Here is a 65,122-nt window from a genome sequence, read left to right on the forward strand (position 1 = left end):
CAGTTTAATTTTTTAGTTAAAGTCATCACATGTCGCAACACAGCGTGACATGTGGCGAAAAATGATAAAAAAATAAAAATTAATAAAAGTTATAGGAAAATTATAAAATACTTCTTTTGGTACGGTAATTTTTATATTTTCTTTTTACAAATTTTATAATTCTTTACATTTTTTATAATTTGCTTATGACTTTATAAAATTTTATATTTTTTTCTATATTTCTATATATTTTATAATTTTTTTACAATTTTATAAAAAAATTTAATTTTTAATAATTTTTAATAATTTTTATATTTTTTATTGATTATCATTTTTTTATCACATGTCACGTCGTGGTTGTGAAATGTGATGATTTTAACTGAAAAATTAAGTGCAATTAACTTTAGCGGTCAAATGACATTTTTTATGCATTTTGACAATTCAAGTACTCAATTAAGTACAAAAAAAGGGCTTAATTGCTTTTTTTGAAAAAGTTTGAGGGCTTTTTACACTTTTAAACTTTTTTTAAAGTTAAATCATGTATAAGTGTTTAGAAAGCCATGGAGTAATTGGATTTGCGTGTAATTGCTTTAATCTTCACCCCTAAGAATTGAAAAGTACAATTGAAGTACTTCATTTATACCCAAATTAGTGAGATCCACCAATTACAATGATTAACTAAACATGTCATCATTGCATAATCACAAACAATTACACACATTAAATTAGTTTCCCAACTTTAATTCATTTTACTTGGAATTTAGTTATCCATCATGTGCGAAAATCCCTATCTATGGTTGAATGGTTAAAGTGCCCAATTCATATTTGGCAAATTCATAAGTTCAATTCCTACTAGATGCAACGTAAGTAGAACCCTCCAATAAGTTTATTAGAATTGGCTCTATATCAATGGAAATTTATCATCTATACATAATAAATTAGTATGTATTCATATCATAACTTATGAACAATAAAAACTAACATTCTTATTAATAATTATAGATGGAGCTCTTTTTTGGCACCAAGATAATAGTTATAGATAGTGATCGACTCTCTTGAAACATTTTAGTTATATCTTTAAACTATTAAGGCTATATCAAATCTTTCTATTATTAAAATTGTTATTCTCACCATTAAGTGATACATTATTTCCTATATGACATAATTTAAAATTTAAAAATTTTAAAAAAAAGACTAAAACTAAAACCACAAAACTTTGCTGCATAAACTGAACTTAAGAAGGTAAAAATCAAAATCAAAACAAAATTATAAAATTATAAGAAGGTAAAATTTTAAAACTAAAAATTCAACAATATGAAAATCACAATTAGGTTTTGATATTGTTAAATCTTTAGCTTTAGGTTTGAGTTTTTTAATATTGTTGAAGCTTTTTGTGTTTTCCGAAAGTTTCACATTCTCTCTTTCTATATATAATTCTTTAGTTTTGATATTTTTTCTTTTTAAGTTTATTTTAGTTTATGTGGCAAAGTTTTGCCAACTTTTCAACTTTGAACCTTCTTTTAGTTTTAAGGTTTAATTTTTTCTTAATTTTAAATTATATCATATAGGATATGATGAGCCGTTTAACGGTTTTAGTAACGGAAAGACTTGATCGATATAATTTTAAAATTTTGGAGAAGTAATTAGCACGTTTAAAGTTTGGGGAGCTTAGAATGTGACTCATAATTTGGGGGCATTTTGTGCAATTTACTCGTAATACACACTAATTTTTTTTGTCAATACAAAACACACACTAATTCTTAATGTTGGAATAAAACAAATGTAAAACAAAATCGTTAGCAATAACTGAAAAATAAATCACACGTAAATAAAAAGAAAGAATCACTGTGCAATAGAAGAATCACTGTCTTAGAAGTAAATTCGCTCTGATAAGTGTGATCATGTAGTAGATGTTGTAGGTTAACACAAAACTTCAATATTCGTACACCCGAATAAGGAATGTGGAACACAATTGGTATTGCTCTTATCCGAGGAATCGAGAAATAAGATAAAATAAAGCTTTAAAACTAGTTGAAAAAACTTGGTCAGAAAATTTACACTAGGTTCAATTCTTAAGAAAAATATGTAATTTTAGTAAAATGTTAGAGTTTTAGAGAGAAAAAAAAGAGAGAGAAGCAAGAAGAATGATAGAAATGAAAAGAATAAGAGAATCTTAGGTTTGTTGCTTATGAAAAATGAGGAGAAATGACCTTCTATTTATAGGATTCTCAAATGAGTAAAATGGTTCAAAAAATTCAACAGTCATATTGCATCAGTCATTTTATAATGGTCAGATTCCAACGACCATGTTATAACAGTTAAATTTCAATAATCATATTATAACGGTCATATTCCAATGATGATATTATAATGGTTAAAACTTTGCATCATGAATACTTAAGTACTTTTAACTAGCACTATATTACGGTATATGTACGCCCAGGCTGCGAGGGGAAAAAGAAATTATGTGTTGTAATTTTGGATGAGAGTGTGGAGTCTCTTGACTCATCTTATTATGTTAAAGACGTTGTGGAAATTGTCTACTCCTATAGGGTTTTTCATCTCTAGACAAATTTACAATCCCTATTGAATTTAACTGTACACATTATACGTGTTTTGGATGGTGCAGTGGTAAACTGTAAGATATACATATTTTTACCCCATGCTTGACATATTTATGGATGATTTTTCCTTGGTTTTATTGAATTAGATACTCCTAATCCTTTAATTTCATGTTTTATACTCAGGAGAGCTTAAGATAGCAAAAGGAGCGAGAAACGGGCCAAAAACGGACAAATTGGGCTTAAATCAGTGTTTTACACGGCCTAGGCACTTCCACACGGGTTACCCACATGCCCGTGTGTCATGGCCGTGTCGACTAAGAACCAACTCAGTATTGCACACGGCCTAAGCACCTTCACATGGGCATGGCACAAGGTCGTGTCTCTGCCGAGCCCAAGCCTAGTTCTATTAAAAAAAGGGCACTTTTGAGGGTTTTGAAGCATTATAAAGCCTATGTAAACACCCTAGAAGAGGATTAGGGGGACACACAGAGTTGGAGGCAAAAAATACTCGTGAATAGCCATCAGAATCACCTTGGAGCCAGGATCTACATCAAGACTAAAGATTTCCATCCAATTTCCTAGAAGTTCTTGGGTTTCTTTATGTTTTGTTGTTTTCCAAACTTCGAGATGTTTTCCATTATTATTATGAACTAAACTCCCTAAATACCTAAGGGAGATGAATCCTATGACGAATCTTATTACTATTTGAATCATATGATAAAGACTTATTCTTATTCTTAATTGTGAGTTCTAAATTCTTGTTTTAATATTCCAGGGTATTAATTCAAGTTTTGATGTGCTTAATCGGTGGAGCAAAAGTCCCTATTTAAGAGTAGATCATTCATAATTAAACAGAGTTGAATGCAATCCTAGAGATAGGACGACATAAATCTGCCAGATTAGAGTCAAATCTAATAAGGGAATCCATAGATCGAGTTAATGCGACAATAGGGGTTTTAATTAGAAAAAGATTTCAATTAATCAACCTAAAGTCAGTTGTTCATAGTCTGGAGAGAGATATTAACATAAATTAGGAATTTCTACGAATTAAGTTAAGTGAATAAATTGTCCAATTCGGAAGTAATAAGTGAAGTCTAGGTGGATTCTTCCTTGGGTACTGTCTTCTCCATCGGTTTTCCCTAAAGTATTTTCCAAACTTCATCTTTGTCGTAATATTAGTTAATTAGATAAATAGTTTTAGTTTAAAAACACACTTTAATTTTTAGGCTAGATAATAAAAAGATAGTAATTTTTGGTACTTTTAGTCCTCGTGGATACGATATTTCCATTCTCACCATAACTATACTATTGTTCAATAGGTGCACTTGCCTTAAGTCGAATTTTTAGTTAGTTTCACAACCATCAAGCTTTTTGCGCTGTTGTCGGGGATTAAAATATTAGGAACGCTTAATTTTTATTACTTTGCCATTTATTTTATTGCAATTTAATTTTATTTTAATTTTGTTTATATCACTAAATTTTCTTTTATTTACTTCTAGCAGGTTTTTATAGTTTATGACTAGAAGAAACCCGTCAGGACCTCTACTTTTTGATAGTGAGATCGAAAGCACAGCTCGCAGAAACCGAAGAGAAGTAAGGCGAAGCCTACGATACATAGAGGAAGGACAAGAGGACGATATTCAAACCACAACCGAGGAGATGGATGATAATCAAAATAATCAGTTACCTCCCGTGGCTATTGTAGACCCAGTAAATCAGAATCCTGCTCCTCGTACTATGTATGATTATGCTAAACCTAGTTTAATAGGAGCTGAATCGAGTATAGCCATACCTGCTATTGCTACAAATAATTTTGAACTGAAACCTAACACGATTCAAATGATACAACTGTTTGTTCAGTTTGATGGTTTGCGAGATGAGGATCCAAACACTCATTTAGCAAACTTTCTGGAATTCTGCGACACCTTTAAGATCAATAGCGTTTTTTACGATGCCATTCGCCTTCGGTTATTTCCATTTTCATTGAGGAATAAGATTAAACAGTGGTTGAACTCATTACCACGAGGATCAATCACCACTTGGGAATAAATGACTGAAAAGTTTTTACTTAAATATTTTCCGCCGGCTAAAATAGCTAAACTAAGGAATGATATTTCTTCTTTTGTGCAAATAGATTTAGAAACACTTTATGATGCATGGGAGAGATACAAGGATCTATTGAGAAGGTTCTCTCACCATGGGTTACCACTTTGGCTACAGGTTCAAATTTTCACAACGGCCTGAATCCTTCGACTAGACAAATGATTGACACAGCTGCTGGTGGGACCATTAATAATAAGACACCTGAAGAGGCCTATGAATTTATAGAAGAGATGTCATTGAATAATTATCAGTGGCAAGTCATAAGGACAAAGCCAACGAAAGCGACCGGCGTGTTTAACGTCGATTCGGTTACTATGCTCTTTAATCAGGTAGAACTTTTGAATAGAAAAATTGATGGTCTACTTGGTTCTTCACAGGTTCATCCAATAATGCAGTGCGATGCAAGTGGAGGTGGAACAAGTAATTCAGAATACCCACCCTATGGACACAACATGGAGAACGAACAAATGAATTCTATGGTAATAATCCTCGACCTCAAAATAATCTTTATAGTAATACTTACAATGCAGGTTGGAGGAACCACCCAAATTTCTCATGGAAAGGCCAAGGGAATCAGAGACCACCACCCCCTCCAGGCTTCCAACAACAACCTTACCAGTAAGAGAAAAAGCTGAACCTTGAGGAGATGATGACAAAATTTATTTTAGTAGCGGAAACCCATTTTCAGAACACTAAAACTGCACTTAAAAATCAGCAAGCATAGATTCAAGGGCTCAAAAAATCAAGTTAGACAGTTAGCTAAGATGATTTCAGAGAGACCATCAGGAAGTCTATCTAGTAACACCGAACCCGATCCAAAAGAACATGTGAAAGCAGTTACACTAAGGAGTGAGAAAGTGTTAACTGAATCTGAAAAGAAGCCACCACAAGAAGCTGACAGAACCGAAGGAGAGGAAGGAAAACCTGAAAACAATGACAATCCAATGCCAAAGGAACACAAACCACCAATCCCATATCCAGCAAAGTTGAAGAAAGACCACATGGATGCATAATTTGGTAAATTTCTTGAACTTTTTAAACAACTACATATTAACTTACCTATTGTTGAAGCTATATAGCAGACACCTACATATGCAAAATTTTTAAAGGAGCTTCTAACAAATAAAAGGAAGTTTGAAGACTTATCTACTGTGGAACTTAACGAGGAGTGCTCAGCCGTACTCCAAAATAAACTGCCAACCAAACTGAAAGATTCGAGAAGTTTTACTAATCCCTACTTAATTGGTAGTTTGAATGTTGATAAGGCACTAGCTGATTTAGGCGCTAGCATTAATCTGATGCCGTATAAAATGTTTAAACAACTTGGTCTTGGGGAACCTAAACCCACTAGGATGAGTATTCAGCTAGCTGATAGATCTGTTAAATATCCTAGGGGTATTATAGAGGACGTACTTGTAAAAGTAGATAAATTTATATTCCCTGTTGATATCGTTGTGCTTGACATGGATGAAGATGTTGAAGTGCCTTTAATCTTAGGTCGTCCATTTTTAGCCACCGCTAGGGCTGTTATTGATGTAGGTGATGGTAAACCTGTGTTTAGAGTAGGTGACGAAGAGATTATTTTTAAAATTTATGATGCCATGAGATTTTCTAGGGAACATGATGACTCATGTTATTTTATTGACTCTATTGATCATACTACTCAAGATTATTTTCAGGAAATCGTACATAAGGACACGTTGGAACTGTGTCTTGCTCAAGAAGAGGAGGTAGATGATGATGATTTTGAGATAGATAAGATAAAAGCTGAACTAAATTCCAATAAACCCTTCCCCAGACAAGCGGAATATGAGGGTATTAAGGCAAACAATGAACTTAAGCAAACACCCTCTATTGAAGAACCTCCTAAATTGGAGGTTAAACAATTGCCAAATCACTTAGAACACACATTTCTTGGAAATAATTCTACATTACCAGTGATTATTTCTTCTAACTTGCAACCTAAGGAGAAAGAGAAATTACTCAAAGTATTAAGAGAGTATAAAAGAGCCATAGCTTGGAAAATTTCTGACATTAAAGGGATCATCCCTTCTTTTTGCACCCACAAAATTTTAATGGAAGATGAATATAAGCCATGTGTGTAAGCTCAAAGACGACTGAACCCCAACATGAAAGAAGTTGTTAAAGTTGAGGTAATTAAACTCCTAGATGCTGGAATTATTTATCCTATTTCTAACAGTTCTTGGGTAAGTCCAATGCAGGTTGTTCCTAAGAAAGGAGGCATGACTGTTGTAGCCAATGAGAAGAATGAATTAATCCTAACAAGGACAGCCACAGGCTGGAGAGTTTGCATTGACTATAGGAAGCTGAATGATGCCACAAGAAAAAATCACTTGGCCCTACCATTCATTGACCAAATGTTGGAAAGATTATCAGGGCACATGTACTACTGCTTTTTAGACGGACTCTCTGGTTATTTCAAATCCCAATAGCTCTTGAAGAATAAGAAAAGATGACATTTACATGTCCATACGGTACGTTTGCTTATCGTAGAATGCCTTTTGGATTATGCAATGCTCTTGCTACTTTTCAGCACTGCATGATGGCCATTTTTTACGAACTCGTAGAAGACATCATGGAGGTATTTATGGATAACTTCTCAGTATTCGGTAACTCTTTCCATCTTTGCCTTAAAAATTTAGAACGAGTTCTAATAAGATATGAGGAAACGAACTTTGTACTTAACTGGGAAAAATGTCACTTTATGGTTCAAGAATGTATTGTGTTAGAACATAAAATTTCTAGTAAAGGGATTGAGGTTGATAAATCTAAAATTGAAACCATTGAAAAACTACCTCCCCCTAGTTTGGTTAATGCTATTAAAAGCTTTTTAGGACATGCTAGGTTTTATAGAAGATTTATTAAAGACTTTTCTAAAATAGCTAAGCATTTGACTAAATTACTAGAAAAAAATGTGCCCTTTAATTTCGATCAAGAATGTTTAGAAGCGTTGAATACTTTAAAGGATAAATTGATTAATGCTCCAACTATAATCGCACTTGATTGGAATTTACCTTTCGAACTAATGTGCGATGTGAGTGATTTTGCAGTAGATACAGTTTTGGGATAGTGAAGAGACAAGCATTTTCAACCTATCTATTATGCTAGCAAAACTTTGACAGCCGCATAAGAAAACTACTCCACCATAGGGAAAGAGCTGCTAGCTGTAGTTTTTGCATTCGATAAATTTAGGGCATATCTAATATTGTCTAGAGTTGTCGTTTATACTGATCATTCTGCTCTTCGCTACCTTTTAATTAAAACTGATGCAAAACCTTGACTCATTCGATGGATTCTGTTATTACAGGAATTTGACTTGGAGATTCAGGATAAGAAAGAAGCTGAAAATCTCGCGGCTGATCATCTTTCCAAGCTTGAAAATTCAAGTACCAAAGAGCTAGATGAAGTTGAAATAAATGATTCATTCCCTGAAGAACAATTATTTGCTATATCTGATTTTGAAGTTCCTTGGTTTGCAGATATTCCGAATTTTTTAGCCACTAACATTATTCCAAAAGGGTTGACACATCAACAAAAGAAGCGATTCTTTACTGATGTGAAAAACTACTTTTGGGAAGACCATTTTCTTTTCCGTATTTGTGCAGATCAAGTCATTAGGAGATACGTTACAAGGTCAGAAGCATTTAAAATATTAGAATATTGCCATTCAAGACCGACTGGGGGACATTACAGTGGAAATAAGACCACACATAAAACACTCGAATCAAGTTTTTATTGGCCTACACTATTCAAAGACGCCAACAGGTATGTTGCTACTTGCGATAAATGCCAACGAACAGGTAATATCTCTAAACGTGACGAAATGCCCCAAATGTACATGCTTTCATGTGAAATATTTGACGTTTGGGGTATCAATTTTATGGGTCCATTCCCTAGTTCATTTAGGAATAAATACATCTTAGTAGCCGTAGATTATATGTCCAAATGGGTGGAAGCCCAAGCTTTACCTACTAATGGTGCTAGAATGGTAGTACGATTCCTTAAGAAACTCTTATCTCGATTTGGAACACCTAGAGCAATTATCAGTGATAGGGGTACTCATTTTTGTAACGCCCACTTTGATAAGACCCTTAAGAAATATGGAGTTCACCACAGAACAGCTACACCTTACCATCCTCAAACTAGTGGACAAGTCGAAGTAGCAAACCGAGAACTTAAACGTATCCTAGAAAAGACAGTAGAATCAAACAGGAAGGATTGGGTGATGAAAGTAGATGATGTTTTATGGGCTTATAGAACTGCTTTTAAAACCCCCATAGGAACATCCCCTTACGGACTTGTTTATGGAAAAAGTTGTCATCTACCGTTTGAGTTAGAACACAAGGCATTCTGGGCCATAAAGTTTCTAAACTTCAATCTCAAACTTGCAGGTGAAAAATAGGTTGATGTAGTTGAATGAGTTAGATGAGTGGCGAACTAATGTATATGAGAATTCATGCATATACAAGGAAGCCACGAAACGCCGCCATGATGCTCGTTTAAAGCAACACAAGCAATTTGAAGGTGGAGATCTTGTCTTGCTATACAACTCAAGGCTCAAATTGTTTTCTGGGAAGTTAAAATCACGATGGTCAGGTCCATTCATTATCCAAACTGTTTTTCCATATGGCACAGTAGAGGTAATCATCCAACTCATGGCACCTTCAAGGTAAATGGATATCGTCTTAAACTTTATAACGGTGAGGATTTTAAGGATAATAGAGAAGAGCTACGGCTCCACGAACCTGCCTAAATATGCCACAGGGTAAAGTCGAGCTTAGACTTTAAATAAGCACTTCTTGGGAGGCAACCCAAGCACTAACCTCACTAAATAGGGTTGACTTTTTCTTTAATTGTTCATAGTTCAACTGTAGGTAATTTTGACGTATGACAGGAGCGAACACGGCCTGGACCCACGGGCGTGTCCTAGGCCGTGTGACACCCACGGGATGGAGACACAGGCATGCTTAGAACCGTGTAAACCTTGAGCACTTTAATGAGATGATCGATAGTATTGAACACGGCCTGGACCCACAGGCATGGCCAAGGCCGTGCTGAAACAGGACTCACATTTTTCCTAAAACGGAGGCATACGGGCTGCAACAAAGGAGCCACAGCCATGCGATACGGTCGTGTGGCCTACGATTAAGGGACACGGGCGTGTCCCAGACCGTGGTAAAACTACACCTTAATTTTCACAAAAATTCAGCAGAGATACGGCCTACGATAAGACACCACGGTTGTGCGAGTCAGCCGTAGGAGCTACACGGCCTGAGACATGGGCGTGTGTGAGGCCGTGTGAAGACTTGCCCAAAAATGGAAACAATAAATGAAGTCAGGATAGAACACGGATGAAAGCCACGGTCGTGCTTAAGGGCCGTGCACAATCTTGACTAATGGACACGGGCGTGTTGGATGGGATACGGGCGTGGGAGAAACGAAGAGAGCACCACATGGCTATGCGATGTGGCTATGTGGGTCACACGGTCTAGAAACACCGGCGTGTCCGTCGGCCATGTGCGATACTAACTTAAACATCAACTCATAAGCATAAACCATGAACACGGGCAAGGAAAATCCAGCACAGGCGTTGGAGAAGCGAATGAACGTGCACACGGCCGTGCGATTCGGCCGTACGAACCACACCGCCTGGACACACAGACGTGTCGAAGAGCTCGTGTGTGAACCTGACCACGATTTCACGAAAAACACGGGCTGAGAGACTACTACGCGGGCGTAGGCCACGGCTGTGTGGCCTAAAACGGGGCTTACATGATCGTGGCCCCTTTTAAATTACCCCGACCCTAATTTTTTTCCCTATCCCATTTACTACTCATCCTCTTCTTCCTCCAGCCACCCTTTTTTCCTCATTTCTTTTTCTTCATCTTTCTTTCCATTTTCCCCTTTTTTTCACCATTTAAACCTTTTCCCTTCACCCACAAACCCCCTTCTCCTTCTCTTTCTTTCTTCTTTTTCCCCCTCGCCCCTATTGTCGCCCCAAACAAAACCACCCCCTAGCCCCATTCGAAACCTCACCAGCAGTTCCAACACTCATTTATCCCTTTCCACTCACGCCTACACCGACCGTCGACAGACCCGCACATTTCAACCACCACTCATCATCGGTTACCATTTTTCTCCATTTTTACTTATTTATTTCATTCTAATTAGTATTATTTCTTATTATTCTTATTTATTTATTTATTATTTTACTATTTCTGTAATATCCTGATTTTGGGCCTAGTCAGAATAGTGGTTTCGTGACCACAAAATCCAAGATAGAAATAATTATTTTATGATTATTTTGAGGTCTATGATATGATTGCATGATTGTATGAAAATTTCGTGAAGAAATTTTATGCATAAAGTGCTTAAATTGAAATTAGGGACTAAATCGAATAATTTACAAAACTTGCATTCTAGAAGTTTCTAGTATGAAATTGTTTTGAAATATTAATTAGGAGGTCTTAAATAGAAATTTTACCAATTTCTAAGTCTATGGGCAAAAATTGGACATGGATGGAATTTTTGGAAAGTTTAGTAGTAAGGGCATTTTGGTCATTTAGGGGTAAAATGAATTAAAATACAAAATTAAAAGCCAATTTTGCTCATCTTCAACCCCATGGCTGAATGTAGCAAGGAGAAACCATGGCTAGGGTTTTTCAAGCTTCCAAGCTCGATTGTAAGTCCATTCTAGCCTCGTTTTTAACGATTTTTACGTTTTTGGAGTCCCGGTAGCTCGATTAAGCTTATGCTAGCAATAATTCAACCTAGGGTTCATATTTGGAAAAATACCCATAGGTGAAATTTGTGTATTTTGGTGTTTTATGATAGAATATGAGCTTTTAAATTATGTTAGACAACTTGTACTACTCGGTTTTAAGCGAAAACGGGCAAAAGAGCTTAATCGGTAAAAATACCTAATAGTCATAAGTACATGTTAGAGTGAGAATTTGATGTTGCCATAGAAGGGAAAAATGATCAGCATGTCATAAAACATAAGAAAATAGGCTGAATTTTAATTTACGAGCTTTGGGGAAAAAGTGTAAATATGTGAAAGTTTAGGGGCAAAACTATAATTTTGCCAAAATATGAGTTTGGGTCAATTTGAATAATGTGAGTCCTAATTATACTATATTTTAAATGATAGAGCAAGGAAAACTAAAATTCAGGCTAAATGGGGAAAATACCAAGTTGTGAACGAAATGGTAAAAGTAGCCATTTTCGCGTACGAGATAAGTTCATGTGTAAATAATGTAGTATAATTGTTATTTTTAAGTTATTGATGTTAATTATATGATATGCTGATTTTTATCATGAAATATATGCTTTGTGGTTATTTTCGAATAAAATGCAAATTATGTGAATTATTTGTTAAATATAAAGTGCTACCGAGTATTGGTTTTGGTATTTTACGGAAGATGGCATGGAGATGTGTTCGAGGAAAAGCCCGTTTGAACCTTAGGAATAGATTAGGATACAAGTGACATGTCACTAGGATATTTGGGCATCCGAACTCGTTAAGTTGAGTCCGAGTTCACTTATGGATGCGAATGTCCGAACTCGTTGAGTTGAGTCCGAGTTCGAGAGATGTAACTAGGCATCCGACCTCGTTGAGTTGAGTCTGAGTTCACTTATGGATGTGAACGCCCGAGCTCGTTGAGTTGAGTCCGAGTTCACTTATGGGCGGGTTACATGGTAGCTTGGCTACATATGTGGCACTTATGTGCAAACTTTCCACGTATCCGAATTATATTCCGATGTGTTCAACGGGTAAAATTCTACTCAAATGAAGGAATACTCGAGATGAAAGGGACGTATTGGTAAGTGTTGTGAAATGAATACTTTGAACAGGTATGTACTTAACCCTCGGGTTGAAAACTCGATATAACAACAATATGGTAAGATGATAAATGAAAATGTGATATGAATGTCTCGGTGATGATTATGCAAATGATGTTTTATGTTTGCTTATATAGTTGTGTCATTTGCTATTTGCATGTGAGCTTACTAAGCATTTATGCTTACTTCCTCCTTTTCATTCCTTGTAGTGTTGACAAGCCAGCTCGGAAATCGGGAACGGTCGGAGGCATGCTCACACTATCCGTATACCATCTTGGCATAATGGCTTGCATATTTTGAGTATGGCATGTAAAGCATTATAATCATTTTGTATATATGGTCTTATGATATGGTTATTGAGTGGTATTGAAATGCTTGGTAATGATTAGCCATTGGAATGGCTAATCATGATCATATTTGGTGTTATGTATGCTAAATTGCTAGCTAATTCATGGAAACCATGAAATAGGTAAAATTTACCATAAAATAGATTCAGATAGCAGCAGTGATGTGAGTTTGAAAAATCATTAAAAATAGTAAAGATACAATTATATGATGAATAAAATATGGAATTTAAGAATTATGAGTCTATTTTCATATGGATGGAACAAAACAGGTATATGAGTTATATTTTATGAGATGTTTAAATTTTTGTGAAACAGGGCCAGAGCGATTTCTGGATCCCCTGTTTTGACTTTGGAAAGTCACCATAAATTTTTCAAAGATAATTAGAATTCATGATTTATATGTACAGATTCCTTATTGAGTCTAGTTTTATTAGAAACAAACGGAATAGTCATTGAAACTCTGTACAGGGAGATATCTGATTCGTAATACAGAGAGGTCAGAGCAGTTGAACCCTTAAATAGGGGAGACTTTAACTAATAAAATGTACTAATTTTCTTGACCAAAAATTCTAGAAAAAAATTTGTAAATATATATATGAGTCTAGTTTCAGGGAAAATTTACGGAATTGGTTTTCGAGTTTTGGAACTCGAGATATGAATTTTTAAGCGACTGTGACGCAGATTGCTAGCTTGACTGAAAATTTTAAAAATAAATTGTTTGAGCTGTTTAAGTAATGAATTAAGTCTGTTAACACCTCGTGTTCGACTCCGGCGATGGTCTCGGGTACGGGGTGTTACATTTGATGGTATCAGAGCAGGTTTAGTCGGTTCTCAGACTAACCTAGCATGTGTAAAAGTTTAGCTATACATGCCACTGATCTGTGATAGTGTGATGTCTTCTGACGCGTATGAGTACCGTCTTATTTAGACAGGGTACTCTCCAACCGAGCTGCGCCGACCATGTTCAATGTTATGTGAAGGTATTTGAGTAAAATTATGATTATGATAAGTCTCAGTTCAGAAAAGTATGAATAAAAGTTTATGATACATATGTGATAAATATTCATATTTGCTTAATGCTCATATGATGTAGTGTATGTGGCTTACTTGATAAGATGAACGGAATAAATAGAAAGTAGTAGAGGTATGAATAAAAGTCATAATATTATGATATGAATGAAAATGTCATTGTCTTGATTTGGACGTCTAATGTTGATGAATGCTAATGATATATAATTTTTATGAGATAAAGGATTATAATGAAATGAACTTATCTATGTTAAATTGTTGGACTGAATTATATGATTGTAATGATATGTACATGATGATGCACGAAATGAAAGTTGTGATTGTGATGCAAATATCTATATTTGTTTGGCCTTATATGATGTCATGAGCATGAATTAATTTAATTAAATGAATGGATAAGTAAAGCTATCTAGAAAACATAGAATGTATGCATAAGTATATTGTCTAAATGGGACAATAGGAAAATTTGTGTAAGCCAACATGAATGTTGTATTGCCTGAATGAATGACATGATTTTGATGATGTTGCTATGATGATAGAAGTTGTGTCATATGTGTATGTATAAGAAAGTCGAGTCAGAGGTCCTACAACCCCTCCCCCTTACCGAAATGGTACTTATAATGGAATTTCATGAGATTTGTATTGAATAAGTTTCCGGTTGAGAACCCAAAGAGTTCAGTGATAGAATAATTATAAGTATGATCAGAGATTGAAAATGAGCTGATAAGTAAAGTCAGAGTCAGTAAAGTATCTGATTGATATAAAGATTATTGGAATTATGCACTGTCCCAGTTAGAGAAGGAATTCTCTTTAGTAAATCGAATTACTCAGGTGCAAGGTCGAGAAAAGTGTAAATCGAAATTTATTCAGAACTGGCCTTCTTTAGTGAATGGTTTAATATGAAATTTGTGATGGCAGAACTAGTTGGGGAAATGATATTTGAAATGTGAACTATCTGAGTGTGACAGTTATGACTGGACAGATTTAGCAGTCTCTTTTGAGATGTTCTATGTGTTTACCCGTTCTCAGAAATATTTCTATGGCTATTGATCTTCTGAAGAAATTCTTGTTATATGGGAATGTCTTCTAATTCTGGTGTTGGACGAAAGCATTGGTAGTCTGACTGGTTTATAATTTATATTGCTCTATTTCATCGAGTATTCTATTTCATTTCATCTGATAAGAATTGATGAGAGAATACATATGATATTATGATTATGTTTCTTCTACTTGATGGTTCATCTGATATATATGTATGGGAAGATATATTGATCTTGTTATATTTGATTTCAGTGGGATTAAATGATGTTTTCTTTTGGACTTTCTTTCTTTGAAGAATTATCGGGGTATTCTGTATTTTCTCTATGAGTTTGGTTTTTTATTTTCCGGCATAATATCGTATCTTGGGTTTCTTTATCCTGGATCTCTTTATTCTGGATTTCTTTATTCTGGGTTTCTCTATCTTGGATTTCTTTATTCGGTTTTCTTATTATCTTTGTTCCATAATTTGTCAATTATGACTCATGTTCGAAGTACGTTCTTCAGCTCGTGATAATAATATCAAATATGACTGTACTTCTAATTTGATCTTGGTAATGTGGTGATTTTAGTATTGGGATTTTTTCTAATTTCTGTGTAAGGATTTGACATCAGTAAAGGCATAGGTGATAAAAGCGCGAGTTTCAGTCGGTATGGTGAATTATTTATTTGAAATATTTCATGTGACAATTATGTCAGGATTATTTTTCTCAAGTCTGATAATATAATTTCATTTTTGTACTGATAAAAGAGTAAATAGTCTGAACGAGAAGTGTATATTTATTAGAAAGAGTTGGATATTAGTTAAAGTCACTACGAATGGTAAGGTTTTAGTCTTGTGAAAGCTGAAAAGTTTATTACATGTTGACAAAGTTTGGATAGATGAGAATATTGGTAACCGAAGCGTCTGAACTAGACTAGTCTATATTGAGTAAAGACTTCCTGACTTTCAGTAATGTACTGTTGTATGAATTGTGATGTGTTTCAAGACAGTGGGGTAATGTGATAGTTTAGAGCATTCGATGTTACATAAAATCGGAGTTGTTAAAGGGGTTAAAGCCGAGCATTGGGATCTATCAAAATTATCCTTGTCAGTGTTGATATTGGGATGGAAATGAGAAGGATTATTCTTGAGGCCATATCAGAATTATTTCCATAGCGGAAAGAGGAAAATGTGATGTATCCTATTGTTAAATATTTGGCGAGATCTATAAGTCATATCTATATTGAATGAATTCCTACTTGTCAGATTCATGGAATTTCAGGTCTCTTTGATTGTTGGATTTCTTGGAATTTCGGTCTCCATTAATCAAGTTAAGATCCGGGTTTTATGTCATGATATCATGGGAAACTGAGAAGGGTTGAAAATTTAAGAACAGTTGAGAGTTGAGACTATAAGCTTTCAGATCATATGAGAAATTAAAGAGATGTATTGGAGGTACAACCTAAGTGAAAGTTCTTCGGCATCGAATATGAGATTAAAAGTGAAGACCACTTTTCTGGTAAGATTTTCGGGGACGAAAATCCCTAAAGGGGGGAGAGTTGTAATATCCTGATTTTGGGCCTAGTCGGAATAGTGGTTTTGTGACCACAAAATCCAAGATGGAAATAATTATTTTATGATTATTTTGAGGTCTATGATATGATTGCATGATTGTGTGAAAATTTCGTGAAGAAATTTTATGCATAAAGTTCTTAAATTGAAATTAGGGACTAAATCGAATAATTTGTAAAACTTGCATTCTAGAAGTTTCTAGTATGAAATTGTTTTGAAATACTAATTAGGAGGTCTTAAATAGAATTTTACCAATTTCTAAGTCTATGGGCAAAAATTGGACATGGATGGAATTTTTGGAAAGTTTAGTGGTAAGGGCATTTTGGTCATTTAGGGGTAAAATGAATTAAAATACAAAATTAAAAGCCAATTTTGCTCAGCTTCAACCCCATGGCCGAATGTAGCAAGGAGAAACCATGGCTAGGGTTTTTGAAGCTTCCAAGCTCGATTTTAAGTCCGTTCTAGCCTCGTTTTTAACGATTTTTACGTTTTTGGAGTCCCGGTAGCTCGATTAAGCTTATGCTAGCAATAATTCAACCTAGGATTCATATTTGGAAAAATACCCATAGGTTAAATTTGTGTATTTTGGTGTTTTATGATAGAATATGAGGTTTTAAATTATGTTAGACAACTTGTACTACTCGGTTTTAAGCGAAAACGGGCAAAAGGGCTTAATCGGTAAAAATACCTAATAGTCATAAGTACATGTTAGAGTGAGAATTTGATGTTGCCATAGAAGGGAAAAATGATCAGCATGTCATAAAACATAAGAAAATAGGCTGAAGTTTAATTTACGAGCTTTGGGGAAAAAGTGTAAATATGTGAAAGTTTAGGGGCAAAACTATAATTTTGCCAAAATATGAGTTTGGGTCAATTTGAATAATGTGAGTCCTAATTAGACTATATTTTAAATGATAGAGCAAGGAAAACTAAAATTCAGGCTAAATGGCGAAAATACCAAGTTGTGGACGAAATGGTAAAAGTAGCCATTTTCGCATACGAGGTAAGTTCATGTGTAAATAATGTAGTATAATTGTTATTTTTAAGTTATTGATGTTAATTATATGATATGCTGATTTTTATCATGAAATATATGCTTTGTGGTTATTTTCGAATAAAATGCAAATTATGTGAATTATTTGTTAAATATAAAGTGCTACCGAGTATTGGTTTCGGTATTTTACGGAAGATGGCATGGAGATGTGTTCGAGGAAAATCCCGTTTGAACCTTAGGAATAGATTAGGATACAAGTGACATGTCACTAGGATATTTGGGCATCCGAACTCGTAGAGTTGAGTCCGAGTTCACTTATGGATGCGAATGTCCGAACTCGTTGAGTTGAGTCTGAGTTCGAGAGATGTAACTAGGCATTCGAGCTCGTTGAGTTGAGTCCGAGTTCACTTATGGATGCGAATGCCCGAGCTCGTTGAGTTGAGTCCGAGTTCACTTATGGGCGGGTTACATGGTAGCTTGGCTACATATGTGGCACTTATGTGCAAACTTTCCATGTATCCGAATTATATTCCGATGTGTTCAACGGGTAAAATTCTACTCAAATAGAGGAATACTCGAGATGAAAGGGACGTATTGGTAAGTGTTGTGAAATGAATACTTTGAACAGGTATGTACTTAACCCTCGGGTTGAAAACTCGATATAACAACAATATGGTAAGATGATAAATGAAAATGTGATATGAATGTCTCGGTGATGATTATGCAAATGATGTTTTATGTTTGCTTATATAGTTGTGTTATTTGCTATTTGCATGTGAGCTTACTAAGCATTTATGCTTACTTCCTCCTTTTCATTCCTTGTAGTGTTGACAAGCCAGCTCAGAAATCAGGAACGGTCGGAGGCATGCTCACACTATCCGTATACCATCTTGGCATAATGGCTTGCATATTTTGAGTATGGCATGTATAGCATTATAATCATTTTGTATATATGATCTTATGATATGGTTATTGAGTGGTATTGAAATGCTTGGTAATGATTAGCCATTGGAATGGCTAATCATGATCATATTTGGTGTTATGTATGCTAAATTGCTAGCTAATTCATGGAAACCATGAAATAGGTAAAATTTACCATAAAATAGATCCAGACAGCAGCAGTGACGTGAGTTTGAAAAATCATTAAAAATATTATAGATACAATTATATGATGAATAAAATATGGAATTGAAGAATTATGAGTCTATTTTCATATGGATGGAACAAAACAGGTATATGAGTTATATTTTATGAGATGTTTAAATTTTTGTGAAACAGGGCCAGAGCGATTTCTGGATCCCCTATTCTGACTTTGTAAATTCACCATAAATTGTTCAAAGATAATTAGAATTCATGATTTATATGTACAGATTCCTTATTGAGTATAGTTTTATTAGAAACAAACGTCATAGTCATTGAAACTTTGTACAGGAAGATATCTGATTCGTAATACAGAGAGGTCAGAGCAGTTGAACCCTAAAATAGGGGAGACTTTAACTAATAAACTGTACTAATTTGCTCGACCAAAAATTATATAAAAAAATTAGTAAATATATATATGAGTCTAGTTTCAGGGAAAATTTACGGAATTGGATTTTGAGTTTTGGAACTCGAGATATGAATTTTTAAGCGACTGTGACGCAGATTGCTAGCTTGACTGAAAATTTTAAAAATAAATTGTTTGAGCTGTTTAAGTAATGAATTAAGTCTGTTAACACCTCGTGTTTGACTCCGGCTACAGTCTCGGGTACGGGGCGTTACAATTTCGTTCTTATTTTTATTCTGTTTTAGTGATTTATTGTTTATTATTACTTAGTTAATCCTTATTATGTTCAGTGTTGATAACTCCATGTCTATGCTCCATTTAGTCTTGGACATTAGCACTATTTTGCATTCATTTTTTAGGGTCATAATATTTTGATGTTATTCATATTTTACTTCCTCATTTATTTATATATCTAGTGATCATTTATTTAGTTTTCTACTAGGTATTCACATTCTTCTTATTTCGTTTGTTGATTGAGTTGAATTAGGATGTTTATTTCTTATTCGTTTGCCTATTGTGTTGATTCTTCCAACTGAATTCTATGATTGCTTTTGCAGGCACACTATGACAAATATAAAAGGCAAGAAAACTACGGTTTCTGCCTCGAGAAAACGAAAAGGAGCGACATCTTCCTCTGGCCCCACCGCTGAGATACGACACCCATTCCTCCAATTTCCACCGGGACCCTAGGAAGAACTATTCCAGATACTACGGGCCCGACCCTTAGGTGTGGGCCGTTGCATTGATTGGACCGCACTAGAGCAGGTCTATCTAGCTGATTCGATTCGAGCCCTTTTAGCCACTGCTCTATGGAACCTATTCTTTGACATCGTCGAGCCGACATACCAAGAGCTCACTTTGGAATTATGCTCAACATTTCACATGCAAACAGTTATGGCGGAGTATGACTACCCAAGAACAGTCCAATTCTGCCTTGGCGGTCTAGTACGGCAGCTGAGTGTCCTAGAATTTGGTGTCATCTTGGGACTATATACGAACGAGTTCATAGAGGCCGAAAACTTTTCTCACATCCACCGCCATTGTAACATCTCGATTTTGGGCTTAATCGGAACAGTGGTTTCGGGACCAAAAATTCGATGAGGAAAATTTCATTTTTATTATATTTTTATGGGCTACGATTTCATGAAATGATTTTTTGAAAATTTCGTTCGAAAATTTTGATGTTTGGGCACTCAATTTAGTAAAAAGGACTAAATTGTAAAGAATGCAAAAGTTGAGTTTTACATGTTAGAGGTGTCTAATTGTCATGAAATTTTAAATTGGAGGTCCTTAAATGATAATTAAGCCATTTTATAACTTTTTGGACAAAAATGGCATTGGTTGGGTAAATTTTGAAAGAATAGTAAAAAGGGCATTTTGGTCATTTAGGGGTAAAATCAATTAAAAGATAAATTTTAAACCCTAAATGTGTCCCTTTCTTCTTGCTACAGCAGAATGTACCAAGAGCAGCCATGTTTAGGGTTTGGCCAAGCTTCCAAGCTTAATAGTAAGTGATTCCGAGCTCTATTTTTAATGTTCTATGTATTTTTGAACTCCCGGCAACATGATTTGCTCATTTCTACGATTATTTTGAGCTAGGATTTATGTTTAAAAATTTACCCATGAATCATATGCATGTATTTTGATGTTTAATGGTATAATATGAAGCTTGAAATTGTGTTAAACAACTTTTGCTAAGCGATTTTACGTGAAAACGAGTAAAACGACATAATCAGTAAAAATACCTAATGTTCATAAGTACATGTTAGAGTGAGAATTTGATGTTGCTATAGAAGGGAAAAATGATCAGCATGTCATAAAACATAAGAAAATAGGAATAAGTTTAATTTTCGAACCTTGAGGCAAAAGTGCAAATATGAAAAAATTTAGGGGTCAAAACGCAAATTTTTAAAAATATGATTTTTAGACCCATATGAATAGTGTGACTAATTAGTAGGCTAAATGTGATATTATAGATCAAGGAAATCGAGATTTGGGCTTAAATCGAGAAAATACAATGTTATAGACTAGAATGGTAAATTGCCATCTCTGGATCCGAGGTAAGTTCGCGTGATTTAATAAGCCTATTATTCATGTTATTATTGGTATACATGAAATATAATATGTTATAATTGTATTGAATTTGATGTTAATATAAATTTGATGGAATATGATATTTAAAAGAAATGGGTGATTACCGAGAATATGAGATCTTGCATATGATTGTCCTGTTTGCATAAGTGGTCGTGCTAAGAGATAGCACAGGTACGTACTCGAAACTCATGAGTACATGTTTGACATGTAAAATGAAATGGACTTGTGAAGAGAGAGCAAATGAAATAAGTTTTAGTATTGTTCAATTAATGGACACAAACGGTGATTTGTGGTTGATGAATTGAGATTAAATGAGGAAATCTCGGTTGAACCTTCGGAATAAAAAACGTGGTGCTAAGTAGATATACCACGATTACACATATTGATACATGTAACGTGGTGCTAAGTGGATATGCCACGGTTACATATATTGATTCATTAACGTGGTGCTAAGTGAATATACCACGGTTAAACATGTAACGTGGTGCTAAGTGGATATGCCACGGTTACATATATTGATTCATTAACGTGGTGCTAAGTGGATATACCATGGTTAAACATGTAACGTGGTGCGACGTGGATATGTCACGGTTATACATGTTAATTTTAAAAGTGGCGCTAAGTGCGTATGCCACAATTATATGTTAGCCCAATAGTGTGGAGCTATGTGCTAAAACCACCAGATATTGTTACTTTCCGAAGTGTTCACCGAGAGAAACAAGTTTGCTAAATGAAATTTAACGTGTAAAAAAATGTGGGATAATACCGGAATATGAATATATAAGTTTTGAATTATGAGTTAGATATGTGATTGAATTTTTGATAAGATGAATATGGATAAGTATTATCTTGAAAGTTGATAACAAGAAATTTTAGTGAATGAATGAAATTTGGGATAAACAGTCTAAAATAGCAGCAGGGGAGTGACTTTGAAAAATCACCAAAAATAGTAGAAGTTGAAATAGAAGTGGAATAAGATATGGAATTAAAGCTTATTGAATCTATTTTTCATATAAAAGAAACAAAGCAAACAAAGGAATTCTGTATTTTGAGATATTCATATTTTTGTAAGACTGGTTCAGACTGATTTCATGATCCCCTATTTTGAATTGTAAAAATCATTAAAAATTGTAAAAAAATATTTAAGGAACATAATTTATATGTTTGGATTCTTTATTGAATTTATTTTCAGAATAAATAAACGAGAGCCTCATTTGAATTTGGTAGCAAAATATAATTAAATTTTAGTGAAGAGTGGTCGAAGCTATCAAACAGCAAAATAAGGGGGACTTTAAATAATAAACTATACTTATTTGCTGGACAAAAAATTTTGAAAATTTTATGATGGAAATATATATGAGTCTAGTTTTTTGAAAAATTCATGGATCTTAATTTGGAGTTCCGTAGCTCCAAATATAAATGATTTAGTGACTGTAACTCAAGAAAATAGCTTAACCAAAACATGTGTAAATGTACAATTGGGATAGTTTTACTATGGAAAGCATGTTAGTAAATTGCTTATTATTTTCATGCGAGTTTATAAGCGTAATGCTTACCCCCTCCTTTCCATTTCTTTTAGTGTTGTCAGGTTAACTCGAGGTTGGAGATCGTCGAAGGCAGCATCACACTATCAAGCCAACACCTTGACAGTATAAACACATATGCCAGAATTATCAAATGAGTGGCATGTATAGGGACATAGTTTTATAACGTGTGTTGTTATAATTTGGCCAAATATATTGGTCTTTAGTGAGTTGATGATTCTAACTTATAAATCTAGCTATTCATGTTATGTCTGATATTGGTGATGTGCATATGCTTGTTTGCCATGCATGATTGGTAATATGTTATGTGTTGTTGTAAAAATGCCATGCTTGTGTCTTGATTGTGAATATATAATTACTCAAATATGCCATGTCAATTGCTATGAAAATGTATAAGTGTATGTAGGTAATTAAGGGGAAAATAGCCTTGAAATTGACCACACGGCCCAATCCACACGGGCGTGTGACTCTCCGAAGCAAGAAAATTAGTTAAGTTGCCCAAAGATTTTTAAATTTCTTGGTTTAGTCTCGAACCACCCCAATGTATGTTATAGGTTTTGAAGACCTATATAAGGGACGATATGCATGTGTTCGAGATGTTTTAATTTTTGGTGAAATTTTGTGGCCCGATTTTGCATGTTGTGAATGTTTAAGTCCAGTAATGCATCGAATCCTGTCCCGACATTGGATACGAGTGAGGGGTGTTACAACCATATCCACTTTGCGCCTTCATCATGTTGGAATGCCATGATGCCTGCTACAGGCATCTATGACCCCAGCCATTCCAAGGTATCGGCGCTAGCTCCAGCTTTGCGATATCTCCACGCTTTTTTGGCACACACTTTAATAGGGAGACGAGAGAGCATTGGTGTAGTGAACACTCACGATGCATACTTCTTGTGGAGCATGAGGCTGAGGCACATTTTTGACCTCGTCTACTTCATTGCCCTTGCCTTTCGCCATCAAACCGAGTGACACCAGAAGGGAGTCATTAGCCTAGGCCCATATGTGACTCGTCTAGCGCACTACTTTGGACTCCTGAATACAGTGGCGCAGTCTTTATCGCTCACTCTCATTGGTCAGATGTCCCCGCAGGGCATCCAAAGTATGCTCCACATGCGAATGATTGAGTATCGTCGTGGGTTCGACCCTCCTCAGTACCGATGAGGATGACATCGAGGATATGATGATATCCCTGCATTTCAAGAGGACCCACCTTCACAGCCACTGCCGAGTCACCCACCAGTTCATGCGGTTGCTTCAATATCTGAAGTTTCTGACCACCTTCATCGCTTTGAGTAGTATTGCACTCAGCGATTGGACAGCATCGAGGCGACACTACAACAAATCTGCCAACATTTTTACATATCTCCTCCAGCACCACCAGCTCATGATCCAGCTGTGACGAGGACTATTAAGTCCATCTAATTTTTAAATTGCTTTTCTTTTTATTTTATTTTTATTTTGGCATTTCTTTTGCACTTTCATTATCCATTACTTACAAGACTATTATTAGTATAATTTGAATTTTACTTTATCTAGTTACTTCATTATTACTAATCCTAATAACCATATACATATAAGTCCCTTAAATATTATCAATGGCATCGCAGTTTCAAAAGGTTCAGTCGATGGGTCCTACTAAGGCATACACATACAATCATCCACGACTGCCATGTCCTGCTCGACCACGACCATAGCCACCACGACACCGACCACCACGATAACCTCTTCGCTGGGCACTGTGATTATGGAACCCAACCTCTACCACCACATTCACCTCTATCTACATGTCACATACACATCATTTTTAATGCTTCTAAACTTGTTTTCGCTTTTCCAAGGATTACATCCAAATTCAGGGTAGTTTCTGTTCTCTCCCTCTCTTTTAATCTTATGATTATATTGCTATTATCTATATCTGTACATTGAGGATAATGTACACCTTAAGTGTGGGGAGGATATTTATGTGATTATCAGAAAATCCCTGAATTTTTTCTTATCTTATCTTGTTCTTAAATAATTTTCTCATATCATTATTAGAGTAAATTTTGATTGATCTATGATTTTTATTGATATGTTTTGAATTAAACCATAGGTAATTGTGCATTAATAGTTTAAACTTTAAGAAATTAAGGAATCAAGCATGATGAGTTGGCTTTTGAAAAATAAAATTGCTAGGTTGTTTCCCTGAATTGAGGTATTATCTTGAAGTTTTGAATTTACAGGATTGACATCAAATACCCATAATTTTCGTGAGATTTTAAGCCTTTTAGAGCATATATCTTTCTTGCTCACTGATTTTATTGGTTATGAGTGTGTCAACATTGATTTGTTATTCTAGAACTTGCATTGATTATACATGTTGAGACCACACATTTGATTTGATATACGAAAATGATAAAGGCACCTAGGTTTTAACCCATCTACCCCATAAAAAGCCTACCCACATAATTGACCCCTAGTGAACCCCTTTGAGCCTTAACTATTATTTCTTGAATTCTTCCTTTAATATTAACCCATAACTTAACCCTTTTTGATTCATTAAGAATTTTTCCCTTTTTATTGACTTCTTTTTTATCGAGATTTAATTTGATTAGTTACACTTTTCTTTTTCGTTCATTCCAGTTGCTGAATTAATTCTTTTTATGTATGTTCCATTATTTATTCTTATTCTTAAAAAAAAGACGTATATTTATATTCATACAGTTACATATTGTTCTAAAGAGCTTGGATGAGTTAAAGTTGTTATGTTATGAAAAAGAAGCTCACATTTTTTGCTTCAGATAGTCCAAATTCTGGCACTCTCTTGTAATTCAGCACTTAGCCTCACTCTTCTAAATTCGGTAATTTAGTTAAATTAATCTCGATTCTAACCCTCTTTTTCAGCCTTTATCCACTCCTTTAACCCAAGCCCAATTACAACCCTATTAAAGACCTTTTGATTTGTGTATCATTTCATTATAGTGGTGGAGGTTTGTTTTCATGCAAGCCTATGGTAATAACTTTCCATGTTTGACTATTGGGTGCTTAATTATTAAACCCTAAACACTTTGAGTGATTTGAGTGAATCAATAGTGAGGATGTCAACCTTGTCGATTTGGAATTAAAGGTGATTACTTAGATAAAGGGGGATACATATAATTTTATGATTGAAATGCGCGATTCAGATTGTTTGAAACTTTCATGTTCTTATAGTTAAGCTCTTAACGTATAATTACTTCTGGATTATTTCAAACATTATTAGTAAGAATTATAAGTTAAGAAAAACTTATTTTAATTGTGAGTTAAGGATTTTTCTTGAGGACAAGCAAATGCTTAAGTGTGAGGATATTTGATAAACCGTAATATATACATATTTTTACCCCATGCTTGACATATTTATGGATGATTTTTCCTTGGTTTTATTGAATTCGATGCTCCTAACCCTTTAATTTAATGTTTTATACTCAGGAGAGCTTAGGATAGCAAAAGGAGAGAGAAACAGGCCAAAAACGGACAAATTAGGCTTAAATCAGTGTTTCACACTGCCTAGGTACTTCCACACGGGTTACCTACATGCCCGTGTATGACACACAGGTAGACCACACGCCCGTGTGTCATGGCCGTGTCAACTAAGAACCAACTCAGTATTGCATACGGCCTGAGCACCTTCACACCGGCATGGTACACAGCCGTGTCTTTACCGAGCCCAAGCCTAGTTCTATTCAGAAAAGGGCACTTTTGAGGGTTTTGAAGCATTCTAAAGCCTATATAAACACCCTAGAAGAGGATTAGGGGGACGCACAGAGTTGGAGGCGGAAAATACTCGCGAATAGCCATCGGAATCACCTCAGAGCCAGGATTTACATCAAGACTGAAGATTTCCATCCAATTTCCTAGAAGTTCTTGGGTTTCTTTATGTTTTGTTATTTTGCAAACTTCGAGATGTTTTCCATTATTATTATGAGCTAAACTCCCTAAATACCTAAGGGAGATGAACCCTATGACGAATCTTATTACTATTTGAATCATATGATAAAGACTTATTCTTATTCTTAATTGTGAGTTCTAAATTCTTGTTTTAATATTCCAGGGTATTAATTCAAGTTTTGATGTGCTTAATCAGTGGAGCAAAAGTCCCTATTTAAGAGTAGATCATTCATAATTAAACAGACTTGAATGCAATCCTAGAGATAGGATGACATAAATCTGCCAGATTAGAGTCAAATCTAATAAGGGAATCCATAGATCGAGTTAATGCGACAATAGGGGTTTTAATTAGAAAGAGATTTCAATTAATCAACCTAAAGTCAATTGTTCTTAGTCTCGAGAGAGATATTAACATAAATTAGGGATTTCTACGGATTATGTTAAGTGAATAAATTGTCTAATTCAGAAGTAATAAGTGAAGTCTAGGTGGATTCTTCCTTGGATATTGTCTTCTCCATCGGTTTTCCCTAAAGTATTTTCCAAACTTCATCTTTGTTATAATCTTAGTTAATTAGATAAATAGTTTTAGTTTAAAAACACACTTTAATTTTTAGGCTAGATAATAAAAAGATAGTAATTACTGGTACTTTTAGTCCTCATGGATACGATATTTCTAGTCTCACCATAACTATACTACTGTTCGATAGGTGCGCTTGCCTTAAGTCGAATTTTTAGTTAGTTTCACAACCATCATGCGGCATGAGCGTTTGATAAGCATATGTTGTTATTACGTGATTATGACGACAATCTTAGTCCATTCCATTATGTGGGTATCTTTTGTGTATTTGTCTTGGAGGTTTTTAACTAAATCTATGGTAATATAGGTTGAATTATCACCTTTGATGATAATTTATGTGAAGCTAGCTAGTTAGGGAAAGTTTTCAAAGATTTGAGTGGAAATTGATATTACTCAACCCCTTCTTAGGTTTGTTTCTTTTAAAGGCCAGATACGCTTCATGCATGCCTTCTACTATTTATATGGTTTGCTAGGTCATCTTAATGGAGATTATTTGAGAAAATTGCTAATATTGGATTTCCTTCTTGTGAGTCTTCTCTATGACATGTTTGTTGCAGAATGTATAAGCATTAACAAGTGTAAAAAGTAAAACATAACAAAGAGGAAAAAGGAGAAGAAAGTTAAAAGAAAGAATGAGTAGTGAAATCAAGAACCATAGTATGAAGGAGTAAATTGAGATAAGTAAATTGAGATGATCTTTTCGACATAACCATGAAAACTTACAACATTAAAAATTTATAGACATAAATCTATAACTTTATTTGATTATTAGTATAATAATATAAGGACAATTTTATTTAATATTTATGTTTTAGCACGAGGATAAATTAGTGTACTGATATGATGAATAAATAACCCATTGTTTGGTAGGTAGATTGTTGATAATGTAATAAACATATATTACTTTATTTGGTTAAAGTATTAAACAAGTAAAACATGAGTGTTTATGCTATGAAATATCAATTTTGCCTATAAACCCATCATCTATTTAAACAATTACGATGCAACAAATGTATTGGTACACCATAAATCTCAATCCAATAATTCAATTGCAAACATAAAAATGTTTGCTCCTAGGCATAAAAATGAATGGGTACACTGTAAATATGGTTCTTGTTTATCTATTTATTTTCAATTTAGTTATCAATTTATCTCTCGATTGTTCTAAAAATGTTTATATCAAATCTAACTTTCAAAGATCAAAATATGAGTCAAATAATATTTAAATTCAATATTTATTCTATTTCCAAGATAAATGCTCAATAATTTAAAGACTAAAATACGAGTCAACTAATATTTAAATTTAATAATAATTTATTAGAATAAATTGATAAATAACAAGAGGAAGAGAAGAAAAAGAAAGAACTCAAAATGAGAGATGAGAATATTTACCTTTTAAAATGTAAATTTTCAAGAAAGCAAGACGATTTTGTCAAAAAAAAAGAAAAAAATTTAAAGAAAATAAAAAAAAAGTAAGTTATGAATACAAATTTTCTTTTCTTTTCTGGATAGTGTATGGAATATAAATAAAAAAAGGGTTATATTATATTATTTTTTTATTTTAAGATAGAAATATTTTATATGATTTTCTCATCTCTATTCATTTTTTATGCAATTTATTTTGTAATATAAATATAATTATAATTTAAAAAATCTATAAAAATAGATAAATAATGATATTAAAAGAGGTTTGTTTTGTTTTATTTTAAAAATACATGTCTTTGACATTCAAGTATTGCACTGAATAATTTCTTTTTAAAAAAGAAAAAAATGGAAACCACGTATATGAATTCAAGAACTTAAATGGGAGTCGAAAACAAAAAATCTAAAAATATATAAACGATATTCCGCTAGAAAAATTGCGAGGGGAAAACACACGTGAAAAATACGTCATACTTCAAAGAGGTACTTGAGTTAATTATTTTAAAACTGTAATATTTCTACCAAAGGAGACATTAGCTAATAATGCATCTTTACAAAGAATTTTGGTCTGATAGGCTAGGTAAGCACATCAGCAATATGCTCTTCAAATGGTACAAAACTGACTTGCAATTGACCAACAACAACTCTTTCTCTGACAAATGGATGTTGATTTCAACATGTTTCTTTTTTGCTAATTGTGGCTGTAGTGTCACACCAAGCTGTAGGTTTAGCAATAGGCACTGCAAGTTCCTTTAGCTGTTGTTCAATCCAAATAAGTTCAGAAATAGAATACGAAATACTGCAATATTCTACTACATAGATCTTGGCATTAATGATATTTTTTCACACACCATACAACCAAATTCATGTCCATATATATATATAAACTCGACTTATATTTAATAATTAAAACTTAAAAAAAATTTAACAAAATTAGATCACTTTTAATTTAAGTTAACCTATCATGATAGTAAATAATAACATATAATTATCCTTTAATTTAAGTTAACCTATCATGATAGTAAATAATAACATGTAATTATCCTTATTATATATGTGATGTTTATATTTTCTAACAGATTATTCAACTTATAAACATGTCTATGACTTATTTAAATAGATTACTTAGAATTTTAACATCGAGTTCAGTAAGATAAATAGTTCAAGTAGCATACGGTTTACTATAAAATTATATGTATAGATTTAGAAAAAAAAGGTTTTATAATAAATTGTATTTCATTCACGTAATGGGACAAAATTACCTAGCATAAACCACTAAAAAACTAAAGTCCAATACAAGCAAATGAAAGCCCAAAATAAAAAACACTACCCAAGCAAACCTTAATAGCCCAAAGCCCAGCAAAGCAAAAAAATAAAAAAAAATAAAAGTAGAAAGCCCTAGTCCTAAGTGCTTCAGCCGCCGCAACCAAGTTAGCCTCCAGGCGCCGCACGTTGCGCACCACTCCTTCACGATGTGCGCCGCTCCACCACGCCACATCAGTGGCATGTTCGCTTATGTACCTGCAAATATGCAAAAATAATTTGTAAAGATCGACTATAAAAGCCGATATACGGATTTTGTAGGGGGACAAAAAAAATCAATACAAGAAGAGATTCAAACATATTTTACTCAAAAAAAAAAAAACAACAGCAATCACTTGAAGAATAGAAAACCAACAACCGAGCAAAGGTCTTTGAGTTTTTTTTCCCTTATCTTTTCTTTTTTCATTTTCAAAACTTCTTATTATTATTGTTTTTTATTTTATAAAATTATTTACATATATTACGTATTAAAAATACAAAAAAAAAGAGAAAGGGGAACACGGCAGCGCTGGCGACGGCGGTCGGCGGCGAACGACGGTGGTTAGCGCTGAAGCCTGGCCGAACTCCAGGCCTGATGAGAAAAGGGGAGAGGGGGTTTTTGTATTTTTGAAGGAGGAAAGAAAAATGAAATTTTCAAAAAAAAATTTGGTATTTATAGGCCCCCCAATACGGCGTCGTTTTGGGCAGAAGTGTAGGCGCAAAAACTACGCCGTTTTAGCCTAGCCCGTGTGCACGACCCAACCCGACCTGACTTAAGGATCTACGTGTTTTAGCCTACGCCGTTATTGTATTTGCATTATTATTATTCGCCAAGTATGACCATTTTTGCGTTTTAACTAATTTCCTATTTTAAATGTTATATTGATTTTATCTTCTTCTTTTTTTACCCAAGCTCATAAAAAAGTAATTTTCAGATAAAGGCAATATTTCGTGTTTGAAAATTCGAGAAATCGTGCCCTAACGTGCTGGGTTTCAGTTTTTCGTTTGACCAAATAACTAAATATCCTTTTAATTGCATGCTTTGAAAATCATGAGATGATCTCAGTTTTTGAGGGCTTAAAATGCCATATCCTAACGTATTGAATATAGTATTTTATCCCTTCGAGACGAGTGAGTCTTAAAGTCCAATTCGAGTTATTCAAACATTCTTTAAAAAGGATTGCGTTTTAAAACTTTTCAAATTTTCAATATTAGGACATTAGTTAATCAATTTGGTACCAATTTTGGACATGACGAGGGTGCTAATCTTTCCTCGTACGTAATCAACTCCCGAACCCGTTTTTAATATCGTGGGCCAAAATTAATATTTTAATAAAACAAAATGTTTTATAAGGTGATCCGATCACACTTAAACAAAAAGAATTGGTAGCGACTCAATTTCAGTTTTTTAAATTCGATCTCGTTTTTCAAGATAAAAAAATTTCGACAATTTATATTAAATGAAGAGAAAAAATTATGTCTATCAAATTATGTGCCAAACAAATAACAATTTATAGTTTCGTCTTCGTTCTTCATTCAACCTTACTGAACCAACGGCAAGTTAAAAAATGTATTTAAGAATTAAAAAGGAAAAGGAAAAATAAGTCATGGCACCTGTGGGGATTTTGAATGAGAAGGCTTACATAAAAAGTCAAAACCGGCCGAGCAACCGATTAATACTGCCGGCCCCACCATGTGGGACGGTGGTTGCTGATAGGCCCATTCTCAAAAAAAAATCCAGTTTACCCAAGCTCTGTACGGCCCACTGGATCCACCACCATCCCAATCAAAGCACAGTGCGCCGTCGTTTATAGGTCTCCCCTCATTTCACCCCACACGGCACGTGCGGCACGTGTCTTTAAATCTGTCTTCAAAAATTCAAAAATCAAATATTTTCTCTCTTCCTCTCACTGACACAGTCCTCTTCTTTTTCACTCTTCCCTTGAATCTTGTCTGAAACCAAAAGCTAAAGAAATTCAAATATAAAAGAGAGATTTTTTTTTCTTCTTTTGGGTAAAACCCTATTAAGATCCAATTAAGTGTAAATCGAGTGCATTTTATTTCTTTTTTAGTTTCATTTTAAGAAGGGACTGAACAAGGAAAGCTTTGGATCGAAGCATCCAAGCTTTTGTTTTTTGTTATATAAAAACATTATATTGCAAGTATAAATAATCGAGGAAGGGGAGAGAGAGTTGGGAGATGAACGGAATGGGGAGACAGGGGAAGAGATCTGGTGCGGCAGGGTTGCAGGTTCACCATCAGAGACAACACTCGGATAACTTCTTGGAAACGACATCCAATGGAAGGTGGCTTCAGTCTGCTGGTCTTCAGCATCTTCACTCTTCTAACAACTCCATTCCTCCTCTTCAGGTTCTCACACTTTTTTTTTCCCCTTTCACTTTTTAAATTTTGTTGCATTATATGGTTCCGGATAATGCGCAGATAACTCAAAATGAAATTATCTATCTAAGTGTATACACATATACTTCTTTTGGTAATAATAAATGGACAATGAGTGAAATTTTTTAGATCTAATTACATAATTTTTAGTCTTAATGATAAAGAAAATTGCCGGTTGCTTTAACTCAAAATTATTTTGGTATTTATATATTTTATAGTTTTTTAGATGCCATTTCATTGGAACATAAATGGGTTTTGCTCTTTACTATTATTTTTTGGGTAGATCTAAATTTTCTTTACCTTTAAAAATAAGAACTAAGAAGTAAAAGAGGGTATTCGTATAATCTGTTAAAATTTTGATGCTCTGTTGACGTTTTATTACTTGAAGAGTGAAAAAGTAAAGATGGAAAAAATCAGGAAGAGAATGTTTAAATTGAAGAAGTGCCTTCTGGATCTTTATTGATTGATGTTCAATAAAAGTTTGTTATTCTTTTGAATGCTTGATTGTGCTATTTTTCTGCTTGAATTGAGATCAGGATTATGCATTTTATGGCGGTGGAGATGGGGGAGGACAAGGGTCTAGAATGTATAGGAATATGCAGAGGGAATTCAATATGGGGAATGACTTTTTCACGGAGCCTACAACTCCTCCAGTTGGTTCTCGGCCGTCAAGCCAGAGGATGAATGGCGATCAGTCGCCCAATGAGTTCAGTCCAGGTCTATTAGATCTGCATTCTTTTGATACAGAGCTTCTGCCTGAGGTTGGTCACTCCCTTTTTTCTTTAAAAATAATTAGTGTGTGTTTTCTTTATCGGGGCTGCATACATTCGTTGAATCATTAGTTTGGAGTCTTTGAATAGTTTATTGGAAACTAAGATAATAGTTTCCAGTTTTAGAATTGTGAAACATTATTGTTCAACAAAAAAAACAAAGACAAGATAGTTTAGATTCTTGCAATTTTGATTATTACTAGTTAATGCTTACATTTAGAAAAAGAGGGAAGGAGCATGTATGAAAATTAGTATAAATTGATGTTTTGGTGATTGCTGTAAGTAAGCTATTTGAGTGAATTCAATTTCTTCTTATGGCAACTTAGGATTGAGTTCTCCATCACTTAATATAATTTTGGGTGGATTCCTTAGTTATGGTTAATAACTTATTTTGATTTGTGCCATATGCAATCCATGGCTTTTGTTAGTCTTCCTTTTTATTCAATGCATACTTCCGTTTGCCCATAAATACAAAGTAGCAATGAAATTGAAAGATATTTATACTTTAGCTTTCTCTAGAAGTATGCAAGTTAATATTTTGAGATTCAATTGTGAGTTTTTGAACCTATGGATTTGATGCCAAATGCGTCAAATGTGTTACATCTACTTTTTGAACACTTTTTTTGCTGTTGCCAACGCATTGGGGAAAAAAAATCAGGAGTAATTTCATTTTTCATGCTTATTTATTGTACTGTTTTTTTTTATTGGTGACAGATGCCTGTTCCCAACCTGTATAATGGTCCTTCTCTCTATAATCCAGTTCGAGGTAGAAGCTTTGATGACTCTGAGCCCTATATTTCAAACAAACAAACAGGAAGAGGTGGTGTTGTGCCAGAGAATGAGCTCCTGAAAAGCTTTGCTGTGGACAAAGAGAAGGTCAATTCAGTTGCAAAGATCAAAGTTGTGGTATGTCTTTGTTCTGCTGGTTTAACTTTGACTTCTTAATTTGCTCAGTTTGCAACCTAAACAAATTGCAACACCAGCAAGAGCAGCAGATGATGGTTAAGCTTGTGAATTCATGCTGAACCACATGCATGCATGACATGCTTTGCACAAGTAAAATAATGCTCAACATCTTGTTTAATCTTTACTTCTGGCTACTACTACCACCACCATTCAGAGTTTCTATGGTTTTTGGCTGCAGGTGCGCAAGAGACCCCTCAATAAAAAGGAGTTAGCGAAGAATGAGGAAGATATTATAGAGACGCTTTCGAATTCCCTGGTAGTGCATGAGACGAAACTTAAGGTAACAATAACACTGTTTTGTCCTCTACAAGGTCAACACTGTACCATACTAGAAAGGTCAAATAAGAGCATAGGGATCCAAATGAACCCAGAGAATGTCCAATATATATATTTCCCAATTTTATACCCTGAGGTAACAAAGAAAAATGCTAATGGAACTAAGAACATGTTGTTTCAACATTTAATTATTCTAAGCAGCAGTTACGTGCATCAATCAGGAATCTCAAGGGATGTTCACTTGTATTTCAGTATCAAATTATTATTTTGGTCCTTCTTAGAGGAAGTATTATATGTTTTTTATGCCATGACATAGTACATTAAGAAACTTATAGCATTTTTATGTTTTGTTCATTTATTACTTGGTTTTTAACGCACTTAAACTAACAGTCTAGCTTTGTAGCTTATGAGTGGTAATCTATGCTATTTACTGACACACGTGGTTCTTGACATTTTGTAGGTTGACCTTACAGAATACATGGAGAAGCATGAATTTGTTTTTGATGCAGTGCTGAACGAGGAGGTCTCGAATGATGAGGTGAGTTGATGATCTAAATTTATTAGTGGATAAGGGAAGGATATATTACAGGACATGGATTTCCTGGAATGGTTGTTTTTCTCAGCCTGTCTTGGCTTCATTTTCTCTCTGTAGGTCTATCGTGAGACAGTGGAGCCCATAGTTCCTATAATTTTTCAACGCACTAAAGCCACTTGTTTTGCATATGGTCAAACAGGTGAATAACTGTCACTGATTCTTGGATAGATACTTTGATGGAGTTGATTGCATGACCCAAAATTTGAATTCAGTCATCTAGTGTAATATTTAATTGGCTTAATCTTTTATGAGGATATGTGATTTTATACCGTTGGTCATTGGGGTTTCCATCATTGTTGAAGTTGAAGGAGGTGGTGGTTGTTTTACTGTGAGATTTTCTTTTTGGACACTAAAGTTTGCCTTCTGCATCAAGTTATTTCTTATTTTTAAATTACAGATTTAAGCTCTCTTGTACTTATAGGTCTTTCTCTTGTTCAGGGAGTGGAAAAACCTATACTATGAAGCCTCTTCCGCTTAAAGCTTCTAGGGATATTTTGAGGTTGATGCACCATACCTACAGGAACCAAGGGTTTCATTTGTTTGTAAGCTTCTTTGAGATATATGGAGGAAAACTTTATGATCTCCTCAGTGATAGGAAGTAAGTTGTTACAAGCATTCATCTTATCTGGTTAGAGCTATTAGTTTCTGAATTCATTGAAAACTAATCCTTCTTACTGCAGGAAACTTTGCATGCGAGAGGACGGTAAGCAGCAAGTTTGCATTGTTGGTCTGCAAGAGTTCAGAGTATCGGATGTAGAGACTATTAAGGAGCTTATTGAGAAAGGAAATGCCACAAGAAGTACTGGGACCACAGGTGCAAATGAGGAATCATCCCGATCTCATGCCATACTTCAGCTTGCCATCAAGAGATCTGTTGATGGCAAAGAATCGAAGCCTCCCCGTGTTGTTGGCAAGCTCTCCTTTATAGATCTGGCTGGAAGCGAACGAGGTGCAGATACTACAGATAATGATAAGCAGACAAGGTAGGCTGCATCTTTTAAATTGCAACATGACATACATATAGAGCAGATTCAATTGCAGAAATTGGTATAAAATAAAAAATGTTGTTAGTATATAAGCTAAAAAGACAATTTTGGAGACAGTTAAGCCAAATAGTCTACAGTTTCTGGATCATCTCAACTTTCAATGTAGTTGTCTTAGTGGCTTTGGCCACTACATTGATTTTACTTCATGATTTGTTAGTAAGTTCAAACATTTCAAAATAGAAAGGTGTTTTGGTAGTCTGAACAGTCCTGGACTTAATATTTTTGCATTTAGAATTTGGTTTCAATTCGTGATTTCAGATCTAGCATACCAAAACTTTTCCCTTTATGTGGACAAGCTTTAGATATGTACGAGTTTAATTTTGCTGGATGTGCTTGTTTAATTTAGCCATTTCTATTTGTAATGCAGAATGGAAGGTGCAGAGATCAACAAGAGCTTGCTTGCTTTGAAGGAGTGCATAAGAGCCCTTGACAATGATCAGGGTCACATTCCTTTCAGAGGCAGTAAACTGACAGAGGTTCTAAGGGACTCATTTATGGGAAATTCCCGTACAGTTATGATATCTTGCATTTCACCAAGTTCAGGGTCATGTGAACACACTCTGAACACCTTAAGATATGCCGATAGGTAAATAAGAGTTACCTGATTATAAAAATGGTTTATAACATCTCTTTTAAATTATTCCTCTTTTGGTTTTAGTTTCTTTTTTCCTTTCACGCATTTGACTTCTATTCGTTGTAAAATCTACATCTAGGGTGAAGAGCCTTTCAAAAGGGGGAAACTCTAAGAAAGATGATTTATCTTCAACCATGAATCTGAAAGAATCAACTGCTCAGCCCTTATCATCGGTTTTACCAACTGCGTCGACCTTCGAGGATGATATTAACAATACATGGCCTGACCAAAATGAAAGAGATGATTTCAATGTACCAGAAGACTCCTTTGAGCAGGAGATACTGATGTGGAAGAAAAATGGGAAGCTCGATCAATACGGTTTCTCTACTGCAGTAGAGAACAAGTTACGGAAGCCTAATGGTCAGACAAAATGGAAAGAACCAATAAGATCAGATATTAAGCATTCAAAATCAGATGATGATTTGAATGCTCTCCTACAGGTAACTTTTACAAGATAATGATATTGTTACGAGACAAAAAGTAGCTTGTAAATGCCCATAGGAAACTATGAATATTGTTAAAAAGCCCATGTGTTTGCCTTTACACAGGAAGAGGAGGATCTTGTAAATGCCCATAGGAAACAAGTGGAGGAAACTATGAATATTGTCAAAGAGGTAACCCTTAGTTCTTTACACATTCTTTAGCTCATTGGGTTTCCATTATCTTAATTCATTAAGCAATAGTTTTGAGCTATTTCATGATCTTGGGACATATATATGCAGGAGATGAACCTGCTGGTTGAAGCAGATCAACCTGGGAACCAGCTGGATGATTATATATCGAGATTGACCACTATTCTTTCTCAGAAGGCTGCTGGTATCACACAGTTACAAACTCGCCTGGCTAATTTCCAGAGGCGCTTGAAGGAACACAATGTGTTAGTATCTTCATCCGGCTATTGATTACAGAATCGAAGATAGAAGTCAAAACTATTCATTTGACTTCTCCCAGATACATTGCTAGTTTGGTTAAGCGTCTTTGGATTTGTGATTTTTTATTTTTTACAATTTTTAAGGGAGATTCTGTTGAGAATTTGATTTGGCAGCAGTTAGCTGGATGATTCAGATTCACCATGTGAGCTGCCCTTTCTTTTCCATAATGCTATCCTCTTTTTTTTTTTTTTTCCTTTATTTTGTTACTTTTAAAAAGAATTAGCCATTAGGCATTTTCATGCCTTTTGGGTTGCCATTGTAAAGTTCTGCAGCATTGTAACCGGAATCATCCTATGTTTCATTTACAAAAAAGAAAAAAAAAAAAGGCACTGCGTGAATTATTACGTAATGAATTTGCGGTTTACTTTGGTGGTTAATTTTTCAAATGTTTTATGGGCTTTGAAATCTTGATATCAAACTTCCATGGCAAATCAGTAACAATAGCTTTGAAACTTCTCAAACAAATTATAACCATCAAAGAGAAACACAACTAAAATCTAAAGCAGCAGAAACAATGCAGACAAAAACACAACACAGAAAACAAATTGGGCTAAGGAAAGCATATTGATATGCACAATGAAAGGCTTTCAAGACTTGATCTACATCCTAATTGATCCGAACCTACGCTTTGAACTGTTGATGCCAGCGGCGGAGGAGGAAGCCGGTGGAATGAAGATTTCCGAGTACATTTCCATGAAGAACCTGTCAACAATAGAAAGGTAAGCCGGACTTTTAAGCCTGGAATAATAATGGAGTGCTTCTTCTACATCCAATACATGCTCCATGTCTCCAACATTCATCATCTCCAATTCCTTCATCTTTTTTGCTAATGCATAACTTCCTCCTCCGTTTCTCTTGATATAAAACTGCTCCTCTCCTTTACTCAATTGTGAACTTCCCACTTTATTTTTCTCCTCTTTTCCTCCATTATGCTTTTTGATCTTCATTGGACTCTTATCTACAAAGCTCATGCTCATTTGCGCTTTCAATAATGTGATGGCATCATTGTTTCTCATCTTTGCCACTAAACCAACTTCCCAGTTCTCAAAAAAAAGGGGGGTTTGGATAGCTTTTTTGGTATCCAACAAAGAAGAAAGATTTAAGGTTCTAAAGTGGTTTGTGAAACAAGTTATCGGTGTTTCTATCAGCAGCTATTTTTTTGGCAAGTAGTGTTGTATGGTGAGGCACAGGCTTGTTAATAATCTATTGGTGTTTCTAGATGCAACTAAAGACAAAGCTTATGGAGCCCAGAGCTGCAATTTTCTTCTTTATAGGCTTTGCACTGACTTTCCCTACATTTTATCCTTATCCTTCCTATTTTTGCCACTTTCACTCTCTTTTTCTTCATCGCAATGGCATTGGGGGCTGAATGAGTAGTTGAAAAATGCAAATTAAAGATTTCGAAGCGATTGCGGTCTTATGAATCTAATGATCAGAAAGGTTCTTCTTGTATTAACTGCACTACAAGGGTAAATTTATTCAAAATTAACCGCATAACTTTTAGGTGTAGGTGTCATGTTTGAACAGAAGGTTTGGTGGATGAATTTGTGACCACTCATAAAATCCACCTCTGGTCGTATGCTAGCGTCCTTCATAAGAAAATAAAAGGAAAAAATTTCAATTGATGTAACATGATTTAGAAATAAAGATAAGGTTTTGTTTGATCTTCGGTACACATAAAGTGTTAGAGATTGCCATCACCCATTTGGACTCCCTCGATGCCATTGGCATTTGTTCGGAAACCAGCAACAGATTACAAAGTAGATATCAAATAGGTGAAGCAGATCTCCATGAGTAGTGCGAGTGGGATTGCTCTTTTGATCAACCGGTTGTAATTGTATGCAGAAAAGCCTCGTGGTCAAGCAACATTTCTTGAAGTTCTTCATAGGAGATTTTGGAGTCAGGCAGAGATTTCCCTATATTCCGAGCCATCACTGCAGAGGATTTTGACGATTAGTTCTTTGTTGCAGTCTTAGCTGGATAGTTCGGCGAGACGCAAAGACGATGAAGAAAAGTTTTGGGGTTTTAAAATAAATTATTCCATTTTTTATTAATTTAAATTTTTAATAAAAATTTAAAATAAAAGATAAATAATAAAAAATAGATATTTATTTTAAAATATTTAATTAACATGTATATTTAATTTTTTTTAAAATATATCATATTTTATTAATTAAAAAGTAAAATAAAATAAATTATACAAAAAATATTAATTGTTGATACATCAATTTTGTACCATCCCTAAACATTTAAAAAAATTTTAATTTTAAATATTAAGTTAAAATTAAAATTTTAGAATTTAAAATTTAAATTAGTTTTTCCACACTCAAAATAATCATTTTTTGCTTAATTGTTCCATCAAAACAAACTATCATCTTTTGTTTAGTTCTTCCGATTAAAACAAAAAATCAAATATTAAAACAGTTTCGTGGCTTTTGGCAAAAAAAGAGATGCTTTTTCTTCCATCGATTACTCTCAAAAATTGATAATGATGTTGTAGAACTGCCTGAATATGAACAATGATGAGCATGATATTGATACAGAGATCGGTGCTACCAAAGTTCGTCCATCTAATGCAACAAAACAGATGAATTTGATTTGCAAACTTTTACTAGAGAAAGTTATCGTGGAAGGTGCTCCAAGTGTAAAAAATCCCAAAAGCTGCAAAAGTTCGATAGTGCAAGCATTGCCACAATACATACACTTGTATCCATACACATTTTATTGGTTCCTCAACAGGAAATTATGAGATGCTCTTCTATGTTGAGTCATCTTCATGTGTGGAGGAACATATATGGTAGCAAAAAACAAGTATTAATATCTAATAGAGAAAGGAATCTATCCGTAGCTACCTTCCCAATTTCAAGTTCTCAGAATGGCTATCGGTTTCTTGACTTGTACATAAATACAATGGCTTTTGCTTTATCATTCATTCTTACCTCTAATCAGCTTCTAATTACAATTTCTGTTTTTGTTGAATCTGAAGAACTGATGCAGCAGCTTGTGAACTTCACCATAATTATTAGTTGCAGAAACAAGACTCTCTTTTATCCACTGTGGGAGTTTGCTGCTTGGATGAGAAAAGCTTCTTTTCGAAGAATCTGAAGCATAACGGATGTCCACTAATAAAATTGCAGCATAGTCATTTACATGCCGAATTGCTCTACCTAAGATAAACCAAATAAAGATTTCAAACATAAGATGCAGTTCAATGTCAAAAATCAAGATTGACATAAAGCAAGAGATTGTGGAGAATATATAGTTACATTTATGAGCGTATGCATTTAGCATTGAAGGCAGGAATTCATTTTGAATTATTTCCTGTATAGGTACTACTCAAACAGAAACCCTACATCTAGAATTTTGTTCAGTTTTAAAGAAATTAGGCCAAGATTTTTCAGCCAATGAGCCTAGAGAAATCAATTTCACCTCCTTTCCTATACAGTGACTATAACAAAATCACACAAGATATATCCTCACAATAGTATGTACTATAATAATGGTTTGCACTTACCGATTGATTGATTTACAGCTTTCATGCATAGATTTTCATAATATTCTTTCCCCCTGCGCCTACAACTCCTTAGAATGCTGAAACCAGACTGAACGTCTCCTCCATAATGTTCTTCACTAATTGAAAGTTTTGGGATTTCCATAGAACTTGTATCACCCAAGCTTTCAATATGCTTCACCCTTTCCAACAATTCAATGTCAGAAGGGCTAGGATAGGGGAGTCCAACCATGACTATGCATCGACCCATCCCATCACTGAAGTTGATGCCTTCTGATATCTTGCCACCAACCACAGCTAGGAGTATTGCACCACTTTTAGGAGCAGGGTTATCAATTGCTTCCTTGTATTTCATGAGAATGACCTCTATCTCTGTATTTTTTCTAGGTTCTCTGAAAATGTGCTTTTTCTTCAAAATCCTTTCAAGTATTCCTGAGGTTTTCCATGCATCATAGACCTGTCCTTCATACTCGAATGAAGAAAAGAACACAACAATTCCTTCAGGAATGACTGTTGCCAAATTGCAAAGTAAGAGACCTAGTTCCTCTATCTGTATATTCAATATCCAGAAAATGAAAACAGTAATGAAGTCACTTTAAGTGAGTTTGACCATAACCAAATTGAGAAAAAAGAAAGAGATTCAATAATGGTTGGTTAAAACTTCATTGCAATAACAGATTCTGATGCACTACACCCACCATAGTTGATGAACTTCTCGAACCATAGCTAAAATCAAAAGATCTCCCGGATGGTCCACGAGATACCGCAAGTGGCAATATACTCTCAGGAGGAACAATGTGGCTACATGAAAAGAAATGGAGATGATCCGATGGTAACCATGGAAAAAGTCTCTCTCTTGTTTCTTCTATTGGTTGCAGAGTTCCCCCTGCGAGTATAACAGCGTGTGTTTCATGCACAATCTGCAAGTAGTTGTAGACAGGATTACCTTAATAGAGCAAGACCATGTCAAGTATTTAAAATACAGATTTCAATACCAAGTTTTGATCTCAAGCAAAGGAATAAATGAACTAAAAACAATTATTGAAATTATTGAATTCTTAGACTAACCTCAGAGAAAATCTTTTCCCCTGTGAGCATAACATATTTCAAGTAAGCCCCTTGTCCTGAAGATGATGGTCTCTTCCTTGAGATTATTATCCTTCCATCACCATCATTATTTGTCAGTGACAATAACATATTTGCTAATGCCTGAAAGCCAGATAGAATGGTACCATGATCACAACTTTCCCCATTTTCCTTGACTGCTAAACCTTTCTGCATGGTAGTCATTTTATCTCCATACCCACTGACCTGGAGCAATGGTACTGTGAGTTCTGACATAAAATTGGGAAAAATAAAAGAGAGAAAAAGCTAAGCTCATAATTTCAGAATATAGAAAAAAAAGTCGTATGGACACAAATCACCTTATGCATAATGTTGCTTTCCTTTATATACTGAAACAGTTTGATCAAATTAATGTTGTCAATATCGAGGGAGAATAAAAAATCATTTATGGCCATGGAAGAGTCAAAGGTTTTGTTTTCTCTTAACACCTTTTTCAGCATCTGGGCAAGTGTTTAAACGATTCCCATCCTTATCATTGAGTAGAACGCGGAGGAATGCCCGGGTAAGGACCAAAAGTGTTTGAATATATCTTCGATTTCCAGGACCCAATAGACTGCGGAATCTTCCGAAGTACTTCTCTATGTGGCTATGTACATTCTCCAACTGAAAAGAATCACGGAATAATTCAGTGACTCTAATTTTAGATGAATTAGCATAAACAATATAACATCAAAAGCTAGTACATCTGAGTAAAACAATACGTAGGAGGAGATTCAAATTCCTTCTAAAAACGATGAGGTTTCTAAATCAATTTGTAACTACCAAGATTGCACACTATTTCTCAAGTACCAATGGCAAAACCAAAATACCTGTGACAAAGTAATTTTCGCATCATACATACTAATGAGGGAATCAGCTAGATTGTGAGCCTCATCTATTATAACAATACTATCCTTCAAATTCAGCCCCAGAGCTTCACGGGATGCTTTTGAAAGGAGTGATTGATATGGAAGAACTACAAGATCAGCTGACGTGATCATACTTCGGGAACCGTAATATGGACATGTTCCTATATTTCTTCCGAGTTGAACAAGATCTTCAATATCCAATACCCCTTGGTGAGAAATTTCATCCCTAAACTGTTTTTGTAGCTTATGTTTTCTGAGCATTGGGCATCCAGAAGAAGCCTTGGTTCGCCGTACTTTTCCCTCTGCGCCTAAATTCTGCAAAAGATGAAGTACATTGTCATCAGTCAAGAAATCCCTCTTTTTTTTCCAGCAACACATTCTTTGGTTGTTAGTCTTACTTGAATTAGGGTGTGAACTGAACTTAAAAGCAAGACTAAAGGTCTCCAAAGTAAACAGACCTGGGTGTATGATGTCTTAACTTTGCTAATGACGTAATGGAATATGGATAAGTAACTAGTTATGTGGCTGCAACCTGCATGGTTGCATTGACAATCTGGTGAACTTCTAGCTCTAAGTTCCAAACTGCAACTGCTAACAGGCTTTGGGATACCATCCATGATAAAGTGCATTACAACTTAACTATGGAGTTAGAACTGTTGTTCCAATAGGGTCAGAAGCGTGTAAATTATTGTACTAAAAAATCACACAAAGTTCAATTCCCAGGAAAGAGAGGTGGATCAAATGGATCTCTTAAATACCAAGTCTTTCCTTAGACAGAATATCCCTTCTATAGTAATTTAATAGCACAATTAAATACTACTATTATACCCTCAAATATTGAAAGAAAAATAGGACAAGAAAGAACACGAGTTTTAACGAGGTTCGGTAAATTATACCTACGTCCTCGGGCACTAACACCAGATGATAACTTTACTATCTCCAAAATATTACAAACAAATAGAATTCCTTAAGAATTCTCAAATGGGAGAAGAGAGAAAACTAAGAGAGAAAGATTGGTTGGGATGAATTGAAATGAGAAATGAGAAGGCCTATTTATAGTTGAGGTTTAAGGACCAAACAATAAATAGCCCATTATCTCAAGGACCAAAAAAAAATTATCCCATGCCACTTTTTCAAAGTCAACTTTAGGGTGCTAAACTTGCACCACTTTGTATTGTTTGCCATTAATGTTGTCTCCCATTAATGTTAACAATCTCCACCTTGAAGATTTGATTAGGATAATCACATCTTCACACACTTCCTTCAACTCCCCAAATTCAATAAAGCTATCTTTTGTAGTGCCTACAAATGCACTCTCGAGCGCCATACACCTGAAGGTGCTCAAATTCTTAGGATGTTAATCAAGTTCAAACAATGATTAAATTTGATTGTTGTTACCACCTTGGTCATCATATCTGCGGGATTATCTGCTGTCGGAATCTTCTGAAGTAGAATTTTTCCTTTTTCAAAGACTTCCCGCACAAAGTGATATCTTACGTCGATATGCTTGGTTCTTGAATGATAGACTTGATTTTTCGCTAAATGAATAGCGCTCTGACTGTCACAATATAAACTTATATGACTTTGAACAACTCCTAAGTCTTTCAACAATCCATTAAGCCAAATAGCCTCCTTAACAGCTTCTGTAACTGCCATATATTCTGCCTCTGTAGTAGACACAGCTACTGTAGACTGTAAGGTAGACTTCCAACTCACTGGGGCTTTCGCAAGAGTAAACAGATACCCCGTAGTTGAACGACGTTTATCTAAATCACCAGCAAAGTCGGAATCAACATATCCAACTACAAACTGACAAGTGCTTCATCCTGTTCAAAAATTAAACCAACATCTACGGTTTTTCGAAGATACCGTAGAATCCATTTCACAGCTTGCCAATGTCCTTTTCCAGGATCATGCATATACCTGCTCACAACTCCAACAACTTGTGAAATGTCAGGCCGCGTACACACCATCGCATACATCAAACTCCCAACTGCATTAGCATATGGGACTTTTGCCATATATTCTCTTTCTTCTTCAGTTTTCGGAGATAATTGAGTACTAAGTTTCAAATAAGAAGCAAGTGGGGTACTTACATGTTTTGTGTTTTCATTTACACCAAAACATTGTAATACCTTTTTCAGATATTGCTTCTGATTCAAACAGAGCTTGCCTCTCGGTCTATCTCTACTTATCTCCATGCCGAGAATCTTCTTGGCCTCACCTAGATCTTTCATCTCGAACTCTTGATTCAACTGAGCCTTCAGCTTATCTATCTCATTTTGGCTCTTCGAAGCGATTAACATATCATCAACATACAAGAGTAGATAAATGAAAGATCCGTCATGCAGCTTCTGCAAATATACACAATTGTCATATTTGCTTCTTGTGTACTTCTGCCTTCTCATAAAGCTATCAAATCGCTTGTACCACTGCCTCGGGGATTGCTTCAATCCATATAGCGATTTGTTAAGCTTACAAACCCAATTTCTACCACCAGCATCTGTGTATCCTTCGGGCTGAGTCATATAGATCTCCTCTTCTAACTCACCATGCAAGAAAGCCATCTTAACATCAAGTTGAGCTAGCTCCAAATTCAACTGTGCTACCAAGGCCAACAAAATTCTAATGGAGGAATGCTTCACAACAGGGGAAAATACATCATTGTAGTCAATTCCCTCCTTCTGAGCGTAGCCTTTAGCTACCAATCTTGCCTTGTAGCGAATATCCTTCTTGCTAGGAGATCTATCTTTCTTTGCGAATACCCACTTGCATCCGATTGCCCTTTTACCTTTCGGTAATTGCGCCAACTCCCAAGTATTGTTCTTCCGGAGAGACTGCATTTCTTCATCCATGGCGCTTTTCCATTTATCAATTTCTAAGCTTTGCATTGCTTCTTGATAAGTGATAGGAATATCATCAACAACGGGAAAGGCGTAGGCCACCATATCAGTAAATCGAGCAGGTTTACGAATTTCTCTCCGTGGCCTTGCAACTGCAACTGGTTCTGGTGTACTTAGTGGTTCTTGGGTCAGAACCTCTTCAACCTCTAATTCCTCCATTGTGGCTGGAGAACTAGACTTATTAACTGGGCAAATCCCCATCTGCTCAAATTTCACCTGTTTTGGAGTACACTCCACCTGCTGTGGAGTATTGCTCGTCTAAATATCTTTATCTGCTACCTTTTTTCAATGTGGCAGATTCATCAAAGGTAACATCTCTGCTACAGATCATTTTCTTTGTGCTTAAGCACCAAAGACGAAATCCCTTCACTCCAGAAGTGATTCCCATAAAGAGAGCTTTCTTTGCCCTCGGATCTAACTTTGACTCCTTCACATGGTAATATGCAGTGGTTCCAAACACATGTAAGGAATCATAATCTGTAGCCGGTTTTCCAGACCATACCTCCATAGGAGTTTTTCTTTCTAATGCATATGATGGCAAACGATTAACAAGATGGCCAGCGTATGTCACAGCCTCAGCCCAAAATTGCTTGCCCAACCCAGCATTGGACAACATACATCGAACTTTCTCAAGCAATATTCGATTCATACGCTCTGTCAATCCATTCTGCTGTGGTGTATCCCTAACTGTGAAGTGTCGAACAATACCATACTCTTGGCACACATCGAAGAACGGATCACTTTTATATTCCTCTCCATTGTCCGTCCTAAGCCACTTGATTTTCTTGCCAGTCTGGTTTCCGATCATAGTTTTCCATTTAAGAAAAACTCTAAGCACTTCATCCTTAGTTCTCATGGTATACACCCAAACTCTTCTGGAAAAGTCATCAACAAAAGTAACAAAGTAGTGTTTTCCTCCCAATGAAGGTGTCTTGGAAGGCCCCCACACATCTGAGTGAACATATTCCAAAATACCGTTTGTATTATGGATAGCAGTACCGAATTTCACTCTCTTTTGCTTTCCCAGAACACAATGCTCGCAAAATTTTAATTTGCAAGCCTTTGCACCTTTCAACAATCCTTGCTTTGCCAGAATTTGCAAGGATTTTTCGCTGGCATGTCCCAACTTCATATGCCACAACTGTATTGAGTCCAATTCTTTGTTGCCGGAAGCTGCAGTGACTGCTCCAATAACTGTACTACCTTGGTAGTAATACAAGTTATTTTTCCTGATCCCCTTCAATATCACAAGTGCGCCAGATGTCACTTTCAAAATCCCATCTCTCATAGTAACAACTGAACCATTGGATTCCAAGGCTCCCAATGAGATGAGATTTTTCTTCAAACTGGGCACGTACCGAACATCAGTCAAAACTCTGGTTGATCCATCTTGATTCTTTAATTGGATTGAACCTATCCCAACAGTTTTACAGGCATTGTCATTGCCAATATAAACAACTCCTCCATTTAGTTCTACTAAATCAGAGAACCACTCCCGGTTAGGGGACATATGAAAGGTACAACCCGAATCCAATATCCACTCATCTGAATGGAACGACGATGATGATGCAACCAGTGATAGTTCAGAGTCACTAGTATCATGCTTTGCAACACAAGCATCTACAGCAGCTTTTCCCTTATTCTTCAGCTTTGGACAATTTTTCTTCCAGTGGCCTTTCTCATGACAAAAGGCACATTCATCTTTCCCGAGTCTGGACTTTGACTTTGATCTCCCCTTTTGAGTTTTCTTCCGAGTGTATGAACGACCTCGGACTACTAAAGCTTTTGTATCTCTGATTGAGTTTTTTCTGTTTGTCTTTCTTTTTCTATTCATAACTGTATAAGGCCGCACAGACTTCGCTCAGAGATATATCACTCCTGCCATGAAGTAGAGTAGTTTCTAGGAACTCAAACTCCTCAGGAAGTGACCCCAACAGCATCAAAGCCAAATCTTCATCTTTGAATGTCTCATCCATATTCAGCAAATCAGTGACTAACTGATTAAATTTGGTGATGTGATCATTCATTGTGGTACTTGGGACGTATGTGAAGCGAAACAGTCTTTTCTTCAAGTGGAGCTTATTTTGACTGTTTTTCTTCAAAAAAATTTCTTCAAGTGCCACCCACAACTTATTTGCAGAAGTCTCCTTTGAAAAAGCATACTTCTGCTCTCGAGAAAGGCATGATCGAATTGTGCCACATGCCAACCGATTGATCGCCTTCCAATCTTTCTCCTGTACATCATCTGGTTTCTCTTCATCAATGGCAATGTCTAGACCCTGCTGAAAAATGGCATCTAGAACCTCACTTTGCCACATACCAAAATAGCCCGTGCCATCAAAGATCTCCACGGCCAATCTTGCATTTGCAATTGTCGGTCTTGTCCACATGGACGATGTTGAAGCTCCTACACCGACCGTTTTCTCCATAATCTTTCAATATACCTAAGGAAATCTTTTCTGATGTGGAAGATCAGTTTAAACTGCAACCACAGAGCATACTACGATTAACCTTCGGCTCTGATACCACTTGTTGTTCCAATAGGGTCGGAAGCGTGTAAATTATTGTACTAAAAAATCACACAAAGTTCAATTCCCAGGAAAGAGAGGTGGATCACATGGATCTCTTAAATACCAAGTCTTTCCTTAGACAGAATATCCCTTCTATAGTAATTTAATAGCACAATTAAATACTACTATTATACCCTCAAATATTGAAAGAAAAATAGGACAAGAAAGAACACAAGAGTTTTAACGAGGTTCGGTAAATTATACCTACGTCCTCGGGCACTAACACCAGATGATAACTTTACTATCTCCAAAATATTACAAACAAATAGAATTCCTTAAGAATTCTCAAATGGGAGAAGAGAGAAAACTAAGAGAGAAAGATTGGTTGGGATGAATTGAAATGAGAAATGAGAAGGCCTATTTATAGTTGAGGTTTAAGGACCAAACAATAAATAGCCCATTATCTCAAGGACCAAAAAAAAATTATCCCATGCCACTTTTTCAAAGTCAACTTTAGGGTGCTAAACTTGCACCACTTTGTATTGTTTGCCATTAATGTTGTCTCCCATTAATGTTAACAAGAACAAGGATATCAAGTACCTTCAATTTAGAAATTTCCTTTTTCTTACTCTTTTGAAGCTCCAAGCAACGCTCATTAATTTGAGTAGAGTTTCCTAGTCTCAAAACCTCTGAAATGTAAAACTTCCACAAGGTCAGCTATATATCAAATTAAAAAATAAATAACATAATACTAAATTACGAAGTTTTGGATATACCTTCATTGATGCAAAAGTTCTTCCTTGAACGACACAACATTCATTTCATTGGCAAAGATAGTCTTTCTTAGCTCCTTCACGAACTGTGAAAGCTGCGAATGCGTTCGACTGCAAAAATAGACCTTCAATTTCACTTCCTCCTCTTCCTCAAACTCATCTTCCTCCTCTTCACTCGAAGAATTAACAGTAAACTTATTGCCTTTCCTTTTTGAATTCAAACTTCCAATACCGCCTTCCTCTTCACTTTCATATTCTTCAAGCAGAAACTCATTATCATCCAAGTCCACCACATCATTTTTCTTAACTGACCTTTTGCATTCTTTGTTTTCAGGGAAACTTTCTTCATCTATATTGCGTGAAAATAAGTCCCAGTGACTATCTTTATTCATTCTTTTTTTGTATTTTTCTGATGCAAAACCATGTTTATTTTTTTCGCTCTTCTTCTCATCAACTTGGTTGTCTTTGTTCACAACAAAGTTTTTGATCCAATCAGGTTCATCATCTGAACCAATTTCACCATTTTTTCCCTTTTTTTCATCAGATTCTACCCTTTTTTCAGATTGATCTTTTTGTCTCTGATCAAGCACCCATTGCAAAGAACTACAGATAATGCTCAGAGTTTTGCCGGTTCCTGATTTTACATGAAAAATTCAAAAAAAAAATTCTATGTTTTCAATTAAAATTAACAACCCTCTGGTTCTACCAAAAAGAAGGAACCAAGCATGTACAAAATATCAATTATACAAAATATACATTAAGGGGGGTGGGGGGACTCGATTTAAGTTAAAATACAAATATTTTAGCTTTTCTTCTTTTACCGCTTCAACATTGCAATATTCTTCTAACCATTTTCTCAGCAACCAAACCTTAAAAAAATAGTAGACAGAGAGAAAGATAAAGTACCGGTGGGGCTTTCGAGCATGGAGACGCCGCCTTTATCCAAAGAGTGATAAAGTGCATTCATGAAATCGATCTGGATTGAATATGGCTTATAAGGGAATGCTGGAAATTTTGCCTCTCCTCCATTTTCCATTTTTTTTTTCTCGACTAAAACTTGGGCGCCTTCGCCTTTTTTTCCCCAAGTTCTTTTGCTGTTCTCCTCTGATTTTCCCGCTAAATCCCCTTAAAGAATAGGTTTTTTTTTTAAAAAAAAATTATATACTATTTTCTCGACTAAACCTAAGCCCATTTGAAAGAACAGATATTTGTTTGGGTAAATTATAGTAGAGGTCACCCAATTATAGTTTTTTCTTTTTTGGTCACTTAACTATGAAAAATTACAAAATGATCACCTAACTATAAATAAATTTCTTTTTTGATCACCCAACTATGAAAAGTTACAACAGTCACCAAACTATTCAATTTTGTCTTTATCGGTCACCAATTAACTAACGTAGAAATGGAAACACTCAAAAACTCAATATAGTTGGGTGACTAAAAATAAAAAAAAATTGAATAGTTGAGTGAATATTTTGCAACTGTTCATAGTTGGGTGACCAAAACAAATTTAATAATAATTAGGTGACTATTTTGTAAAAGAAAAAATAATAATTGAGAGACTACTAATGTAGTTTACCCTATGTGTTCTAGTCCTTTGGAAGGTTAAATTGGGTCAATCTCTGATTTTAGCCCAAATGGAAACAACCCAGATATTGGCCCATCCATGTAATCAAACTCTTCTTCAACTCAATCCTGATAAACCCTTTGGTGCCATACTACTTTCTTCCTCCGCCGCTCCCTTTCTTGTTCAGAGCCCAAAGAATCAACTCTTGGGGTTCTCCTGCGTCAGCTCCAATGGTGAAATAGCAAAAAGCAACACTTCTTTTCTTTTCCTTTTTGTTTTTTTTTCCTTCCTTTGATCTGGTTGGATGCTTACAATTGAAATGAATATCGTAATTCGCAGGGAAAGGGAACTGGGAGTTTTGGTAAACGAAGGAACAAGACCCACACTCTTTGCGTGAGATGCGGCCGCCGTAGCTTCCATCTCCAGAAGAGCCGTTGCTCTGCCTGTGCTTTCCCTGCTGCCCGTAAGAGGAAATGTAAGTGCCCCTCTTTTTTTTTGTTGCATATGTTATTAGGTCGGCTTTCAAAATCTGGATTTCTTCTTTGTTTGATTTATTTTCTGGGTTTGTTTCTTTACGTGCTCATTTTAATCAAATTAATCTCTTTGATAAGACTGTATCTGTGATTGTAGTTTTCTAGTTTGTTTTTCCACTTCAATGTATTTATTCTAATTGACTATCATTCCTCTTATCCCTTTTATCTTTGTTTAGTAAAATCTGGGCATATAAGTTAAAGTTCTTACATTTAGAGGCGGTTGTAACAATCCTAGAATCTTTAACCCTGTTTTCCTGGCACAGCTTGAATGTCATCTGCTGTTTTTTTTTTTAAGAAAAAAAAGGTATGAACTTGTATATAAGTAGGAGTTTGAACTTTGAATGTGCATTTCTAAAATATAACTTGTATGGTAATATCTGCAGTTTCTTGTTATGATTTTGATATTTGTTAGTTTAAATGTTACAAGAAACGTGCTTATACTCACAGATCGTATTAATCCGGGTGCCATGAATATATTTGAGAGTTTTAAGAGTGTGTATGTTAATGGATTGTAAATCTAAGGGGTACTTGTTTATCGTGGGAAGCAGATAACTGGAGTGTTAAGGCAATCCGAAGAAAGACCACTGGAACTGGTAGGATGAGGTATCTTCGCCATGTTCCTCGTAGGTTCAAGACTGGTTTCAGAGAAGGTATGAAATTGCTAATTTCATTATATAAACATATTCTGTTCTAGTTTAAGGGCTTTCCCCCCTTCATTTTGTTAAATATTTCTGTTGGATCATGATACTAGGTAGTGAAGCAGCACCGAGGAAGAAGGTTGCAGCAGCTTCGGCTTAAGTTGGCTATGAGGTTGTTTTGATGAATCCATCTATTTTAGTAAAAGTTTTATGGGAACATTACATGAGAAATGTCAATTATTACATTGGATGCTTTTAAATATTTGTGGTTTCTATTTTCATGTAGCTGCTTAGGCTATTGTTGCTTGACACTTAATTACTGGATATTTTTGTGGATGAAGTTAATCATGTGCTTGTTTCAGTTATGATGCCCTTCATCTTGTTTCAAATTATAGTCTTCTTTATTCGAGTATTGTTGTTTGAAGTATTTTCTACATCTTGTGAGTTACATTCTAGAAAAGTATAATCTTTGCTTGGCACTTGCCACAATAAAATCCAAGGTATCAGTCCTTTTTATTATATAAATTCTGCAGCTGATGCTGAAACTTCACTGTTTCAAAACACATGTTTGATGGTATGTGCTGTGAATCAGATTATGTGATTTTTAAATTTTCTTTGTTTATTCCATGTGAGGTTTAGGTTCTTTGCTTATCTTAGTGTATTTGGCATGATATTTTTCTTGCCAATATCTTGCCCAACTCTTATGTCTAACCACATGCATCAATTGGTGGAACCCAAAAGTTGTGGTCCGATCATAAAACTGGAAAGTTGAACAAACTGATAGTAAATTATAAAATGAGTGTGCAAATCATTTTTATTCTTAATTTTTTGTTTTGTCATGGTTGTATTGGTGTTTGCTATTATTTTGTACGATATCGTGGTTTATCCTGTTTACTCAGTTGTTGAATTTGAAGTTGAAGGATTGGCTAAGTCTAGAAATTGAGAGTAAACGAATCCTTTAGAAAACCCTTCCGTACAAGCTAATTCTGAATTGTGAACATTTTATTAAATAAAATTAATTTTTGATGGTTAAATAACAACTTGAATCCAATCAAATTGGACAAATATGTAGTACGTAACCCCCAATAGTTAACGGTTGCAATCAATAGTTAAAGGTTGCAAATTGGAGAGGATTATTATTGAACAGAACGTCATGTTTGTTTATTTATTTATCAAGTTATTAATATATATTCATTAAAAAAATTAAAAGTTGTATCGACATTAAAGTAAAATATATTCATTTAAATTAAATGAATTTTTTGGGGCATGTTTTTGAAAAATGAAACATTTTTTTACTTCAGATATAAAATAATAAAACAAAAATATTAATACTTACATTATAAATAAACAAAATAAGCACAAGCAATAACAATTATATAACAATCAAACAACGAGCTTATAAGCGAAATTCAGTTTAATAAATTCAATCTCCAAATATTATTTATATTTGTTTATTTAACCTTCTCATAAATAAACAGAAACAAACGGTTCATACACACCATTCATCAGACCTGTTTACGTTGAACCTTGGCTGTCCACAAAGGAAGGACAGTCACTTTGGACAAAATTAAACCTGCCAGTGCCAGCCTTAAATGAATTTAAGCACTGCATAACATGTTTAAGAGAGGAAAAGTTCGAGGAAAGAACTGCGGGAAAAGGCTTTCCATTATATTAATATATATTCACTGTTCTCAAGATTTACTTACAATTTCCTCCAAGAGTGAATCTTTTAAGAAAAAAAACTAATTACAGAATTTGATGGCTGTATATGAAGTGGAAGATCATGGCACTGTAAACACATGAATGAAGTAAATATCTCCTCAATGCAATGAATCAAGGGCAATGGCAAATATGAATCTCAACATTCGACTTACCTGAGGGGGCATTACAAGGCCAAACCTCTATTATTCAAACTCCTCATATCAAATCTCAATTAGTTCGCTTTATATTCACCAAACTTATGTTTTTCCTCATGCAACTGCTTGAAAACATATTCCATCTCTGGAAATGCCGACAACATCAATAGCTCAATAAGGTCATATGCCAGCAGCTTCAAACAGACACTAGACTGCAACAAGACAGAACAAAGGCATAACTATAACGATTTCTAATATAATAACCAAATCCACCAGCAACACTTAACAACTGCAAGTTGCACCAATCATGTTCTACCGAATTCGGTGTTGATAATAAACCTATGATACCCTTCACACAGCTGTAAAATGGATCTGAAGTCCCTAGCTAATATCGACTATCATATTAATTCAAGTGTTGTTTCTGAACACAAGACCTGCTCCACATTAAAAGAACCAAAAAGAGAAGTCTTAATGTCCTAAATTACCTGAATAAAGAAATAGAGATCCTTGGCGCACTGTTCATATTCCTTGTGACCAACAAGACCCACAATACCAGCAGGTGCTTTATCTGTGTAACAAGAAAGAGTTGTTTGACTTTCTTAAAATTTTCAGTTTACTGACATTAGAAAATGTGCAATGCACAGATGATAAATAAGAAACATTTGTGATAAACAAACTACCAATCATTAGCTCATAAACAAATTTTGCACGACGTTCTGCTTCCAGTTGTTGTTGCTCATCAGTCAATCTAGGTGAAGATAATTCAGGAGATTGTGAACGAGGTGAAGCTTGGGATGGGCTACTGGATGGTGGCGGACGTTGTCGCCTTGGATGTTTGGTTATGAATATTCCATCAGGCCAAAGTATCTACATGACAATTGCAGGCTTTCCATATTAGAAGTGATTACAAGCATAGGTGCCTCTGTTTAAAATTCTAAACAATTTGAAACAAACCACTTACAGTCCTAGGAAAAATATAGAGAAACAATCTCCAACATGGCAAGAACAAATAAGATAAAAGGATGTAAAAGATATAATTTAAGTCAGATAAGACATCGAACAGAATCCCAATTGATCTCGCTCTTAAAAACATTTGTCAGACTGATCTAGACTAAGCTGTATAGAAAAATACACTAGAAAGAACATTGTTCCGGTCCAAAGGCCAAGCCTAAATCATGTAGGGTTGGCCTTCCCCTTCCACTAAATAATCTTGCAAACTTGGTCAAGAGGATATGTCTGTTTAGGTCTCTCATACCACTAAACAATTTTATAGTTACATACTTTTGAAAGAAAAATTCATTTCTGAGATCAAGTACTACCTGCTCAATCCGCTTGATCCCTGATGCAACAACTGACCCCCTGCGCAGCATCTGGATCTTTTCTATCAGCCAGTCATCAAAAGCATCACCCATTCCAAGTTGTAGAATTTGTTTGGCCACCCAAAAAGCCTTCCGCCTGAAATTCACATACAAAGTACAGTAAAATTTGTGCATATGGTTAGAAGTAGATGCGAGGAGGATAAGCTGAAGATAAAATATACTGCTGACATAAGTGAACAGTTCTATAGCCATTTATGTACCTTATCCATCCACCATCCTGGAGCTGGAAAATGACATCCACCAAATCCAACAAGGGAGCTGTTAAATTTGGTGGCACCCACTGCATAGAAGATGTATCTGTTAAAAACCTGTGAGGACCCTAGTATCCTTTCAAATCTTGTTGCAAATACTAAAAACGGCACATGAAGTTTTTCATTCCACAAAGCATTATTGTGACAGCCAAGTTAATTCTGGGGACATTGAAAGAGGAAAGACAACATTTGACCTTAAACTGATTACCTCCACAGGAAGGGTCGGATATGTAGCAGCATCAAGAAGCAACTCAGAAGCATCTTCCACTCTTTCATTCTCTCTTCCTTTAACATTCTTCCCTGTGTTTTTTGTAGACGAAGTATTTCGCACTCTAGCATCACCACTGCCTGTATCTTCAACAGACTTGCACCATTCTTCAGTGGGATTTTTTGATGGAGAATAACGCACATCTTTTGCTTTTCTTAATCCATCTGTTGCATGATTAGGCCTGATTTGCGATGAAGGTCCCTTGCTTTCGGTGTCTAATAGTTGTCTACTGGAAGATAAAGGACCCATCAGAGGCCCCATAACATTTGAAGCCTTTCTTCCCTTTTCAGATGGATTATCGTCAAGGTCAACTAGAAAGTTTCCAAACGACACAAAAAATATAATCACCAGAAGACAGGTTAAGAAGTAAAAAATAAAACTACACAAACAGTCTACCATATCATATTTGAATTACCTGACAAAGTTTCGATGATAGAAAAAGAATTCGAGAATACATATGTCTGCATTACAAAATGCATATAATAAGAGATTGTGCTTAAAAGGGAAAATCTGGGATTCCCAAAAGGAAAAAAGAAACACCATCTCTACCCAGAAAGAGAAAGTTTATTTTTCCCCATAAGAAAAGGAAAATAGAAATCCACCTGCGAATCAACACTTAAGAAGTCCCAAACTTCAATTGATCCTGAAATAGTAGGAAGCTGCAGGAGCTTCTGAAAACAAAAGAATATATATTAATAATTCCACTAAAAATAGAAAGATAATCAAATCTAGTATATAAATGTCTATTTCTCATACATAAACTATATGGCACTTCGGGCAGATGGAAGTATTAACAACCAAACAGCCCTTCAAATATACTTTCTAAAGGAAGTTCAATATAGAAATAAAATATCAATTTGAATAACTTAGGTCAACAGATATGCCCTCAAGGACGAAGAAAAATGATAAAGTGAGATTAAGTGTTTAACCTTTAAATATTCATCAAGCAATTTACACCGTTCTCGTATTACAGGAATGTCTAAACCTGTTGAGAGAAAATGTTTTGGCGGCAAGTGAAGTTTATACTCTGGAAATTGTTTAAGGCGCTGATGCAGCTCCTCAAAATGTCGAAACCTGAAGGAGAACAATTAAAATGACTAGCAGCTCCAATAGTGGTGAAGATAAGCATAACTGGTTTGACATTTTAGAAAAATCCAATGGAGATGCCCATGCAATGAAGAATGAATGCTATAGGATGCAACATAGAAGGAAGGCCGGAAAGTAAATAGCATACTCTACACACCTTCTCTTGATAGACCAACTATGCTTGTTATTTACATCTGTAACAGATATGGAGTAAACAGCAAATGTTTTAGAACCACTCTTCACAATGTTTGCACCTAAAACCTGCAAAAGGAAATAATATTGCAATAATCATGGAAATAGTAATACGAAATTATAGCAAACTGATAAGAAGACAACCTTGGTCATTATTAAGTACCTCACATCTCAATTTAAAAAAAGAACCCACAGCCAACGAATTTTGCAAGGAATTAGCAGTCAAATTACAAGTTTCTGAAACAGCGACAGAAGAAGCAGATGAAGAAGCACTTGCTCCACTGTGAAGTCGACCAAAGAATTCAGCCTCAGAATCGTCACTGGAATATTCAGTTTTTCCATGTCCATTCAATGAATTAAGTATGTCTTGTCCATCTCCTGATAGGAAGCTTGTTCTCTCAACCTCTTGCCAGACAGGCAACTTCTGACCGGTCAATCTAGATCTTTTCCTGCTGGATGTGGCTCTAGTTAATCTTCGATATTGGACACGCATTCCACCAGCCTTCTTTACCATATGGCCTGCAGGATTTTCAAGTGGATGATGAATGTGAGAAACGGTCAGATTTCTGTTACTCTTACTATCCCAAACTTTAGTTCCAGTAGCATCAAGACCCAGTACATTTCCTGCTTCTTCTTCTCCTGAAGTGAAGGAATCATTGCTTTCTGATTCAACCTCTTCAAAATCAACAAGGTCGTGATCATCATCTTCCTGATAAGATAGTACTGAAGAGCAGTGTGGTACATTCCTAACTTCATGTGGGAATGATTTTTCTATTTTCCACTTATCAGTTAGTGCATGTTGAGCACCATAACTCTCAGATGAGTTAAGCTTGGTTGGATACTTGTCTCTGGTCTTAGATACTACTTTTGAATGATCCACTGTAGCAGGGTTCCCAGCAGAGGAATGCTGTGGAACTTGTTCAGTAAATCGTTTTTCACCTTCCTTCTTTTTGTAATTTCTCCCTTTTGTCCACATGTTCTCAAAATTTTCAGGAGCAAGGGCCTCAGTCTTTCTACGTGACATGAGATCTAACATGTCACCCCATTCTCCACCAGAACGATGTCGTTCGATACCTCTTTCAGCACCAGTTTGTGAATTCAAGGACACAGAGCTCCATGAACGAGAAGTTCGAGTATCCATGGAAAGCAATGGATCCTTTGAAAGTTGTGTTCCATTTAGGTTATCTGCTGCAGTGGTGCCTCCAGCAGCTCCGGACTGATTAGTTTTCAACTGTACAAGTTCAACACCAGTGACAGAAGGATCTAGAAACTTAGAAAAATGATCAGATGGGATCTTTGAGGAACTATTTGGTTTGTGTTGAGATGCATCTTGTGCAGCATTGAGTCCTCCTTTAGCCTTTGTCATAGTTATAACAGCAGATTCGATCCTCTCGTTTATAAACCTGTCACCAAATATCAATATTATTTGAGACAAGTAGCAACATAAAAGAAATGAAGTCAAGAAACGTAGAAAAGACAGATCACCTTGGACTCACTAAGTTTATGACAGGTCGAATTACTGCACAGGCCAGAAGCTCCCTGACAACATAATGAAAGAAAGTGCACTGCAGATCTTCGGGCCTGAATGTGAGAGAAATTAGACCATTCATCAAATGTTGCAACACCTGAAATAAACAGGGTGGGCACAGTCATACTCAAGGATAATACACTCTTAAAAAGAATGTGGGATTAATGGACTAATTTGACATGACTGGAAGGTCAAAGTAAAAACTCAACAACCTTGTGCTCAGCTTCAGTAGAGAATAAAGCTGGGTGCAGTTTATTCTCCGCAGCCAGAACACGTCTTATTTCAGCATCTCGATACTCGATAGTTAGTGGTGCAGATTGCTGATTTTCAAATTTAGCTTTACTGATACGAAAAAGCTCCAAATGTGAACAAAAGAGATTAATTAGGTCCCTGCATCATCCTCAAAGTAGATTAGCTCCCTCTTAAGCAGTCCCTCTTAAGAAGTCTTAAACAGTACTAACAAACAGTGGTGGAACCGAATGGACCTATACCTTGTGAGTAAATCAACGAGATTTATATTTCTCATGCGGTCTGCTAGCTCCCCAAAAACACCATTTATGATCTGCACCAATTCTTCTGGACCTTCCTTATCAGGTGTTAAACGAGAATACCATAGATCTGTCACCCACTCAGAAATAACATGTCTTGTGAATTGATCTATTGCATTCTCAACGACAGGAGAATTTACTTTACGTCTCCAATCACAATGTCCAATAACTTTAGGACATTCTGGTGGTTGCTTTGAAGTCAAGGAATCTGTAGCTTCAGATTTGATGTTGTATGCATCAGCTTTCCTCCGCATTTCATATTCGAGCGAGAAATACCGGAGGAGAATGATTAAGGAGGCAGCAGCAGGCAAATTAACCAAAACCGAGGAGCTTGTCACTGATATAAGAAACAGGAAATTAGTAAATATCAACTGAAAAACAAAAAAATTTGAAAGGAATTAATGGAAATCATATAATGAAAATGTCATTTTAAATATCTTAAACTCCAAATCCAAATTAAGAAAATTTTAAGGTAAGAACTTCATGTGTTTCAAATTTTCATTGCCACAATTGGTTGATAGCATTGTACTGGACTAGCAGGCAATACGTACAAAATGTAAAGAGACCAGTGTGATCTATCTTAGCTCGCTAAAGGCCAATGATAATATCACATTAAAGAACCAAAAATAAGTACCACAAATTTAAGTCTGTTCAGCAGTTCGTGAAGTTAATTTACAAGTTCAGTTTCGGAAAATTGTGCGACCTGGACAACAGCTAAAAATTTAGTGCTTGCAGCTGGGGATTTATCACCTAGACAATCAAATGCAAGACTGGCTAAATTATGGTGCCAGCTTAAATTTTGAATCCAGAGTTCTAAATAACCAATTTTTTTACTTCAAACTCTAAAACATATATAACCGATCCAATTCCATCCTAACTGAACAAAGACAAAACCCTAAGTGAACGCAATAGCAAGTTGAATGAAAGCGTTAATCAAATTTAACTTGAAGATCAAGAAGAACAATTAAAGAATCAAAAATAGAGCCAATACAGCGGCAATTAGACGAAAAAAAAATTACAAAAACAAAAAAGAGGATTTGATAACTTAACCTGACATGAGATAGGACAATCCGACGACGCATATAGCTAAAATCACAATTCGCTTCTTGGCTTCCTCCACCAAGTCACCAACCGTCACCGGCTTCGGCTTTTGCCTGTTCATTGTTTCAACCAAATGAAGACTACAAAAATCAAATCAAAAACCCATCTCTAAATCGAACGAAACATTGTGTTTTTCTATATCTCTTTTTTCTTCATGGAAACTGTAAATCACCGCCAAAAAAAAATTCTCATGTCAATTAGTGGGAAAGCAGAACATGTGGTGAGAATAGCGAATCAACGAATTTGAAGTGAAAAGTTAAAGAATTGAAGGAACCCAAAGGAAATTTTGTGTTTGTAAAGAAAGTGAAAAAGAAAAAGGAAAGAATGAGAATGCTACTAATAGAAAAAATAAATTGAGGGGGGAAACTTCAACGCGAGGACTGTTAGGTCTTGTTTTACTGATGATTCAACTTTCGGGTATGCCTTTCCATTTTCTTCTTCTTTTACGGTTATATCAAATCAAATTAGACTGATTCAAATCGAAAATTAAGAGATCAATATGATCCTCCATCTGATTTTCTTTAAAAATTTTGGATAACTTCTTCATGTACATTTTTGGATTTGATCTTGTATTTGATCTTTTTTTTTATTTTTTATTTTTACTTTTTCAATTCCTTTCTTTTAATTAATTAAAATAACTTTTTCCTTCAAAAAAATATATGTTTTAAGCATTACCAACCTCTATAAGAAAACTCTTTTTAAGGATTATTATTAGGTACATTAGCAATGCAATTAAAAGAAGAAGGTATTATGTGTCTTTGTCTTTTTCTATTAGGAATATGTCTCTTATTTATTAAATTTTATTTTTTTAATGTTATTTAAAGTTATTTGCAGGCTATTCGCGTTCATGAGAATTGTTTGGGTCAAAATAGTATTTTATTGGTGAATGTACTGTTTTTGTATTAGAATTAGTGTATATTGATATTGGTTTGTTTTGATATATTATTTTAATATTATCCGTGCAATCAAACTTGTGAAAGGCATAATTCAATAATGGCAAAGATTATCGGATAAATCTTACATGTTAATGTTGATATAAGTTTCTTATATGATATATTGAAAATTTTATATTATTTATATATAAGCTAAAAATAAATGTGTATTTAACACCAAATTAAAAAATTTGTATTATCTTATTCATTTGCATAATTTTTTTAGTTATTCATTAATTTTAAAGATGTTGCAAAAAAAATTGCAACGATAACCAAATAAATGTGTGTTGAAAATATTCTATTGCAAAACAAAATAGTTAGCACTGGCAGGATAAATAATTTGAGCGTAAATATATAAAATAATCATTATGTCGTGGAAGAATCACTGCCTTAAAAGAGAATCTGTCCTAATCGATGTAATCGTGTAGGGGACATCATCCCGCAAGGTTAACAAAATACTTTAATATTCGTATACTTGAATAAAGAAGGTGGAACATAATTGGTATTACTTCTCTCAAAAGTATTCGAAAAAGTAGACTGAAAACTAAAGCTGAAAACTTGGTCAAAAAATTGACCGAAATAATTTTCTGAACAGAAAACAAGCGAGCTAAGAAAGACAGAGAAGAGGTTGATGTTTGCTTTTTGTTATGAAAAAATGAGAAGAATGTCCTACTATTTATATTGTTTTTTGAAAGGTCAAAATGGTAAAATAGCAGTGTCAATTTTTAAAAATAGCTGAAAATTTTCCTCAATCGAAAATATTTTGCAACAGTTAGAAGATTTTCTGCAACTAAAAAAAATATTTCTGATAAAAGGAACACAAAGTTTATTCAAAAAGAAACAAGCGCAGTACGTGTTAACATGGACACGAACTGGGCGGCACGCGTGTGTTGAGCCTTTAGCCCCAATTTACTCAATGAGGGTAATGTTGGATCTGGTGTCCTAAATATAGTATTTTCGTCAATATACACTTGTAATTTTTTCGAACAAATTGATTAATAAAACTATTCATGAATTACGTTAATACTTCATATATTGTCTTCACATGATTTTTGCATGCAAAGCAAAATGAAAGCAAATGTTGCTCATCGGTTGTCTAATGTTTAATTAATATTAAGTGGTATTACGTGGTCAGATCATAATATAGAAAGACAGCTTATATTAGTATATGAATCTAAACATGTCCTTAGTCTAATAAAAAATAAGCAAACCGATTGAAAGACTAATATGTCGTCTATCAAGTCTAATTGGGGAGATGCTTTGTTTTGGGCATCAGAGTGATTGACTCTTAGATGATATAGACATAGATGTGACTAACTGGACTGACCTTATATCGGAATGGACCTAAGCAGAATAGATCTTGAATTCATTTATGGATTTATTCACTTGTGATGTTTATAGTGTGGCATACCTAAATCTTGAGTGGATGGACTATGTACATGTGATTCATACACTTTGATGTAAGTAAAAGCCTGAGTTCAAATAGATAATGAACCGAAAGTTGGTGCATTGGGTGTATAACTTCTATAATATGTAGATTCATTTGCAATAGTGGAATTCATAGCCTAAAACATGAGTAAATGATATACTCTCATTGGCATTACATGGTTAATGAAAAGTAAACGTGGCCACGAGCCATCCGTCTTTGTGATGGATGACTTGATCACTATTTGATAGTGATTGAGTTTTCATAAAGGAAGATGTAATGTTTACCATGAGATACAATAGGATTATATTAGGAGAACAAATATTATCCCAAAGAGATCAATGATATCCTATAAGGGTAACACACTTATGACAAAGTCACTGGACAAGCACTGAGTGGTATGTCATTGGAGAGAGCTCAGTCACGATACTATAGTGGAATAACTTCATGGCTAAATAAGTTAATAATTAATAGGTGGAAAGTTGAAACTTAATTATAAATCATTTGAGTTTCAACTACATATGTTCAATTAGTCTCTCTGCTAGCTCGTTAAAGCTAGGAATGAATTACGTGTTTGAATAGAAATGAACAGAATGAAAAGGAAATGGGAAATATTCAGGAATGATTATAGTTTTCTCTAAAATTGAATCATTTGGAAATGGATGTAAGTTTTCAAAAATAGAAATAGAAATGGAAATAAAAAATGGAAATGGAAATGATCCATTTGCAATCCTATATGGATTACTTAAAAAATGGTCAGAAGAATGTGTTTGTGCTTTTGGGTAATTTTAAAGCTCGAAAATTAAAGCAAACCATTTGGTCATAGTGAACATGTTGAGTTGTGAAATATTAAACATATTTTCTCAAAATTTTTCCAAGGAAAAATCGTTAAAATTTTACTATAGATATAAACTCATTAAGTGTAAGAAACTCAACATCACATATCGATGAATTCATCAAGTCTGCCTCAATAGAACCTTCCAAACCTTGATATATGAATTCATTAAAGAGTAAGAACTCAACCTTATGCATGTACATCATTTACAATAGGGATAGGTAAAATGTACACTATGAGTCTTTCTATGGTTTCATTTGACCACATTGAACTTAGAAAACTAAGTTGGGTATCCACCATGAATTTCTCAACCACTGGGTTAGGACCCATCCCCCTCAACGAATCAAAAACCATTTTCCTACTTAACACTTTGGTTGGTAGATCAGTTGGGTTCTTTTCAAACCTTGTGTACTCCAAAGTAAGTACTTCATTCTTTATTAAATGTCTCACAGATTCATGTCTTATTTGAATATGTCTTTTCTTACCATTGTAAGCTTGGCTCTTAGCAATGCAAATTGCAACTTGTGAGTTACATAATAGAGATACGAGAGGTATAGATTTTTCCCATAAATGAATCTTTGCAAGTAGATTCCTAAGCCACTTGGCCTTTTTCCCGACTAAGTCCAGAGCTATAAACTCTAATTCCATCGTGGAGCGAGCAATACACGTCTGTTTAGTAGACATACAAGAAACAGCTGTTCCACCTAAAGTAAAGAATACCCACTTGTAGAGCTAACTTCATCATTATTAGCTACCCAGTTTGTATCACAATATCCCTCTAAGACTACAGGGTATTTGACAAATTCCAACTTCCAAGTTATAGTACCTTTAAAGTATTTAAGCAAATGCTTTAAAGCATTTCAATGCTCATTGTTAGAATTATGGATATATCTGCTTAGTCTACTGACTGTATAAGCAATATCAAGTGGAGTGTAGTTCATCAAGAACATAAGGCTTCTAATAATTGCGGCATACTCTGATTGAGAAACACCATTTCCTTTATTATTTATCAATTGTATGCTAGAATCAAAAGGAGTCTTTATAGGGATTACATCAAAGCTATTAAACTTCTTTAACACTTTCTCTATATAGTGAGATTGGTTTGAAGCAAATCCCTTTTTCTAATTTAGTAACCTTAACCTCTAAGATTACATCTACTTCTCCTAAATTAATCGTATCGAACTTGGTAGATAAAAAAATTTTAGTTTTGCTAATGACTTCTATATTAGTGCTGAAAATTAACATGTCATCCACATGTAGACTTATGATGACACAATCAAAACTAAACATCTTAGAATACACACATACATATGCACCATTAACAATAAAACCAAAACTAAGAATAGTCTTATGAAATTTCTCATGCCATTGTTTTGGAGCTTGTTTGAGACCATGCAAATATTTTTTGAGTCTGCAAACTTTATCTTCCGTACTAGGTGCCACAAATCCCAGAGGTTGCTTCATGTAGATCTCCTCGTCCAAATCACCATTCAAGAAAGTTGTCTTTACATCCATCTGATGTACCAACAAATTGTGAATGGAAGCCAAAGCAAACAAAACATGAATGGTTGAGATCTTAGTCACAGAAGAGTATGTATCAAAATAATCTACTCAAAATTTTTGAATGAACCCTTTTACAACTAGTTTTACCTTATACCTCTGTGTTGACCCATCTAGTCTAAGTTTCATTCTGAAGACCCATTTATTTCTAATAAGTCTAAAACCTTTAGGCAAGTCTATTAGTTCCCAAGTGTGATTAGACATAATAGACTCTAGCTTATTATTAATTTGTATCTCCCTAAAAACTAGCATCTATTGATTTTA

General features: G+C 34.9%; 4 protein-coding genes and 1 non-coding gene across 6 annotated transcripts; 2 read left to right on the plus strand and 3 right to left on the minus strand.

Annotated features, from left to right (window-relative positions):
• Positions 1–4,640: 4,640 nt before the first annotated feature.
• On the minus strand, positions 4,641–4,747 carry LOC121208890 (small nucleolar RNA R71). The gene has a single exon (XR_005904013.1). It is a non-coding gene; the product is annotated as a small nucleolar RNA R71 (small nucleolar RNA).
• Positions 4,748–31,715: 26,968 nt separating this feature from the next.
• LOC107897197 (kinesin-like protein KIN-13B) lies at positions 31,716–37,841 on the plus strand. Its single transcript, XM_016822555.2, has 12 exons — positions 31,716–32,239; positions 32,806–33,030; positions 33,754–33,945; positions 34,184–34,285; positions 34,742–34,819; positions 34,934–35,015; positions 35,315–35,474; positions 35,557–35,859; positions 36,290–36,508; positions 36,636–36,996; positions 37,105–37,170; positions 37,279–37,841. The coding sequence occupies exons 1-12, from the start codon at positions 32,069–32,071 to the stop codon at positions 37,456–37,458; spliced, it is 2,139 nt and encodes a 712-aa protein (XP_016678044.2). The 5' UTR covers positions 31,716–32,068; the 3' UTR covers positions 37,459–37,841.
• Positions 37,842–40,134: 2,293 nt separating this feature from the next.
• Positions 40,135–50,179, minus strand: LOC107897200 (ATP-dependent DNA helicase DDX11-like). Its single transcript, XM_041078757.1, is given in 11 exon segments — positions 40,135–40,655; positions 41,003–41,549; positions 41,698–41,919; positions 42,068–42,310; positions 42,424–42,537; positions 42,539–42,727; positions 48,986–49,074; positions 49,162–49,190; positions 49,192–49,465; positions 49,538–49,792; positions 50,065–50,179. Coding segments are annotated over 11 exon segments (2,238 nt in total). The 5' UTR covers positions 50,126–50,179; the 3' UTR covers positions 40,135–40,440.
• Positions 50,180–50,798: 619 nt separating this feature from the next.
• On the plus strand, positions 50,799–52,261 carry LOC107897199 (60S ribosomal protein L37-3). Its single transcript, XM_016822557.2, has 4 exons — positions 50,799–50,958; positions 51,065–51,200; positions 51,807–51,908; positions 52,010–52,261. Exons 1-4 carry the CDS (start codon positions 50,956–50,958, stop codon positions 52,054–52,056), a joined length of 288 nt encoding a protein of 95 aa, XP_016678046.1. The 5' UTR covers positions 50,799–50,955; the 3' UTR covers positions 52,057–52,261.
• A 1,282-nt stretch (positions 52,262–53,543) lies between these two features.
• Positions 53,544–60,646, minus strand: LOC107897196 (uncharacterized). Of its 2 annotated transcripts, XR_001684070.2 has the most exons (16): positions 60,055–60,646; positions 58,948–59,341; positions 58,669–58,846; positions 58,414–58,553; positions 57,092–58,331; positions 56,894–56,997; positions 56,580–56,724; positions 56,253–56,321; positions 56,066–56,111; positions 55,591–55,961; positions 55,332–55,411; positions 55,072–55,207; positions 54,433–54,619; positions 54,238–54,320; positions 53,771–53,964; positions 53,544–53,685 (listed from the first exon to the last, which is right to left on the minus strand). XR_001684070.2 is itself a non-coding variant. In XM_016822553.2 (15 exons), the coding sequence occupies exons 1-15, from the start codon at positions 60,164–60,166 to the stop codon at positions 53,830–53,832; spliced, it is 3,420 nt and encodes a 1,139-aa protein (XP_016678042.2). In that variant the 5' UTR covers positions 60,167–60,646; the 3' UTR covers positions 53,544–53,829. The 2 variants fall into 2 exon arrangements, 1 of the variants encoding a protein (XP_016678042.2); XM_016822553.2 differs by having other exon boundaries at positions 53,544–53,964.
• Between the last annotated feature and the right edge of the window lie 4,476 nt (positions 60,647–65,122).

Source organism: Gossypium hirsutum, chromosome A10 (genome assembly GCF_007990345.1).
Source record: "Gossypium hirsutum isolate 1008001.06 chromosome A10, Gossypium_hirsutum_v2.1, whole genome shotgun sequence".
Taxonomy (NCBI): Eukaryota; Viridiplantae; Streptophyta; class Magnoliopsida; order Malvales; family Malvaceae; genus Gossypium; species Gossypium hirsutum.

Excerpts from the sequence above, each read along its gene's own strand:
- LOC107897197 (XM_016822555.2), top strand. The coding sequence starts at position 32,069 with ATGAACGGAATGGGGAGACAGGGGAAGAGATCTGGTGCGGCAGGGTTG. Across the intron at positions 32,240-32,805 it reads ACTCCATTCCTCCTCTTCAG|GATTATGCATTTTATGGCGG; the intron begins GTTCTCACACTT and ends AATTGAGATCAG. Across the intron at positions 35,860-36,289 it reads GATAATGATAAGCAGACAAG|AATGGAAGGTGCAGAGATCA; the intron begins GTAGGCTGCATC and ends TTTGTAATGCAG.
- LOC107897199 (XM_016822557.2), top strand. Across the intron at positions 51,201-51,806 it reads TGCTGCCCGTAAGAGGAAAT|ATAACTGGAGTGTTAAGGCA; the intron begins GTAAGTGCCCCT and ends CGTGGGAAGCAG. Across the intron at positions 51,909-52,009 it reads CAAGACTGGTTTCAGAGAAG|GTAGTGAAGCAGCACCGAGG; the intron begins GTATGAAATTGC and ends TCATGATACTAG.
- LOC107897196 (XM_016822553.2), bottom strand. The coding sequence starts at position 60,166 with ATGAACAGGCAAAAGCCGAAGCCGGTGACGGTTGGTGACTTGGTGGAG. Across the intron at positions 58,847-58,947 it reads CTCGTTGATTTACTCACAAG|GGACCTAATTAATCTCTTTT; the intron begins GTATAGGTCCAT and ends AGGATGATGCAG. Across the intron at positions 56,322-56,579 it reads TGCTTGATGAATATTTAAAG|AAGCTCCTGCAGCTTCCTAC; the intron begins GTTAAACACTTA and ends TTTTGTTTTCAG.